Genomic DNA, 70,898 nt, shown 5'->3' on the forward strand with positions numbered 1-70,898 from the left:
CCTATAGATCCTGGGGGACAGAATAAGTGCAACCCACTGGAAAGCCCTTGAAACAGTTGGATGTCACCCTGTCTGAGAGGAGCTTAAAGCTGCCAGAATGGACTGATGGACTGGTTGGATCCGCCCCCTTAGGAAAATCCAGGCATGAGCTGTCACTGGACCTGAGTACAGTTCCTGTCCATCCTGCACTAGCAAGGCCATGGGGAACACTCAGAATGGGAGGCTTCCCCTGAAACCTGCTTAATATACAGCCTGTCCAAAGGTCCCAGCCCCTAGCCACCTGAACAGCCAGGACTGTTCCATTTCACTATCCTCTGCAGGCCTGCCCCAAGGCCCCTGCCAACAAATGTCACTTCACCCCTGCACCAACCTGCTTCCTCCAGGATTGGTATTTTCTGACTTCTGTGTCTTTCCTGGCTTCTATGATGCCACTGCTCCTGTTTCTCTTTCTCCTCTGTGACCAGTTCTTACAAGCCTCTCACACAGCTGTCTCCTCCTCTGCCCATCGTCTAGGTTTCCAAGTTCCTTGGGGCTTGGTCCTTCTCTCTTTGGCTACCCTACAGGTCTCAAACTTGTGGTCTAAAGGCCAAATCAAGGTCTGCACCCTCCAACAAGGGTCCCTACCTTTTCTTAACCTGCCACCCTACAAACAACACCTCAGACTAGTGGTGTTCCCAGACATGTTTCTGCATGCCCCTCTTTGGGGAGAAACTCCACGATTATGGAGCCATCCTAAATGCAAGCTACTAGGTTCAGAATTCTTTGATCTAGCTTCAGCCTATCCCTGCCACACCTCTTACCAGGTCCCCTGGCTTGGTTGAAGGGCTTTCTTTAAGGCATCCCATCACAAGCATGTTTTTCTCTGCCCCTTTGCCACCTGGCAAACGACTCCGCCTCCTTTCATAGACTGATGAAGAAGCTATAGCCGCCCCAACCCAGATGGTACTGAGTCTGCTCACTACTGCTAGGGACAAAAGCTGCCTGACAGGTGTCTCTGATACCTGGTGGCTGAGAAACAGTGAGTACTCACTATTAGATGGGGAGAGGGACCCTGTAACCATTTCTCCTGAGGAGCTGAGTACCTGAGAATGGCAGAATGAGGCTCTTCCTTGGGCTTATGTGTTGCAATAGGAAAGCAACAGAACCCCAGTTGCTGGGGTTGCCGGGGGGAGCGTGGTTTGTGAATGTCAGGCTCTGACCCATCTGCCCAGGGACAAGATTTGTACAGGCTTTTTAAGGTGGTCTTGTGGATGCTGTGATACACAGTTCAGCCGCACCCCCCCCCCCCCCCCCCACTTTATGAATGAAAGATTTATTTCACCAGCTGGTGGGAGAGCTGCCAGAAGGCAGCCCCAGCTGTAGCCCTATTTTGGCCTACTGCTAAAAAATAATTGCCATGTGTAAGGTCACACCTGCTTCTGCAGGGAGCCCACATCTACCAACTGATAAATATGAAGGTATAAAGGCTTGGCTCCCTCTCCTTCTTAGGAAAACTCTGAAGGATCATCACAGATGAGCTCTCCTGGTCTCAGCTGGAACCTCGACTGGAACTGCATGGTAGCTCCACTTCTCCTTTTGCCTATTCCTGTTTCAGTCCTCATTTTCACTGATGTTGACCCCAAGAGCTTTTCCTAATAAAGGTCCTGCATGCTCATACCTACTCAGTCTGTTTCCTATAGAACCGAATCTACGGCATCTGGCTTTAGGAGTGATAGAAAAAAAATGAGATGCTAAGATGTGATTTTGGAGCTGGATCACCCACTGTTGGCTGCCAATGAGGACTCCCTTCACAGGTGGCAGGTGAAGCAGATGGCTTTTGGCCCGTGGTAATAGTGCAATTGTTAAAACTTTTACCCATGTTGGAAGAGAATGCATTAGATGGTGCAGTGCCTCAGGTGTTTGAGAAATATGGGGGAATTAGCCACTTCAAGGACAATAGAATTGCTAAGGTTGACTAACTTTCAGTAAAAGATAATGAAGAGCTTAGAGTGATTAATTAGCAATGAAAACATAAGCGTGAAAGCCATAGGTCTCTTTGGTGCATCTGTAGAAAAGAAGAAAAAGCAGAGAATCAGACCCATACTTTTGTCAAAGTAGTTAAAATTCAAAGAAGGTTATATTCCCAACCAAGGCAGGTCTCCTACGCCAAAGGCAGAGCCCTGGTTGGGGAAGAATGAGATGCTGACACATGGGAGGAGGACCTCTGTTGCACCTGAATATCTTGAATCCTCAGATTTCACTAAACACTCTGTACCTGCAGAAGTGACCTACTCATCTCTATTAAGAGCTAAAATTTGCTTCTTACTTTAAAAAGAAAATGCAGAGACTTCTGTCCTACAAGACATGTTCTCTCATTCCTCTGGGATTTGCTCTCATGTTACCTCTTTGTGCTAGGCCAATAACTAGGGTTAAGTCAAAACCCAACCTAGCCAGACATGCTGAACTTGATAGTGTAGAAAAGGACTATACCTCAAAGGAAATTCTGTTCCTATCCAGAAAGTACTAGCGGGAGCTTGGAGAGTATGCACAGGACTGGATTCTGGACCAAGGGGGTGGAAGAGAAATTTGAACAAAAGAGTTTATGGATATGGGAACATTCTTCCAGGATAAAGTATTTAAAACTGTGGTAAGACCCCAAGAGATGGTGCAAATACATCGTTAGGATGGCTCCTAGAAGCGTGGAAAGAGGATGGCCCATATTAACTGAAGGTAGCCAGAATGACTGTGGCAGACTATGAAGGTTGTGGGTATGCAGGAATAAATATACTAAGCAAATTCAGAATACTTGCCTGAGGGCCAAGAAGATACCAAACAAAGAATATGTTGGAAAGAAGGGCACCAGTATCACCAAGAACTAAAATGGTGGCTAAAATAGGCCAGCACTGACAGGAAATGTCACAGAACTGGGCTCACTGATAGCAGTAGGGGTGATAGGACTCTGAAATAATAGAGGCCAAGTCATAGCACCTAAACCTCACAAGTCTGATGGGCTCAGTTGTCTGAGTGGCAAGATTAGAATGATGGTTAAGAGGGCCTGACTCCCTGGGAGTTATGGAGATGGTTAATAGAACATAGCATCTGGAAGATCACAATGGATGGCCAGCCAACAATGCTGAGGGTTATTCTGTGCAAGAGAAAGAAATCAGTCATGGATAATGAGTCCAGTCACCCCAATAAAAAGTCACCTGCTGAGTTTCCAGATCTGAACCAGTTTTCAGACTTAGAACCTACTGATTGAAGAAGAAGCCAGATCTCCCAGAAGGAAGAGTCCCACACCACCACAGCAAGTGTGCATGGTAACGATTTCCCCAGCCCTTTCCCAAGGAGACCTGTGGGCACTTAACTTGGACAACTACATACTAGGAAAGAGAATATCCAAACATGTGAAAGACTATTGAACCTGGGATTAGAATTGACATTGTTACCTAGGTATCTGAAATAGCATCAGAATCCTCTCGTTAGAATGAGGGGTACATGTGGGCCAGGTGAGAGATTCCTGGCCCGAGTTCTGCTAATAGCAGGCCCTCTGGGTCCACAGACCCACAGTGATATGATCAGATCAACACACTTGATAATTAGCACAGCCCCTACATTGGGTCCTTGGCCTGCATGGTAAGAGTAATCATAGTGAAGAAAGCCAAGTGGAAGCCTTCAAAACCTTCCCATTTCAGCCAAAATAGTAAATCAAGAACAATATCACATTCCAGGTTAATGGCAGAAATTATTGCCACCGTTAAAGACCAAAAAAGGAGTCCATCATATCTTCATTTAATTTACCAGGAAAATCCAGTTAAATCCTGAAAGATGACAGCAGGCTACTACCAATTCAATAGTAGCCCCATTTGCAGCCACTGTGCTTGCCAAATGTGTCTTCACTACAACAGATTAACGTTGCCTCAGGCACACAGTGTGTAGTTGCTGATTTGGTGAATCCATTCTTTTCCACCCCTGTTAGAAATTGTTTGCATTCACTTGGGACAAACAACAGTTCAAATTGCCAAGGCAAAGTTAACTCTCCTGCCCTCTGTCACAACATAGTTGCAAGAGATCTGAACCACCTAGGCATACTGCAAAACATCACACTGGTCTACTCTATTGATAATATGCCAATCAGACAAGATTGGTGGCCATGGCAAAACACATGCACTCCAGAAGATAAACCCTGTGAATATTCAGAGCCTGCCACATCAGTAAAGTTTTTAGGAATCCAGTAGTCTGGAGCATGCAGATAATTTCCACCAAAATGTAGGACAAATCACTATGTCTTATACTTCCCACCACAAAGAAGGAAGCAGAATGTTTGGCAGGCCTCTTAGGGTTATGGATGCAACCTATATGGATGCAACCTATTACACACTTGGGAATATTACTCTGAACCATGTATCTGGCAGTGACACAAAAGCCTGTCATCTTTGAGTGAGGCCCCAGGCAGGAAAGGGCTCTTTGGCTATAGTACATGTAGCCCTGCCATGTGGGCCGTATGAGTCATCAGATACTGTGGTTTTAAAGGTATCTGTACTGGAAAAATACACTGTCCCTAGGGTTCTGGAACAAGGCCATACCATCTGCACTGGAGAATTACATACCTTTTGAAAAACAGCTCTGCCATGTTTCTGAGCCTTGGTGGGACTGGAGGGCCTGACTCAGTGACCATGCAGCAAGAACCACCATGATGAATTGGTTTTTGTGAGACCTACTAAGTCATAAGGTCAGTGGGCTCAACAGCAATCCATAGTAAGATGGAAGTGGTACAACTGGAACCAATGAGCAGGATTGGAAGACACAAGTAAGCTGCAGGTACAACTGACCCAGAACCCTGTACCGTCCAACTCCAGGACCCCAAAACCTTCCCCCAGCTCACATCTATGGCTGCATGGGTGATCCTTTGTGTCCAGCTGATGGAGGATGTAAAAGCTCAAACTTGATTCCCAAATAAGTTCAGATATAATACTTGGCCTCAAGGAGATCAAGAGGCCACCCCACTGCTAGTTGACTACATTAGCCTTCTTAAACCCTAGAAAGGCCAATGATTCATTTTGACAAGAAAAAATGCACAATTTAAGTATGGGGTTGCCTTTCCTGGCTGCAGGGCCACAGCCAACATCACTATCCACGGGCCTTCAGAGTTTTTTATTTCCCTGGTATGGGATCTCACATAACATATCAGGCTGAGGGATATACTTTATGCCAAAGAAAGTGGAAGCACAGGTCCATGACCATAGGATCTGCTAGTCATATCACATATTGCACCACTCAGGTGTTTTGTTAGTTTGGTAGAATGTTGGGCAACAGCCTGTTGATGGCATAGTTGAAGCACCAGCTTGGAGGTGCTACTTTACAGGATAGTGAGCTGTCCTTCAGGATGCAGTTCTCACTATAAATCAAAGACTTTATATGGAGCTGTGTTCCAGTAGGTATAATACAAGAGTTTGAGAACCAAGAGATAAAAGCAGGAGTAGTCCCCTTTACAATCTTCCCAGTGACCCAGTTGGAAAATATATGCCTCTCATCCCTGCAAATCTGGGCTCTGTGAGTTTGGAGATCTTGGTTCTCCAGGAGGGCACATTTCCAGCAAGAGTCCCATTAGACTATCAGCTAAGGATGCTGCCAGGGCACTTCAGCCTTCTTGTGTCTAGGGACAAGCAGGAAAAAAGAGGAGGTGCCATCTTGGCAGGGGTACCTGAGCCTGATCATCAGGAGCTAAGACTACACGGTGGAAGCAGGGATGCATACATGTAGCACCCCGGTGATCCAGTTGGATACCTCTTTATTACTCCCTTTCCCAATGTTTACAGTAAATGGAGAAGTGCAACAATCCCAGCCTGAGATGGAATCAGATCCCTTAGAGATGAGGGATTGGTTCATGCTACCAGGTAAGCCACCAGGATGAGCAAATGTGCTAACTGAGGGTGAGGGGGAATCTGGAGTGGATAGTAAAGGAGGAGATGATGATTGTCATTTGTGGCCCTGAGATAACTGCAACAGCAGGGACTGTAGTTCATTGTGAACCTTCCTCTTCCAAGTCTCCTCCCAGGAGTAGAAGCCTACTGGAACCATTGGTATGCTAGAGCTGGCTACTTGCTCGTGAGATCCGATTGCTAAAGTTGTTGCCAGTCTGTTTTTAAACTGTTGGTAGCTTGATGATGGTGGGAGTATTTATACCATGACAGGTTTTTTTTTCTTTTCTTTTTTTTTTTTTGAGAACCAGTTATTGATAGCACAGCACTAGAATCCTGGAGGAGCTGCTCCCAGAACCAGTGGGAAGTGTTTGTATGAAGAAGTGGATCCGAAAAGCTCAAAGGGTGGACTGCGGTGGACGCTGTGATATGCTGCCCTGAACACCCTTCAGGAGTCAAGGTCTGATTTCTCCTGCTGAAGAAAATTTCCATGCCTAAGGTCATGCTTCCTTCCAGGGGCAGCTTATATCCAATTACTGATCAAAATGAAGGCATAAAGGCTTGACCTCCTTGCCCCAACATAGGAAGAGTCTGAAGGGACATCCCAGCTCTAGAAGTCTCCTTAGGATCAGCTGAGACTTTTGTTGTGACTGTATTTTGTCCAATTTCTCCCTCTGTTCATACCTGCTTCCTTCCTTTCCCTTCCATGAGCAGTCCTGCAAGCCAGTTTCTGTCTCAGAGTCTGCTTCCCAGGCAACCCAGCCTCAGGCAGGCAGACTGGTCATGCTTTCAGCACAAAGGTCCCCTGAAAGTAGAAAAACTTCAGCTCATCCCAGGGGAGTTCTTGGACCCTACAGACTCAGAGCAGAGTGTGTTCAAGTCAGCCTCAGTCTCCGCAGCTGTGAAGGGGACTAACTACCCCATCCTCACTCGGCCTGGAATCACTCCCCTGGGTCAAAACCTTTTAGGCCCTCAGGCCTCTGGGGCCTGGAGATCATGAGGGGTGGTAAGAAAAGAAGGCGGCCAGGTAGAGCTCAGCATCCTCTGATAGTCATGGAAATGCCAGACTGTAGCCTCTGCTGGGCACTGCCCCCTGTGCCCACAGAGTCTGGACTCACAGTGGTTCCTAAAAAGAACTTTTCCATGACAAGCACAGCCACTATGCTATGAGTAGGTGGCCCCAGGACAGAGATCTCTGCCCCACGGGCCGGGAAGGGGAGGAAAAATACAGGAGAATGGGTTGATTCTTGAGTCTGACTCCAGGGGCAGTGAGGGCCACAGCCTGCTGCCTTCCTGGGCCTTGTGGGGTTGAGGGCATTGTAGTCCTGGAGAGGTGGGTCCCAAGAGTCCCACAGAGCCTCTGATCACAGTGCCAAGAGGAGGAACCTCCAAGAGAATTGGGATCTACAGTCAGGGGCTGAGCTCAGAGACAGAACGGCCACATTTTAACCCGACCATAGCTTGCAGCTGTGTCTCTGTCTGTCCCTGCCAGGGGCTTTTACCAAGTCCGCCATCTCATCTATGTCCGTCAGGCTTTCACTGCCAGCATTCCCACTTGTCCCTCCATCTGTCCTTTCTAGGCCCTCGCTGAGTCTAGCTGTCTGTCAGTGTCTGTCTGTTTACTCATCACTGCCAGGAGCCTGAGCTGTGCCTATCTGTTTGTCTGCCCCTGTCATGGTCCTGCTGTGTCTGTCTATCTGTCTGCTTGTGACACCTTGTCCTTCAGCCTGACAGAGTCTAAGGTCAGATGCTTCTTCCTAACAGGGGGGTTCATCGTAACTTGGGACCCAGGCCCATGACCATTTTTGTTTGGTCTCAGAGCCCAAGGCTGCATATCTCTGTCCCTCAGCCCCATAGGCACAAGAACCTTTGGTGTGACCCTGGCCCAGGGTATGGCTCAAGGCTCTGGCAGCTTCCTCTTATTTCCACCTGGGTTCCAACACTGGTTGCTGCGCATGCCCAGGGCTGGATTGGTGAGAGGAGGCATTAGGGTCTCTCTGATTCACAGCACTGCCCCTAGTCCTGAGAAGAGAGAGAGCTTCTATTTCAGTTGAGGACTGAGAGGCACCCACAGAAACTGCCCCAGAGAGGTCCCAGTGGGAGAAGGGACTTGTGGGCTGTAGAGTTCACTCAGGGACAGCTTCCTGGAGTGTGAGGGGATAAGGGAGACTATGAGTTATCCTGTTATTGTGTTGTTTCTGACTGTGGCTCCAGCCCAGTTGCTGCTTCCCTGGCCTCCCTTCCCCACCCTTCCCCAGCACATGACCTCACCCTTATCCAGTCTGGTGGAGGAAGAGGCCTGGGTAGGAGCCAGGGCCTCCACCAGGAGAGCTTGGGGCTGCCCCAGGCCTAGCTGGAGGAAGTGTGACACATTCCCAGAGAGCTGGGCTTCCCTCCCTCCTGCAGCTTCTTTTGAGATGGTTCCCGAATCCGTTAAGTGGGAAAAAGAGCTGGCAGCTGTGCCGGTGTTGGGCTCCCAGTTCCCCTGGCTCCTGGATGGCCCCAAGGGCCTCTTGTTGGTTCCCTCACAGATGTTATTTTTGATAAGAATAATGCAGACAATAGCCCTGGCTGTGTACTGAGTACCTGCTTATAGCCTGTGGCTGATCATGGCCCAAGAGCATTTTCTAAACTTTGGAAAACTGGATGTTGCCTTTCCATCCAGACTTCTGTAGAACCTGTGTGCATTTCTTTTATTCAAAGGTGAAAAGAGGCTCACTTCCATCAGACTCTGGAGCATAGTCACTGCTGGTACTTGATGCCATGAGGGGCCCTCCTCAGAGCTGGGGGATAAAGCAGTAGTTCAGAGCAGAGACCCTCACAGTCCCTTGAGGAACAGATGACAGTCCACCCCTGTGGCCTAAGAGGTGGGCAGGCAATCCTCAGGGTAGGTGTTGAGGAAGAGGGGGCCCCAATGCAGGACCTCTCCACCTCCCACTGGACATTGGTCTTACCCCATTGTGGGGACAGATGTCAACCATTTGGCTGGGGTGCATTCCAGGCAGGGGTAGCAGATGACAGTGGCAGTACTGTGGCTGTTTCGTGTAACTGGGGTCCAGGGCTGATATGAAGGAGATGGATGGTGAGTAATGAGGCTGGAGGTGTCTGCAGGGGCTAACGGGGCGAGGGCAGTAAAGGAGGGTCTTAGGTCAGACCAAAGGGCTTGGAGTTCATGCTGAGCTGGCAGGTAACCCTTATGACACACAACCAGACTAACCCCTAGAGTGTAAGCTCCTCAAGGGTTGGGTTCCTTTCAGAGCCTGGCACAGTTCCTGATACTTTGTAGGTGCTCAGTACATATTTATGTAATGAATTAATGGGTGGCTGGTGTGGGGAGAGAAGCAGGAAGGGTCTGTCTAGAGACAAGGCCTGTGGGTATTTGGGGTGATTGTCTGCATTAGTGAGGTGGACTGGGTCAGGGCAAAGCCATAAAGACAGAGAGAAGTGGGGTGGTTGGAAAGGGGCTGGGAAGATGAATGCACCAGGACATGGCAGGGGACTGACTTAGGGACCGAGACCTCAAGAGGAACCCAGGACAGTATCCAGGTCTCCACTTGGTTTCTCCACATAGGATAGCAGCACATTACAGTTTCCTTGGAGCCTCCCAGAGGCTCTGAGACCTTGTAGATAAGGGCTGCACTCCACAGTGTGCTGGCAAGACACCATCCACATCCACGTCAAACTGGGCCCTTTGTGAGCTACCTCTCCCAAAAAGGAGATGCAGGAGTAAACAACGTAGAGAAGAATTTCCAGTAATGTTGAGAGCATTTGGGAAGCAGGCTCAGATCATGTGAAAGAAGAGGAAAGTTCCAGAGTCTGGTGGATAAGCAGTGTCTACAAAAGGCAGGAAAACCAACAGCAACGTTGTTTACGAAAGACTTTTTTTTTTTTTTTTTTTTTTTCTGAGATGGAGTCTCACTCTGTCACCAAGGCTGGAGCGCAGTGGCGCTTTCTTGGCTCACTGCAAGCTCCGCCTCCCGGGTTCAAGCGATTCTCCTGCCTCAACCTCTAAAGCAGCTGGGGACTACAAGCATGTGCCACCATGCCCAGCTAATTTTTTGTATTTTTAGTAGAGACAGGGTTTCACTGTGTTAGCCAGGATGGTCTCCATCTCCTGACCTTGTGATCCGCCTGCCTCTGCCTCCCAAAGTGCTGGGATTACTGGCGTGAGCCACCGGGCCTGACCAATGAAAGACTTTCCTTGGGAAAACATTAAATATTTGGCAGTACCTACTAAAGCTAAAATACGTATATCCTATGACCTAGCAATTCCATGTCATTCCCAGCATTTCCAGAAGAAAGGTAGACATATGCTTACCAAAACATGAGTGCAGGAATATTCAGTGAAGCTTTATTAATATTAGCCCCAAAGCGGAAACAGCCCAAATGTCTGTCAGCAGTAGAATAGGAAATTTTTTTTTTAATTAAAAAAAATTTTTTTAGCTACAGGTTCTCACTTGTTTGCTCAGGCTAGAGTGCATAATCATAGCTCACCTTAGCCTTGAACTCCTGGGCTCAAGCTGTCCTCCTGCCTCAGCCTTCCAAGTAGCCAGGACTACAGGCCTGCGCCACCATGCCCAGTTAATTGTTTTATTTATTTTGTGGAGATGAGGTCTTGCTGTGTTGACCAAGCTGGTCTCAAACTCCTGGCCTCAGGTAGTCCTCCTGCCTCAGCCTCCCAAAGTACTGGGATTACAGGCATGAGCCACTGCACCTGGCCAGAATAGGGAAATAAATTGTAGGATATTTTTATAATGGAATATTATACAGCAGTGAAAAGTAACGTTACAATGATAATGAAAAGTAACATTACAAAGCAACAACTAGAGAATTACACAGACACAGTGTTGAATGAAAGAAGTCAAACATAAAAGGATATAGTACATGCTTCTGTTTAAATAAAGTTCAAGAATGGGCAAAACTAATTTATGGTGGCAGAGGTTGGAATAGTGGCTATACTTGGAGGGAGGATACTGATTAGGAGCAGGGAAGCATAAGGAAGGCTTTGGTGGTGGTGAAAAATGGTCTATGTGTTTCCCTGGGTGCTGGTTATTTATATAGGTATAAATATAAAAACTTGCTGATGATATACTTAAGATTTGTGCATGATATACTTAATAATTTATACAGTAATACAATAAAAATGAAAATAACTTTTTAAAAGGTTTTTCTCCACCTACACAAGAACTGCAGGCTTTTGAAGGAAGTGCTGAACTTCACCTTGGGTGAGTGTCCAGATGATATGTTAAGGGAAGGGCCTGGAAAGTTTGTGCTGATCTTCCCTTGAGGTTGACCAAAAAAAAGGGAGAAAGATTTTAATTAATCATCTCTCAGGTTGAAAGAACAGGTCTGGGCCAGAGATAACATCAGCAGCACCAACATGAAACTGTTTCACTGCTCTTTTCTTAAACCACAGTGAAAATAACTTTTGAAGCTGCATTTTTCCTGGCAGTCATGGTGCAGGGTCCCCTCACAGAAGGGAAATTGGTCAACTGTTTCCAAGAGTGAGGCCTGTGTCCAGCAGCCCTTTAGAGGACCCAGAGAGGGGATTTCTGTGGGGCCAGCCTCAGCGACTCTGTCTAGCTCACCTCCTGTGTGGTCCTGAGGAAGTCCTTGCCCTCTCTGGGCCTTGAGGCTGGGGAGCTTCCAGCACAGACAGTAGGTGAGATGGCTGCTCATCACCCCCAGCTCCCATCTTGGGGGCTGCCCCTGTTTTGACTTGCTCTGCAGACTGCATGTCATGAGTGTCTGGCCTCCCCACCCCTCTGAGGAACAGGGCACCCATCAGGGTATTCTCAGCAGTAACAGGTTTTCCCAGCTCTGCATCTGCCTGGGCTTAATGGTGTCAGGGCGAACTGGTCTTGGGCTGGGGTCTTTCCATTTCTGCCTCACCCCTACTTCACAGATAAGAAAACTGAGGATAGAGAGGGACCCACGCACCACATTTCTTGTGAAGCCCATGTAACAAAGTGGGAGAATCCACGGCAGGAGCCGCTGAGTCCAGGGACACCAGCCATGTACCTTCAGCACAAACCAGCAGCTGGCTTAGAAGCCTGGGACAGCACAGTGTGGTGCCTGCAGCCCCTGCCCTCCACTTCAGTCATGCAGACCCGGCTTACCAGACACATACGTATGCAGGCAGCCAGGAACCAGTAGTAAAGGCTCCAGAACATAGCGCATCTGATTACCAGGGCCAGTTCTGTCCATTTTCTGTCCATTTGGGGCTGACGTGGTGCAGGCCAAATGGGTAGCCCCCTGTATGGGACTCCATGCACAGGGCATTAACATGTGAGGTTAACTGAGGATGTCTGGACAGCACTTGCACCCTCTCAGGCCATGCTGTGAGCTGTTCTGCCTGTCCAGGAGGAGCAGACAGGCCTCTTCTGCTGTCCGTGCTGAAAGAGGCACCTTGACTCTTGCCTGGGCAGGAATGTTCTGGGCCTTTGAGGAAAGCTGCCTCATTGTAAGCTAATCAAGATGGTCAGTATCTTGGCTGAACAACCAACTTGTGGAATCAGTTGATGTAATGCAGGACACCACAGAGAATCTCATTTAGCCAGGGACACTGAGGATAGAAATTTTCTATAAGCACGAGGACCACGTGATGGCCACTGACCTGGGCACTGAGCCCCTCTCTTCAGATCAAGCCATGGGGAAAATCTCATCTGCCATCCCATCTCCCAAGTCATAATCCCAATTCCCTTCCAGTCCTTAGCCCACATGGGGTTATCCTGGCAGCTGTGCCATACCGGACCTTTCAGTGATGCCTTTCCACATTGCCCTGCTAGTTTCATGCCCATCAGTTCATCTCACAAACTGACAGATTGGCCATTTCCGTGGATGAAGCTTCCCTCCTTATGTGTGGTCTCTCTGGGTGTGAATGTCAAGTCAAAGGGTATGGCCATACTATGACTGTGACAGAGACTGCTGTGGGGCTGCCGGTTCTTAAGGCCCAGCATATGAGAGAGGGCTGTCCTGCTGCCTTAGTGTATTTCTTAGATTTCTGGTTCCAACCTCAATACTACTGGTTTCTGTAGTGGGAGAGAGTACACAGGACCCGGAAGGTGGTAGAGAGTGGAGGTGGTCCCTTGGGAGGCCCCTGTGAAAAGAGGGGATATCCCATTGTCTTGAGAGATCTCCATGTGTGAATGAATCTTCTCAGGCCACCAAGCCCTGCTCTTCCTCCCAGTCTAGAGCATTTCCTCAGGGCCCGGCCTGCTATAGTTGTCTCCTATGGAAGAATATCGTTTGGACCTATTTGTTGGCCTCCTTGGGAAAGGGGGTACCCAGGGCCAGTCCCAGCCAATTGGGAGTCAAGACCATGCTTCTTGGGCCCAAGTATCTAGCACAGGGCTCCAGGGATTCAGCGGGCCAGCATCTTGAGATCCTAAAGCAGCAATGCCAGCAGGCTTCTGGGGAGCCATGGGTTCAGGCCTGCCTGGGTCTCGGGTGTAGTACCCACATGGCCCTCCCACCTGGTTCCAGCCCCCAGCAGGCTCCCCAGCCCCACTGTCCAGATATGAGTCTACCTGACGGTAGAACAAGGGCACATGGAAAACCCAGGTGGCCGTCACTGCAGAGTCTCTTCACGGGTAGCTCTTTGGTGACTTTGATCAAGAGTTAAGGCTGTCAGGGGAATGAGGGCAGTCACTTGGTTTAGTACAGCCACCTTCCCACTGGTGCGCCCTCCAACTTCCCTGTTTACCAGAAAAGGTACCAGAAGCTCCCTGTCAATCCTTCTGACCTCAGTTTCCCCAGAGTTGAGCCAGATGCCCTGAGGTCCCTTCGCTGGATAAAAACCGTGGACCTGAGTTCTGATCTGGCCTCTGGGGCTGGAGTTCACCCCACCTTTGCAGACTCTGTGGCTGAGAGACTGAAGTACCTGTCCCAGGTCACACAAGAAGCTAGTGGCAGGCTAGTGTCACATGTACCATGCTGTACTGAACATGGCACTGAGGTGACAGGGACATACATCCACACTGCCCACCCCCACTGTCAGGTACCTCAGGCTTTGTCAGGAGCTCAAGGTCAGAAGACTTCATGCCGTCTAAGAGGAGTCTGTGACAGGGAAGTGGGGGGTCTCCCGCCAGTGTGTCCCAGCAGCGCCATCCAGCTATGCACCTCACACACTCCAGAGCCTTGGGACCCCTGAGTACCCAGGTGGTGCACCCAAGGGACAAGAGCTCACAGTCTCTGGTGACTGGATCATGGGCTTTCTCTGGACTGAAACCATCCTTGGCCCCTGGCCCTGCACTAGCTCCTGACACCTGATCCTGAGTCACAGGGCTGCCCTCCATATTCTAGACGATCTGGCAACTTTGCTCAGGCATAGTTGCTGCCCTCCAGACTGATGTGTTCCCTCAAGGTGGAGATGAGCAGCGGGGATCTCGGGATCCTAGGGCAAGGGATGGGGCGGCAGGTATGTGGCGGCCCTGCGTGGCTGCAAGCGCTGTCCGAAGCTTTACAGCTGGGCAGGTGTGTCAATGGGCAGATGTGGCAGACTCCCTGCAGGTCTGGCCTGGGCTAAGTTGTGGTTGCAACTTAACAATTCTGTTCCATAACAAATGGGTCTTTATCGGTCCTGGTTGGGTGCAGAAGCTCACAGTTTGAGAGTTTTGGATCGTAGGAAGCTATGTGGACTGTGGAGTAATCCCAGGTGCCTCCAATAAATTCCTCAAATGATTAGAATTCAAGTTAGAGCTAAGGGTAGGGGGTCAGAGCTTTGTAACCCAGTCTGGCAGCACTTTAGGACTCAAGCAACTGGCATTTCGCCCCAGGCAGGGCCCAGTGCTCTGTGGATGTGAGGTGGTACTAGTCAGAGAGGGGCCGTCATGCCATGGAGACACAGGAGAGTGCTGGCCAGGGCTTTGCAGGCTAAGAAAGAGGTTTTACTTTGAGGTCAGATGACTGTGTTGGTCCAGAGGAAGCCAGGGATTTGGAGATGTCCCTGGCCTCTGTGGGCCACCTCCTCCGCAGGTCCCACACTGTGCCCAGTGCTCTATGAGGCTCCCAGGGCCTGAAAGGCCCTGTTCCCCTGAGCCATTTACCAGGGCTGACATTTCTGTGGCACCGCACTGGGCCTTGAGAGGGTGGCAGGGCTGGATTGGATTTCGAGCTCCCCAGGAGCTATGATACAGAACAGAGGAGGGAGGGCCTTGATCTTCAAGTCCTGGCACTTGGATCTCTAGTGGGCATGTGCTGACTGAGGCTGGGGAGGCGGGCCTGGGAAAGGACCTGAAATCTTGAATTCTGATGGACACAAGGAGAAGGGGGGCATAGCAAGCTGATAGAGCCCCCACTGTGTGCCCACTGGCACTGGAGATGCAGTGGGGGTTCAGATGAGGTGGGGTCCCATTTGCCCCATCCACGGCCAGATGCTTCTCCTGAGAGACCCGTGGAACTCCAGGTACGGAGCCCAGAAATGGAGCCATCACCCCCACCCTTTGCAGTCTAACAGGACTCTGTCCCTGCGAGGCTGGACTCCATCATGACTGTCACTCACCAGCATTTCCACACCCTGGGCTTTAATGAAGCAGCAGGTGTCAGTTACAGAAATGTGTCCCCAGGCACCACCACCCCCAATACCTACCCACATCCTTGTCTGCCAGCCCAGGGCCAGCAAACTCACACCCCAAGCCAGCAGTAAGTTGTTCCTAATGCTTTTCCAATCAATTTCCTGCAGGGCTAACCCCGGGAGAGGGCAGGAGCCCAGAGGCTGCCTTTGATCCTCTTACACAATTTCCATCCTTCTGTGGATATGAGAACACTCTCTAAGGCTTCCTTAAACTTGGAGAAATGACTTTACTCAATAGTACCATTCTTGGGTGAGTCTCTTGGCTAAATGAGAAATACACATTTAAGTAATCTTCTTAGTAGGAAAAACAATGAATAAATAAAAGCAAACTCTTGTCCTTCCAGCCATCCTCTAGGAGGTAACTCTGGCAGGCCCTCCCCAACTGTTTGAGGGGGGGCACAGGCGCTGTGTGGTGATAGAAGGGCCCACAGTCTGAGGACTATCCATAGCGTTGGAGAGGGAGCCCGCAGGATAGGCAGGTCCCATGGCTGTCCGAACAGGGACATAAGGACAAGCAGGCTGGGAGGAGTACCCCGGACTGTCCGAGCAGTGGGAAAAGAGGGAGGGGCAGCTCAGTCACTTCTCCAGGCATGCCCCCGCAAACTGCTGCTCATCCCCCCATCATGGGTTCTCAGTGGGGCTCATCATCCAAAAGAGGCCCTAGGGACAGGGCAAACTGGAGCAAGCTTGCACTGGCTCTCAGTTCAAGTCCATGACCTCATCCTGAGTCCATGACCGGCCCTGCTCTGACCTGTCTCAGACCTGTCCCACGCTGATTCCTGTGCATGGGGGCTTGGCAGACAGCACAGACAGAAACCTTGAGAATCTCTGAATCGCCACTTCCTCACACCCAGCCCTCCACTCCCCCGCCTCCACCCTGTGTCAGTGAGTGGACTTCTGTTAGATTGGAGACAATGCCAGAGAAGAGCCACCTGTGGCCTAAGAGTAGCCCCAGAGACCTTGCGTGTGCAGGCTGGGGGTATAAAAACCCTTCGCCTCACTGGGCCTCTGGTGCAGGGAAATGATGTGTCAGGTTCCCCTAAGAGCAAACGGCAACTTACTTTCAGCTTTGGACAGATTTTGGTGAGTTCTTCCATGCCCATGTAAACCTTCATTATGTGATGGTCCTGTCGGTCATATTTGTTAATGAGCTCCTTCAGGGTGAAGGTAAAGTTCTTTGTAAACTCCCCATAGCAGAGCTCCTGAAACAGGGTTGGTGCTCTGGGATGATGGTGGTGCACAGCAGGGCACCAGCTGACCCAGCCTTATCCATCCCTGGTTAACCTGGCTGGAAGGAGCCCTGGACCCAAGCTCAGGCCCTACCCTGATTCTCCCACAAGGAGACCTGTGGGCCTTGCAGGCTGAGCAGTGGAGGCAATGGGCATCTGGTCTCTCCCTGGGCTCAGGGCTGCACTTGTTTGGGAGGCTCGCCTGCTGGCTAAGCTGGAAGTTCCCTCCCCACACTCTGAACTTTCTCACTCCACCGTTGTTATCTCTTCCCTGGGCACTGACTGCTAGGATCTCTCTCTCCCTGTTCAAATGTGGTGTGAAAGGTCGCGGGGTAGCTGTTTCTTACCTCACTGGTTTTCTGGGGCCTATTGAAGGAACCCTGGAAGCCAGATAAATTGGTCAGGAGCACAAAGGGCCACTAAGAGCAAAATAACATTGGATGGAGACCCAGACTTACCTTGTATGTGTTATTGTCAGCCAAGAGTTCTTTCTGAATCTCAGCACAGATTACTGTGTGATCTTTGTGGGGAGACATTGTGGCTACTTTCACTGGGGAAGAATGGCTTTCTGACTCCCAGAGCACATGAGCCAGGAGCACGTACAGGTACATGGTATTACTTGAAGGTGACTCCAAGCTGGTCTGAGCCCTGAGCTTGGCAGCATTTCTGTGGAGAGAGGTACCTATATATGTGAGTCTAAGGAAATGTGAAACCTCTTATCAGTCGTCATTGGCTTATGCGGAAAACAGAGAGGACCTTATTGCTGGGCAAGATGTAATTTTCATGCATTTTCAACAACCACAGCACACTTCATGCATTCTTGCCTGTGCTGATACTCAGGCTTCGTCCTGAGTGTTCACCCTGACTTCTTATTTGTAATCACACCTGAAGTCACAGTCTTTCTGCATGAGCATGGAGTGGGTCTCTGGCCAGGCCTGGCACCATCTGCAGGTGCTGACTGAAGCAGAGAGAGCAAGTGGGTTGGTGGGCGCATGACTGAGGACAGTGCCAGGCAGAGGCTAAACCTGCCATAGGCCAGCTTCCCCAGGCCCACCTGTCAAGGAGAAGGTGGCCCTGCTGCCCACCTAATACTCGGGGCACATCCTCTTCCTCATAGTCCTGGAGGGAGATGAGAGAACAGGTTCAGGAACAAGGCCTTCAGCCCAGCTATCAAAGCAAGGAGAAGGAGGAGGCCTGCTTTGTTTTTAGCCTGCAAGGCCATGAGTTTTAGGGGAAAGTGCCTGATTAGATTCAAAATTTCGTATAATAATAAAAACCAATTCAGAAAAATGCTGCACTACAGCCATATACCAACAAATTATGACCTTACATTCTGACTCTCAGAGATTAAGATCACCCATTTTGGGGCAAGTTTGGTAAATATGTTGCATTCTGACACCTGTGGTTTGGTTTCTTTTCCCCTGAACAGTTAGTCTATTTGCTATTTACTTTCGGAGTGGTTGAATCCCAGAGTATGAGGGGCAGCGCGTGGGGCACAGGGGCCAAGGCCTCTACAGGGCGGGTATTTTACCTGATCCCAGGGTGGGCCTGTTCAGCCAGTGACCAGCCAACCCCCAGGCCTCCCCAGGAAGGGTGATGCTCTTCTCTGGACAAGATTTCCCTGGACTGGGACTTCTAGGTGAACTTGAGAGCCATTCTCTGGGGTGGGAGCCCTGAAGCATCCAGGGAAGCCCGTCCAGGTGCGCAGAATTCCGCACCTATGCCCAGCTCTCACCTCCCCTCTGCTCTGACAGTGTTGGCCCTTGGATAGTGCCAAACCCCTGGCAGGCCCCCAACCCCTCCCCACCCCGCTGTTTCCTCCCTTCCCTGCCTCGGGAAGGCAGGCACCACCGGCATTTGCTCATGGTTGAAAACAAACTAGAACACTGGACACATAGAAGCAGATTTTTACTAATAATTGTTATGGTAAAACATTTTGAATAAATATGGAGTATGAACTTAAATAAATAAATAAATAAATATTTTAAAAATATAAATATATAAATATTACTGATTTCTGTCAGTATAAAATATTCCCATTCCTCTGCCATGCCTGTATCAGGGTCAGTGTGGCCCAGGGCAGGTCTGGGCCACTCCCACCATGGCTGTGCCCATCCCTTGGTCCCTCCAAGATGACCATCCTGAGTTTCTAGCTCTTGTTTCTTGAGAGAGCAGCTCCCCGGCTTGGCCAGCCTCATCCAGCCGACCTTACTCCTGGACTGGCTCCCAGCAGTCAAAGGGGATGACAAGCAGAAAGTCCTTCAGGTTTTCTTTGAAACTTTGGAAGGTGATAATCTGGGTTGCACAGGAAGTTTCCTTTAAAAAAAGAAAAATTAAAAACACTTGAGTCCAGGCAAGTGGGTAATGTGGGGGAAGCACCAGTGTGTTTCTGTACTGCCTCTTAGAACTCAGAGACCAGGAGGCCCACTCCAGGACCCACCCACTGACCTGGATCAGGTGACACTGCTGCCACCCATGTGTTCCCCAAGGAGTGCATAGCTCTGCCGGTGACAGCCAGAGCCAAGGGTCTGACTTAAGTGCCAGCCTGAGGTTGGCCTTCTGGGCAGTCAAACGCCTGCCTCTTTTGGTCCCAGACCAGGGCAGAGCAGGGCAGCTGGGCTGAGGTCGTCTCCGGGCACCCAGAGGGAGTGGAGTCAAGGCCACAGACTTTGCTCCCTTCCCGCAGGAAGGAGTGCCTGAGGTCCTTGTCCATTCCAAGTAGCCTCCCTTCCTTGATCCTCTGCAATTCAGGCACCCCATCTGGGGCCAGAGGAAAGTCCTGTCAGGAGGTGGCACTTGGGCCTGGGCACTTCCTCTGGCCCTTGGGCAGGCCCCAAGTTTCCTTGGGTTTGCCTCACCTCTGACCTCATTAACCATAGTGACAATAATGACCAGGACAGGAGCAGCTTCTGCTGGGAGCACTGTGGGCTTCAGTGCTCCGTGGCTCTGACTCCTTGGGATGAAATGGGCTGTCTGCCTCCTCTTTGGAGGGCTAATCATTACATAACTGTTGGCACAGAAACCCCTTGGGGTCCTGAACAGCCACAGCCACAGATCTCTCCCCATGTCGACCCCACCCCCTAGATTAAGACACTCCTGCTGGAGGCCCTGCCGTAGGCACTCACCGGGGTTGGAGGGCAGTGCTGCTTGTAGTGGCTGGCCATCATGGTCAAGGGGCCCTCGAGCTTGGTGAGGCTGCCCCGCAGGCCCTGCTTGTACAGCTCCAGCCGGGTCTGTAGGCAGCTCGGCTCCTGTGGAAAATGTTGTTCCTCGGTGAGCAGTGGCCAAGTGCCTGCAGTGGTACAGGAACTCTCCACCACTCCTTTCTGCTGCTGTCCCCAGCCCCCAGGAGTAGGGCATGGGAGGGGCACAGGCTGGGTTCAGTCATACACCCTGCTCTGTCCATGGCAGGCACGAGCCTGCCCTTCTTACTGCCCAGCCCAGGCCACCCTCAGTGGCACCTGGAGAGGATCCCAGCCTTAGGGAAGGAGGTGATTCTCACCCCATCATTCAGGGAGAGGGGGGCGGGGCCTCACCTGGACCTGCTGGGTGGGCAAAGGTTGTCCCTGAAACCCCTCTGTGTCCCTCTGTAGTCAGCACTGTCTCAACAGGACTTGGTCTCAGGGCACAGTGAGCGCCCCAAACCTGTAGCTCCTGTCTCATGAAGTGACCCCCGCTTTACCACTTGTCCCCTGGTGACTCCTGGCCCTTGAATGCTAGGTCTGCCCATGACCACTCAGCTGATAAAGAAGCTCATGTGACTGCCACAGGGGCACGGCCAGCAGCCTCTTGAGCACCCAGTTGCTGCCCCGTCCCCCTGCAGCCAGCTGATTAGAGAGAAAGTGGACAACCCTGTGAGGTGCCATCTAAAATGGAGTCCCCACCTCCACCCCGGGGCAGGGGCTTCTGGAAAGCTATGTCAGAGAGAAGCATCTTACCTGGAGGTCAAACATTTCTGAGACAACTTCTACGGTTTTATTCTGTAGAAAAGGAAAATGTCATGTTATCAAGCTGACAGGCATAGCCAGTCCGGGGCCAGCGGGGTGGCCTAGGCACGGGCCCACACTCTCTCTCTCACTTACCGTCTCAGCAGCAGTGTCTCTACTCAGGTTCAGGAGACGCCGGGCCTCCTGGATGGCATTCACACGCTCCCAGGGCTGCGTGCCGGGGCTGGGCGAGCGGGCGGGTGCAGAGATGCTGCAGGCCACAGTGCCCAAGAGCAGTAGGCCCTGCAGCCACATCCTCCAGAGAACTTTAGCCTTTCTCTCTGTGTACTGGGCTCACTGGCAAAAGAGCTCTTAAATACACAGAGGAAATGATTAATGGTGACCACAAAACGCCAGGGAGGCGGGGGAACTACCTGAACTGTGGAATCTCCTGGCCCTTATCAGCCACACATGGGAACGGTGAGCCTTTTCCCTAGGTGGTCAGGCTCGGGGGTTTTCATTCATGAACCTTTCCAAGAACCGACAGCCCATCCGCCCGCCTCCCCGAGGGCTCTCCAGCCCTCCCTCTCCAGCAGTCTGAATGGGCCTGAGGCTGCCCCTCCCTCTGAGGGGCACAGTTTGGACTTCCTGGCCTGGAATGGCTGGGGTGGGGCGTGGGAGACACTTAGATAGGGCTCCCCATCCTGTCTGTAATCCCAGGGGCCTTTGGGCAGGCCATGCCTGCCCTGGTGCCTCATTCTGACTCCAGCCTTCCTCTTCTCTGGCCACTGTGAGAGACTTGAGTGTGAGGGGAGCTCTCACAGACCTGCCCCACTGACGGTTCACCTGGGCTCCCACCCAGGACCTGGAGCAGCTGGCAACCTCAGTCCAGTAAGGGGGGACCCCTGCCCCTGTGAGCAGATGGAATGACCACTATGTGCACATCCAGCAGCGAGACTGCAGCTGCTCTCAGCAAGCTTCAGAGGGGGTGGGGCTGGGCCAAGTCAGGACCCAGAGTCTGACCCTTGGCTTTGGAGCCACCTTGCTGAGTGACTCCTCTCTCTGGTTGTGTGAACCTTGACTCCCTCTGCAGAGCAGGTTTGCCCCTCTGAAGTGGGTGCTACACTCCTACATGTAGCCCTAGGAGGCACCAGGAGCTTCAGGCTGGCTTCAGGGCTGTGGCTGCACCCATCTCAGGTACAGGGACAATGGCTTCCCCAGCAAGGCCCTCCAGGCTTAATTTCCTACATAGCCCCAGTACCCCCCAACTCCAGAGGCCTTTCTGTGGAAGTAGGAACTGCTTCTGGAAAGCTAAAGGCTCTTGAGGGGCTGACAAGTGTTTGATTTTCACAATGGAGTTCAGAGAAGACAGCACGAGTTTGTGTTTGCACAAGGTATCTGGCTCAAGCCGCCCCATGGCTGGGTTTCATAGCTAAAGGGGTGTGGGCCCACACGTGCCCATTTCTAGGTGTATGTGTGCTGCTGTGATTGGTTGCATCTGTACATATAGGTGCATGGTGGAGGGGAGGATGTTTTCCATGCAAGTGCATCTATGTGAGTCCTCTTACCTGCTTTATGAAAGGCTCCAGGCCTCTGAAAGTGACCCTGATACTGGAGAAGCTCCCCACCCCAGGTACAGTGCCTCTGGGCCCTAGAGGCTGATTCAGCCTAAACCAATGGGGTTGGACACAAGCGAGAACATTCTGCTGGACTCAGGTTGGCGAGCCTTCAGAGAGCAGGTGGAATTCATAGCTTTAGCACTGTGGTCTGAGTCTGCAGCCCTGGCAAGTTTCCCTGTATCGTGGGAGTTTTTCTGACCTTGCATAAAGAAGCCAAATCTTAGTCCTCCAGACGTCACTGTGAGGCCAGGTCCATCCATCTGAGCCTGCGTGGAACACTCCTAGGTGGCCAGGCTGGGTTGGGAACGTGAAATGTCCAGGCCCTGGCCCTTCCTCCACCTTTTTTGCAAGACCTTGACTCAGCTCTTTCCAGGGAGCTCTCGGGAGGGAAATGAGGACATGGATACTACACGTAGGTATCACATGTGTTGGATAGCACCCTGGAGGCTGGAGGGCAGGGAAGGAAGCCATAGACAGTGGTTCAGCTGATGGCCAGGGAGGTAGAGAGCCTGTATGACCCATCTGGGAGAGAAGGTCACTGTCCTCCTAGAAATGAGTTGTCATAGCTCAGACAGTCAGTCAACAAGTCTTTCCAATCCACACCAGGCCCTGTTCTGGGGAGAAGGTGAACGAGACCCTCCCACTGGCCCTCACATTTGGCCTTTGAGGCTCTTGGTCTGGTAGGAAACAGACTGCAATGGACCCTCCCACGGTGTGACCTTGACTCGGCAGGGCAAGTCCAGAGCTGAGGGATCGCAGAGAGCCACCTTCTCTAGCCTGGGGATCCAAGGGGACCAGAGAACTTCCCCAGAGATCCTGCCTGCAAGCCCAGGTTGGAAGGAGATGGGCAGGAGAGGACAGGGGAGAATGTTCTGGGCACAGGGAGCCCTAGGGTTTTAGGAATGGGTATAAGGAACAGGAGGCAGACTCCAGAGAGATTGAGGAGGTAGAATCTCAAAAGGACTTGGTGCTATAGTGAAGTCACTCAGTCATTCATTATTTTTTGAGCACCTACTAGGTTCCCAGCAGGGAAAAGGGATATAAGGATGACAAAAGGTCAAGGTCCTGCCTCCAATAACTTTTTAACCCCATCCATGGAGGAGCAAGATTAGTCTACTCTTCCCCTCCCCACCAAAGTGTGCTTTGAATGTGAGTAAGAGGAGTTAGAATCACTGTCCACGTGGCTAAGATAAGGACCCAGGACAAAAGACAGGTCTTCAGAGTATGAGGCCCACAGGAAGTTTTGGAGTTTCAGAGGCTGCATGTACAGGAGACAGATCTGGCAGCGGTACACGTTCGTGTGGTGGCTGAGGCCACGGAAGTTATTCAGGAAGAAGAGCTGAGGGCCAGCAAAGCTGTGTTTAAGGGCTAGGACATAACAGATGGGCAGGTAACAGGCCAGTGGCCAAGGACCTAGGAGGGAAGGAAAGGAGGAAAGCAAGAGTCATAATGAGAAATCCATTTCGGCAGCGGTGGCCTGCAGGTGCCCAAGTCAGCACATACAGGGCAGAAATCCATGGGTTTGGTGATGAGGTTTGTGGGCAGCCACACATCTTTCTCATGGAAAGATGACATCAGGCCTGAGGCCATGACACAGGCAGGCATTCCTAGATTGCACCGTATTTTAAACAGTGTGAATAGATAGCATCCAGCCAGCCATGCTGACTCAGGGGCTCCGATGGGGCTGTGGCAGGGCAGAGGCGGGGACCACGATGGGTGGTATGACCCTTCTGGGGCCCCCCTTCCTACAGGGACAGGAGAAAACCCTCTGGAAGGAGTTTCCTGTGCGTGTCCACCCGACAGGCTCTGTAGGAAACAGGGGCTTGAGTCACCCCAGGATCCTTATCATGAGAGACGATATCACAAGGGGAAGGAAGTGGGCCTCAAAATCCCTTCGGTCCCATGGCACCCCCGCACAGACTTCAGGGCTGATCTGATCCTTCTTTGACCTGTCCACCCCTTGGTGAGGGTCCTTATTATCTCTGGGGGCCTGAGATCTGGGAGACCAGTGGTTGGCCCAGTCCACACAACCAGTGACCACAGAGTCAGAATTTGAACCCGTATCCATTCCTGCTATCCTAACGTTTTCCATTGTCTTGGGGTCAGGAAGCTGGGAAATGCTGGTCACCTGATTGGACCAGCAGGGAGTGGATCCAGCATGGTTGTCCCCTCAAGGCAGCTGTAAAGAGAGATGCCTGCCAGGTGTGAGCAGGTAGGCTGGAGTGGTCTGTGACTGTCCCAGGGAAGTCTGGGCTGAAGGCAGAGTTTCCCCAGCAGATCCTGACATCCAGGCATCTCTATGCCCTAGGCTTGCTCTCTTATCCTTACCCAGCCACCATCGACACCTGAAGCATAGGAAAGTCCCTCCTCCCTGAGCCTCAACCTCTGCATCTGTACAATGGGTTAGTGGCCACTGCCTCACAGAGGAAACTGTTGCCTGCCCCAGGAAACTTTGTGGGAGATCCTCCCAGGGAAGAGGCAGTGCTTCAATTTTTCCTCTCCCCAGTGCTAGGAGAGATTTCTGAAGCCCAAACTGGTCAGAGGAGCAAGGCTTGCTGGAGTTTCTAGGGACAGCTGCCCCTTGCCCAGCCCTAGCCCCAGAGGGCACCTTTCTGGACACACACGGTGAGGTAGGGAGTCCAGCCTCCACCCGAGTCAGGGCTCCCGGCTCCTGCATCACCGACAGGAGATCCTGGTACTGCATGGCACCGTGAGTGGTTTGCCCTTCCCTTGTCACTCCAGGCCACACCAGACACATGAAGCAACATCTCTGGCTTCTGCGGTTTCAGCCCCAGTGTGTCCCCACCTGCATCGCCTCTGTCTCGGTCCACAAATGTACACCTCAAAAAGGGAAGCTGCCCTGGCCAAGCTCCAGTTCCAGTTTGGTCTCGGTATTCCCAGGTTCCTGGCACTGGGAAGTCTTGACTGGCCTGGGAGGATCTGAAGGTGGTTAACCCTCAACCATGTGTGGTCTCTGCATCTATTCAGCCAAGCTTCCAGGAGGGTCTGCTGTGGAGTATGCACCTCACAGGCCCCTTGCACTCTAAGAGAGCTCACTTCTGGTGGTCCCATGGGGTGGGGGACAGGGAGCACAGGGTCCACACTCATAGTCAGAGATGTGGAGGCCATTTGCTGTGATGGCAGAGACACAAGGCCACAGAGAGGTTTGAGAGGTCAGCCCATGCTGCCCTGGAATGGCAAGTTTGAGAGGCCAGGGGACCTCCAGGAAGACTCAGTCAGTTGTGGCCATGTGGGTCCAGAAGTCAGGGTATTTGGAAGTCACTGGTAAAGAGGAGGCTCCTGACACCAGAGGGGCCATTGAGAGTGAGCCAGGCAGGAAGCAGTGGCAGGATGTCAACTTTTAAGGATGGCCAAGGACAATGAGACCTCCTTGTTTGCCTCTTTGTTCTTGGGGCTTCCTCGTTTTCCCTCAGGATCTGGCAACTCCACCATGCACATCACTCAGGCAGAGGAGTCCTTGTGGACAAAAACACCCCGTGGGTGCGCCAGGCCTGCCCACCACAGCGCCCTCCCCGACTTGTCTACTGCTTGCCCAGTGTACTCCCTCTAGGGCCGGAAATGCATCCCCTGCCTCTGAGTCTGCTCTGAGCCTCATCTCCAGCTGGGAGGGTCATCAGGCACCCAGAGGGGCCACTGCCTGTGTCTGCCCTCTTGGGAAGAGCCATCGGGAGGTGCATTAAAAATCAAAAGTAGGAGAAATCATGAGACCAGAAGCCTTTATAATTTCTGAAGTCCTGCGGGCATCCGTTCCTGCCCTCTGTGCCTGCGGGCATCCGTTCCTGCCCTCTGTGTCTGCATCGACAGTCTGGGTCAAGATGCCGGGTGGAAGTCTCAGGCCCTTGCCCAGCTCGCGCACCTGCATCCCCCTGGAACTGATGGCTCAGAACTGAGGTGGCAGATATGGGATTTCTGCTCTCAGCAGGACGAGTGGTTCTGGAATGAGCCTCCTCCGAGACTTTTCTGGATCCCCCACGTGTCCCTCAGACTTTTCCTGAGGCCCTGTTTGGACGGGCACAGCTCGCTGCATGACCTTGGACTGTGGCCTGCCCCTTCTGAGCCCCAGCTGGCTCTCCCCACAGGGCATGCAGCGCTACTTTTGCAGGCTGTTGGGAGATGCACTGGATATCTGCACGGGAAGGTGTTTCTGTTTTGGTTTTCTGTTTTGGCTTGCTAGGTGCCTCCGACTAACCTCAGTCTCCCTGTCCATCAAAGAGAGGGGAGTGGTTACCAGGGTCCGGACCAGCCTCCCGGCCTTGTCATGCCCTGGAGGTGAGTGTAAATTTAGGCTTCCCTCATGGGACCTGGGCCTACGTAGATCAGAGACCCACTGCGTGGGGGAGTCCTCCCTGATTCAAGGCTCTCTGAATGGTAGCGGCGGCTGCCCAGTGTTTTTATTCCTCATGCTCAGGAGGGCCTTGGCCTGGCCCACGGGATCAGGACACAGAGCAGATGCGCAGCCGGTGCTCATGAAGGCAGGCAGGGAAGGAGACCCCTGCTGTGCTGCTCGGCCTTCGCTCCAGCGCCCGCTGCCCTCTGTTGCCTCCCTGCAGCTGTCCTCCCTCCCTGACACCCTGACTTGGCCCCTCTTGGGGCACACACACCACCCCCACAGCCTGCTGTCCTTGCTGCCTACCGGTCTCCAGCACAGTCCACTTTCCCTCCAGGAAAGGGCTGAGTCTCCAAGTGCAGGCCCCAGGCAAGTCTCTGCTGAAGCAGGTCCCGGGAGCAGCCTGGGTCAAGGGCTTATGAGTCTGAGGAGGAGGCAAGGAGGCCTCACACCAGAAGGATTCCATGGACCCCGCAGGACAGGGAGGGCTCATGGAGGGGAAAGGGAAGGGGTCACATCATGAACCATGGCTGGAGGCAGTTAAGCTTGGGGTCTTTGGGGGGCCTGAGTGGGAGCTGGAAGAGGCCTTGACAATCAGCCATGGCAGGGGACAGCTGGGAGCCAGGGTCTCTCTCAGAAGTCCCTTAAGGCATGGGGACAGAGACAGAGAGGAGCACAGAGGACCACCTCCCTGGATCTAAGCCCCCAGTGTGTGTGTTGGTTGTGGGGAGGGGGTGCCGGGTAGGAAGACAGGACAGATGGGCGTGTAGAGGCATTTACTGGGCAGCATGAGAGTGGTCAGGTGAGAAGTGTGGAGCTGAGGCGCTGATGCTGCGCTGCTCACTGTGGGGCTGGAACCAGGAGGTTGTAGGGCAGAAGTTACCATGGGAGGCTTGGATCCAGTCAAGGGGAGACCCCAGGCACGACCAGGGTCAGACTTAAAGAATTCCTGGGCCTCAGTGGGCACTGGTGAACCACTATTGCTTAAGGATTCAGAGGCTTTGGATTCAAATAATCTTCATTTTTCTGCCTCAGTCTCTGTCTGTGTAATGGGGCTAATCACAGCCTGAGTGCCTGGGTCATTGTGAGGATTCTTCGAGTCCCTTCTCAGTCCAGGAGGGCAGCAGCAACTTTGCTGATCCACCTCATTGAGCCTGACCTGAGGCTTCCAAGGGGGACAGTTGGGCCCCTAGCCCCCGCCCCTGATCCACACCACCTCTGCCTCCTCTCTCTCTCTTCCACCATGGGTCCCACATCTTCCTGGGCGCAGTGATCCCCCTCTGCTGGGCTAGCTCCTGTTTCCTCCAGCACCACTCTCCCTCTGCCCTGGCTCCTTCCTGTTGGTGTTAAACACACAGTGTCTGTCATGACTCCATCCTGTCCTTCTGCCTCCCTCCACCCACCCCTCCTCAGGCCATGGTCGTCCAGTCTTGCGGTCTCCACAGTGGCCAGGCTGGGCTGGGCTGGGCTGGCCTGGGATCAGGGAGGGAGGAATGGGGAGAAGAGACTAGCTAAGACTCAGAGGTGCCTGGGGCCCAGACTGGCTGGGCTCCAGGGGCAAAAGCAGTGACCCAGGCCACAGCCTTCACCTTGGACACCTGGCACCCAGCTACACTCTGGCCTCTCCACTGCTTAGACTCTCCTGTGCCTCCAGTTACCTTGTCTTCTTGACCTCCATGCCCTGCTCCCCCAGGGCATCTGCCTCCTTCCCTCCCTGTGCCTTTCCCACCCTTCTCTGCTGGATGAACTTCTCAGGCTCCTTCTGCGTCACCTGTGGGCAGTGCCTCCGAGGAGGTCCACGCCCGTCCGTCGGTCCTGTGCTGTCTGTAATGATCCCGACCGCACTGTGCGGGGCCAGCTGCACATGGCTGGGAGGCCCAAAAGGCCTGGCTCAGTGCCTCACCTATGCCCGCCCCAGCCTGGAGGATCTATGGAGGGTCCTCAGAGCAATTGCTCCACTGATTCAAATGAGGGCTTGAGGCCAGGGCAGAAGGAACAGAGCCCCTTCCTGGAGTGGGAGGATTCGTGTCAGGGGGTGAGGCTGGTTGTGCCTTCTGAGTTATGCCCTCCTTAGGCACTTGCCTTTCTGTCAGTTTTCCCTTTGTTCTATTTCTCTGCATTTCCAAGTTTTTCAGTAAAGAGTATATATGCTTTCCCATCTTCCCCTCCAGTGAAAAACAATAGTGGGTTTTTTTGAGACTGAGTCTCGCTCCAACAATAGTACTTTTCAGTGAAAAATAAAATTCCTGGCTGAGAGCTGTAATCCACCTTCCCCCTGGGGAGACACCTGGGATGTGGGAAGGCAGAAACTTGGGGCTTCCCTGGCGGTTCTGGGATTTATAATGGGATGATGCTGCCCCCTGGTGCCATCTGGACACATAGACCTGGCTCAAAGGACAGGCCCCACATCCTAATACCATCACAGTGGGGATTCCATTTTAACATATGAATTTGGAGGGAACATAAACCTTTTGTCTAAAGCATGTAGAAATTTCCCCAACCTGTCCAGGAACTGACTGCCACTTGGTTCTGGCCCCAATCTGGCTTTAAGCTGCAGTCTATACTATCCCAGAAGGGCAGTGAGGAGCCCTCAGTACATTTGAAAAGGCCCGCCTGCTGCCCTCTCCAACATGTCACTTCTACCTGCCACCCTCCGGCCAGCCACAGGTCCTGCCGACTGGCCTCTTGCACCAGGTCCGTGTCTGGTCCAACCACTAACCCTGCCTCTTGCCTGCATCAGTCACTAACACAGGACCAGCAGAGGAGATGGCTGCTGACCCACTCTCCAGGGTGTGAGGAGGAGGTGACAAGCAGCGACTTATCTGGGAACGTGAGACTGGGGCACAAATGCTGCCTCAGCCCAGGATGAAAACAGGACCAGCTATCACGTGCGAGAGGGAGGGAAAGTGAGGGCTGGGGAGCTGGGTGTACAGGAGACTTGGCGTACAGGAGACTTGGCAAACCCAGTCCAGAGTCAGGCCTCTCACCGTACCCTCTAAGGCCTGGCTCCTCCAGGACCCTGGTGTGCCCTGAGACCAGTGGCACACACCTCCCCCTACTGGTCAATTCAGAAACTGCAGCAGCATCCTCTGTAGGAAGTCCCAGCACTCCTGTTGGCTGGAGCATTGATGAGGGTGGTAGCCATGGGGGAAACAAAAGCAACTGGTGTTGTCCTAAGGATATGGACAAGGTCCAGAAGACCCCGAGGACTGGGGGATTCAGTATCGATCCACATGGTCAGATCTGCATTTTCTAAAACTCCATCTGACTCCCCAGTAGGGCACAGATTTTCAGCGTGTGGGTTCCAGGGCTGGCCAGGAGGCCTGCAGGGGGGCTGCGAAATCATCAGGCAGGAGAGGTTGGGAGCTTAGGCAGGGGTGGGGACTCCAGGCTTGGAGGGTCTTAAAGGAGTGGAATCAAGGGTTGGGTGGCCTGTGTCAGCAGAACCTGCTGCATTGTGGGGATCAGGGGATGTTGATCCTTGAACTTGGCCCTGGGAGGAGCAGGGGCGGCGGCTGCAGTTTCTGGAAGGACCACTAGGGGGAGACTTGCCACAGGATTAGTGTGCTCCAGAGCCCCGGGGACCTGAATTCAAGCCCCAGCTGGGCCACTATCAGCTGTGTGACCTTAGGCAGTTGCTCAGCCTCGCTGAACTTCAGTTTCCCATGAAACAGAGAAAACACACTCTTGGTTGGTGTGAGGAATAAGTTAGGTAGCACAGGTAAAGTGCTGAGAATGGCTCCTGGTACCTGGTAGCAGTTCTGTGGATATTCAAGATTGCTAGGGTTATCATCACCTTTCTGAAAATGGGGGTTGCAGGAGGGCAGTGTGAGAACAAGCTCACACAGACAGCATCCACGTGGCAGGATCAAGCCACCCAGGATTCGTGGCACACCAGTCTCCTCTAAAATGGTCACTAAGTCCCGAATCAAACTGAAACACTGGTAACAAAGCAGTTGTTCAGAGTCTGATTTATTCTCACACGTCCCTAGGAACCAGTTTAAAACTTGAGGTACAAATGAACATGCTTCCCACCCTACTCTGAGTTTTTTGCAGAAGCAGCAGGACATGGCTCCTCTGCTAAAATAAATACACTTCACACTCCAGAAAGCAATAAATAAATAAATAAATAAATACGTAAATAAATAGTCTCAATGGGATAACAATGAGAACGCAACCGCATAAGGCCAAATGGGAGCTGCACGTTTCAGAAATTAGATAATTAGCAATTCATCTGATGCCGCAGGAAAAGGTGAAACGCTTCTGGTCCTGGACTGTGTGAGAGATGACCCAGAGGTTTCAGAAGTTCTGCTGTTTTCAATGTCCCAAAGCTCTGTGGTGAGAAGACCCAGAGAACGAGCTGGACGTTGGACTCGAGAGATCTCGAGGCTCAGAGTCGTCTATTGAGCCTGCTCATTCTCAAGGGTTTTCAGGTAGAACTTCAGTTTCCTCCGGAAGTCATTCCGGTCACCGTTCGTGATACGGATTGGATGTCGCTATAAAGAAACCAAGAAGGTGGCATTAGGTGAGTCCAGGCTATAACGGTGATGACCAACTGAGGAGCAAGCCATGACAGGGGCATCTTGGGGGACAGCTTACCGTGGGTGCGGCCGTGGCCATGGGCAGGCATGGCGGGAGATTCTGTGGAAAGAGATCAAAGCAGATGGTCAGAAATTCCCTTGGAAAGGGAGTGGGCCCTGCTGTCATCCTCCCCAGAGGCAGGGCAGGGCCAACACAGGGATCCCAAACCCTCAACAGCTTTACATACCTTAAGAATGCTCTCGATTGCTGATGCATTCTGTAAACTCTTGACAGCCTTACTGAATGCCTCCAGGTTTGACCTTCGAAGATTTTTTTCCTAACGGGGCAGAGAATACACTTACGGGGGGAAAGGTTACGGAGTATCCCTCCCACAAGCAGCTGGAAGTCACCCCCACGGTTTCCCAAGCCCACTCTCGGGTTCCCTCCTAGTCCCATTCTTGCCTCAGGTGGGTCCCTGCCCAAGGGCACAGGCCTAGAAGTGAGTGGCAGGCAGGACCTGGTTTCCTCAAGCCCCCAGTCTCTGGCTCCATGTGAGCTGCCTAAAGAGCCTAGGTGGGCCGGGTGCGGTGACTGAAGCCTGTAATCCCAGCATTTTGGGAGGCTGAGGCAGAGAGAGAACCTGAGGTCGAGTTCAAGACCAGCCTGACCAATATGGTGAAACCCTGTCTCTACTAAAAATACAAAAATGGGAGTGGTGGTGCATGCCTGTTATCCCAGCTACTCGGGAGGCTGAGGCAGGAGAATGGCTTGAACTTGGGAGGCAGAGGTAGCAGTGAGCTGAGATCTGAGATCGTGCCACTGCACTCCAGCCCGGGCAACAGAGTGAGACTCTGTCTCAAAAAAAAAAAAAAAAAAAAAAAAAAAAAAAAAAAAAAAAAGGTGGGGAGGGGGGACCTAGGTGGATCTTTCTGCACTTGGGGGAGAAAATATCTCCAAAAAGAAACTCTACAAAAGGCAGGGGGTATTCCAAGGAAAGTGTTTATAGCTCAGAGGCTGATAATAGCGTTCATGCCCTGACTGAATTAAAGTCTCCTAGAAATCAAGAAGAAAATCACAGAGACCCCAGCATGGAAGTGGGTGCAGCATGTGAGCAGTGAGTGCCCCAAATACAGACGGCCCAGGAACTCAGCAAAGGCTTCCACTTCTTGTTTGACCCAAGAAATGTCATGCAAATGTGAGACAGAACCATTGCAACCAACTGGAACCATGAAAAATAACTGTAAATGATAATGCCACAACCAATGAGGGTGGAAAACACAAACTCAATTTTTAAAGGGAAAAAGAAGCTGGCACATCTGTGGGGGAAATTTCCGTCTGTCAGTCCAGAGTCTGTCCTACCAAAAACTGACCTTAAGGCCCTTAGTATTCCTCACCTAGAACTGCCTTTTCATTTTCTAATTTAAAAGTCATTTTCATTCTTATAGCCATGGCTGTGGCCACGTATTGAACCCTTAAGTGCCAGATGCGGGGCCAGAACATTATGCACATTGTGTCATTTGATTTGTTACTCTCATAACAATCCCACTGAGACAGGCGCTATTAACCCTATTTTACAGATGAAGAAAGCAAGGCTAGGTAAGATGGAATGACATGGCTGAAGTCACCCAGGCAGGAAGTGGATTGGGATCCAGGGGCTGAGCTCTTACCACCAGAATGGCTTGGTCTTCCCCACTGAGGTTGTTGAAGTCCTGTGGGGTGAAGGGAGAGAGAGGCCCATTAGGCCTGTTGGCCTGAGGCAGCCACCACCCCTCCCTGCTGCAGGCCAGTCTTATCCCAGCTACTCACCGACGAAGGCAAAGGTGGCTGTTTTAAGTGTGTTATGATTTCATCGATCATGTTAGAGCAGTTAGCCCAGCTTGTCTTCAAGGACGTTGTCTGGGTCATGGGAGCTTGGAGTCCGGGGCTGACCAGGAGATGGAGCAGGAGCAGGATGGGCAGGCGGCTCATGTTTGGATCGGCGGCAGGCACTCCGTCTTGTTCTGGTCCTTCGTGGGGCTCTGAAGAGTCGGCAACAGCCTCCCGCCTTATATGTGCAGCAGCACAGTGCCCACAACCCCGGGCAAGGCGGGGGGCGGGTGGTGTGGTGCAGGCGTCGGAAGGATCTTTATCTGACATAGAACCTCCATAGAAAACCACAGACGTAATTATTCATCCGTGACTTTCTAGTACTCAAGATCAGTGAAACAAGAAAAAAGATTACTTAAAGGGTATCCCCTCATCTTGTCAAGGAGGATGAGAGATGGGAAGCATGGCAGCAGGTGAGAGGACCCCTGTGGCAGGAAGGGGAAGCCTGACTCAGTTCACTCAGGCCTTCTGCCCAGCGGGATCTCATCTGCCATCACCTCTAGGTGGCCCTCTGCTACCCGGCCTGCTTGGTCCTGGTGGGTGGCCAGGAGGCCACTGGAACAGATGAGTTTGTCTGGTAGCCGGTCACACTGCTCAACATCCATGTGCAGCCTCAGGCTCTGAGAAGCATATCTCTTGGTGCCCCCTCCCAATGCGGAATTACTGGTGTTCCAATCCCCAGTGGTTTGTCCCATGGGCTTCGGGCAGCTTCTTCTTGACACTTTGTTTCTGGTGGGTGACCAAGGGCACTCAGGCACCAGGTGGCCATTCTCTTACTTGTCTGCTAGCAGTGGCATGGCTGTTCCCTGCGTTGTGGGACTCAGCCCTGCAGGAGGCCTGGCTGCAGCCCCTGGCAGTACCTCTGGTATCACCGAGAGCTGAGCTTAGGTAACTGAGGACAGGAGCTCTTGAGGACACTGTCACTGGGAGCTGGCCTGGGAGGTTTAGGAGGTAGAATTGGCATGGTCTAAGGGCGAGGTCAAGGGAGGAGAGGAGAAAGGAGAGCAGCTCCCTGGTTTCAGGCTGGGCCTCAGGCTGCTGGGGCAGCGATTGGCAGGAGACAGTTGTATTGAGAGGTCTTGATCCCTGTCTGTGCTGAGCATGGATTTGCCAGGTGCAGGCCCAGTAGGCAAGGTTTGCAGAGAGGCGATGCGAGTGGGCACAGACCATGGGGAAATCCACAATGGGCCTGAAAAGCTGGAGCCAGATAGAAAGCAGGAAACCAAGGAAGGCGGGGGTGGTGATCCCAGAGGGCAGTCCCTGAGGGAAGAGGAGTCCCCCTGATACGGGCCTGTGTTGAGGCCTGCCTGACTCACCCCATGGGGTAGGGACTTTTGGTAAAGGGATGAGTGTGATGGGGGCGTGTGGAAGAATTCTTCAAGATGATTGGCCCCAGGTGGGAGGGAGAGGAGAGCAGGATGGAAAGGCCAGGGTCTGGGTCGTGGTGCGGTGTGATGTGATCAGTGTGGGGAGATGGAGGATAGGAGGTTATGCTGAGGCAGGGGAACTTGGGTGCTTTGGGCTTCTGAGCATAAGCAGATCAGGTGAAGACAAGAACCAGGATGTGGCTGTGGGGAGGCAGGTGAAGAGGCTGTGACTCAAGGCCATGCTGTGAGGATAATTTCTGTAGCTGATATGTGCTCCTGGCTCAGCTCCAGGCTGGGCCGTGGACCAGGAGGAGCCCTAGGTTCTGGACCCAGAGTGGAGTCTCACAGGCACAACTCAACACAACACAGAGGAGCCTTAGGACCAGCTAGGCACAATTCATTCAACAGATGTCTACAAAGCACTTGCTGTGTGTCGGCACTGTGAATAAAACAGACATGGTAACCTCCACCAGCAGCTCAGTCTTGTGGGGAGACAGATTTCAAGTCTTGATACCCTTCCTGTGGTCCCAGACCTGCAGGTCAGCACTGCCTGGGAGCTTGTTAGCAGTGCCAACCCTCAGGCCCCAGCCCATACTTTCTGAATCAAAAATTACATTTTGACAAGATCCTTGATGATTCAGTGACATTTGAGGGGCTCTGATCTAACTACCTCATCAACCTTAGCTCCGGTAGAGTCCCCTATTGCGCCAGGGACCCAGAGTTTGTTCCTTGCATACTCAAGTATTCAGTAACACCAAGGTACCATATAAACGTTTTGGGGACTTGTGCACAAATAATGTGATTCCTTATAGAGAAAAGCTGTGTTTTTTTTTTTAATATAAGTGGGCTTTTCTGGGGAATTTTAAAGCTTAATGAATTTAAAGCTGTGGAGACAAAACATTCCTGTATTTTTTTTGTTTCTTTAAAAGGCAAGACTTTGTGTTGTAACCACACATGCACACAAAATCCTGAGTAGTAGTATTATAAATCTTATCATTTGTAGTGTTTGTCTCTTGTTTTAAAAATGATTATATACCAGCCTCAGCAACTTGGCAAAACCTCATCTCTACAAAAAGTACAAAAAGTTAGCCAGGTGTTGTGGTGCACACCTGTGGTCCCAGCTACTTGGGAGGCTGATGTGGGAGGACTACCTGAGCCTGGGAGGTTGAGGTTGCAGTGAGCTGTGATTGCGCCACTGCACTCCAGCCTGGGCGTCGGAGTGAGACCATCTCTCCAAAAAAATTATATATATTTTATATTATATATAATATTATATATAATTATATATTTATATATAATATATATTTAATATTAATATATAATGTATTATATAATATATATTATATATATTAAATATAATAATATAAAATATATTTATTATTATATAATATATATTTATTATTATATATTATATAATAAAATATATAATTATATATTGTATTTTAATATATTATATATAATTATATATTTTAATGTATATAATTTTGTATATAATTATATATTTTAATATATATATATTTATTTTTTATTATACTTTAAGTTCTAGGGTACATGTGCACAACGTGCAGATTTGTTATATACGTATACAGGTGCCATGTTGGTGTGCTGCACCCATTAACTCGTCATTTACATTAGGTATATCTCCTAATGCTATCCCTCCCCCCTACCCCCTCCCCACAATAGGACCCAGTGTGTGTTGTTGCCCTTCCTGTGTCCAAGTGATCTCATTTTTCAGTTCCCACCTATGAGTGAGAACATGTGGTATTTGGTTTTCTGTTCTTGCGATCGTTTGCTGAGAATGATGGTTTCCAGCTGCATCCATGTCCCTACAAAGGACATGAACTCTTCCTTTTTTATGGCTACATAGTATATTATGTATAATTATATATTTTAATGTATATAATTATATATGTTTTAATATATATTTTTATATTAAATTATATATTTTAATATATATTTTATGTATATATAATTATATATTTTAATATATATTTTTATATACATAATATAGACACACCCACACAGTTTATTAAAGGCAAAAGAGGTTGAGGCTTCCTGCTAGGAGCATTGGAGGACTTGCGGGGTTTTCGACCAGGGGAGGCGTGGTGAAGCTCAGGTGCACCTGCTGTGGGGGCATGGATGAGAAGAGTCAAGGCAGCAGGGTGGCCAGTGAGGGGATATTGGAGTCCTCTGGAAGAGAGGTGCTAGGAAGCTGGACTAGGTAGGTTCTGACAGGGTGGAGGGGACTGGGTGAAAGGAAGCGCCCTCACAGCTGACTTCTATTGAGTGGCACTTGTGAAGTGTGGGAAACTAAGTTCTTTTTGTGGCTGAACTCATTTACTCCTCATGATGAACTGTGAGGCAGGTACTGTTATTAGCCCCATTTTCTAGAAGAGGAAACTGAGTCTCAGAGAAGCTGAGCTGATGCAGCTAGGAAGTGACATCACTGGGACTGAGGTAAGCAGAACAGTCCCAACCCAGAGGCTGAACACCCCCTGGGCAGCATCGGACCATGACGGCCTTCAGGGGTGATGCTGCCTGGCAGGAGGGGACAGCAGGGTGAGGATGAGGTGTAACCACTCCTGACGGGGAGATCCCTGAGACCTCTGGCGGAGTGGTTTCAGTGTGTGGTGGGCCAAAGCCGCTGGCAGTGGGCTGAGGAGCGAGTGACGGTGAGACGGAGGGTAGAAGACTCTTTGAAGTTTTATTCTGAAGGAAAGAGGGGGATGGGGCAGCCAGAGGAGTCACGGTCAGAGTGCACCTTCCACATGAAAGTTTGAGCTCCTTCCTCTCTGATGGAGGTGAGCCGGGAGTGGGCGAGATGGCTGGCCAGCCAGCACAGGCAGTGCCCCACCATCAGCTGTCCCGGGCTCCTCGCAGAGAGCTCGGGGAAAGGCTGCCTGGGTGGCCCAGCCTATCTGGTGGGGAAGGTGCAGTGGGGTGGGTCAGGTTGGTCCACAGGTTTGTGGTGGGAGGGGACAATGGCTTCTGTGTTCTCTGTGAAATAGAGGTAAAGTCAGCCCCTGAGGTGGAGCTAGAGGCAATGAGAGTGGTGAGGTTTGGTGGCTTGAGCTGTGACTACCTGGAGGTGACCCTGAGGGGCTGGCACGCTGGGGTGAAAGGGTGAAGAGGTTGGGAGGACCCAGGGCCTTGGTAGGCAAGAATATGGAATGGAAGGCCCCAGAAGCAGGGTGTGGGGTCATAGGAGGAGGCTGGGATGGGCAGGGAGGCCAGCCAGGCAAAGCAAAGGAGGCAGGAGGGTGTGCCCCCCAGAGAGGCCCAGTGACTGCAGCCCAACACCTGCTGCTGTTCGATGAACCAGGGAGGAACGGAGGGACATGTTCCTAAATTCAGAACATGTTCAGAACATGTTCTGAAGTTCCCCATTCAGAAGGGGCTGCCAAGGATATCTGGGTAGCTGGCCACCACAGCGCTTCCGTGAGCCCCTGGTGGACCAAGGCATAGCCTGAGTCATCCTGGGGGTCTCCTTCGAGGTTTTCCTTGACTCTGTAGGAGCTTCATGCAAAATCATAGGCACCACCTCCCTCCTCCAGAGGCCACAGTCCTGCCAGCCCCTGGGGAGAGACCCGGCCCCTGTAAGATGGTGATTCCATCCCAGGCCTTTGCGTCAACCCAGCCCAGCTTAGGGGAACCCTCCTTTGTGGGCTGGGCTGATTGCTATCAAGAAGGGAAATGAGCACACGTGTCCACCCCTGGGGCAGGTATGAGGGAGGCTGTGCCAGGGCCCGGACAGGAGAGCCAGCCCAAGACTGCCGCCCGGGGTCTGCTAAAGCCCTGGAGGTTTCAGGAGGGGTCTCTGGACCCCTGTCTAATGGATCTCTGTGGGCCTGACCCCATCCCTACGGAGTGGGCCACAGTGTTGGAAGTCCTGGCCCTCAGGGTCCAGTCCAATCAGAGGTACATGCCTCCTTCTTCCCATTACTCACCCCCACAGGCCTAGTGGAATTTTCTGGGGTACCCACCACAGGCAAGAACCCACACCTCAGTCACTGTGACGAGCTCCTCGGCTGCCCTCTCCATGGCATCACGTGTGTCAGATTTAGTCTGCCCATGACCTCACTTGTGCTTCCGCTGGTGGCCCTGATGACATCGCCTGGTTTTGTCACCACAGAAGGCAGCTCATGGTTCTTGGCCACCCAAGCGGTGCCATCAGATGTCCCCTGCTTACCTGAGCAGAGAGCTCAGGAAAAAGCCACCGAGGGGGCCCAGCTGGAGAGCCCAGGACTCCTGTCCCAACCTTGGCTATGCACTCTGTCCCCAAGACCTACACAGCCTCTACCTGTGCACCCTTGCCTTTCTATCCCCTGCTGCAGGGACATGGCCTCCTTAGGGCCCAGTTGGTGCAGAGCAGACCCCCCCATCCCAGGCCCAGTCTAATAGAGAAGAAAGATGGAGAATCCCCATTTAGAATGATATGCCTGTGGAAGGTGGAAGCCCAGAAATGAGGCAGCCTCACCCAGCCTGCACTATCAGAGAAGACAGGAGGAAAGGACAGCTATGACCTAAAGGATGATCTGGAGCCCGTCATGCCATGGAAGAAGTGCTCCCTAGAGAGCGCTGGGTTTGGGGCTGCAGGTGCTCCATCTGTTGGCCTCAATCCAGGGCTCCAATATCTGGGTACCTGGGGGGCCATATCGTTCCTATTGTTATTAATAAGTTATGGGTTTTCAGTGCCTGTCACTCTCTTGTTACCCACCTGGAGTACAAAGCTTTGGAACATGCATTCCTATTGCATTTATCATATCTATTGCAGACAAAACCAAGAGCCCCCCATTCTCAAAGAAGCTGCTCCCAAACTGTGGGGTGACAATGTTGGGGCATAAATGCTAAGAACCTGGCAGTCCAGGCCCTCAGGAAATGCTCCCCTAAGTAGGGGAGACTTCACATGGAGTGTTAGTTGTATGGATGATGTTGCCAGGCGGAGTCTTGTCTGCCTCCCAGGGAGAGAGGGGAAGGGCCAGCCTGGGTGGTCAGCTGCAGGTCAGAGCTGTCCAGGGAAGGGCAGGACCGGATGCTAGCTAGGCAGGGACACAGACAGGCCAAGGTGAGCTCAGAGCCAGGCTGCCTCTCAGCCATGCCCACTCTGTCTTATCTTCCTTGGTGAGGTGAGGAGAAACCTTTTACAAACATTTTTTCCAGCTTTACTGATCTTTTCTTTACAGAAAATGATGAATAAGTTGATGTGTTTGTCGTGGAGGTTCCATATCAGAAAAGAGTATCAATCCATCTGGGGCTTCTCCCCATGCCCTACCATCCCCCCAACCCCCACACCCCCTGAATCTCCTGCACCCCCCTCCCCCGTGCTGGGCCTTTACAGAGGATGTGGGCCAGGCCACTTCAGATCCACACAGGTTAGGGAGGACCATGGTACCTCCGAGCAGCACGGATATGTGGAGACCATTTTGCCTCCACCTCTTCCTCATCCTCCTTCCCCCCAGCCTCCAAAAACCCCTACCCACAATGGCCAGTAGAATCCAGACTAAAGACAACTTCTTGAACATCATCCTTGAAATCTAGTGGCACCTGAGCACACCCTCTGTGAGTATCTGGTGCCAGATGGGCTCAGGGTAGGAACAGCTCCGCTCAGCCCCAGACCAAGCACTCGTGGGTTCTTGCTCTTCCCCTGCAGAAAGGTGAGATCCAGGAGCAATGGATCCTGAGGTGAGCACACAGCCCCGAAGTCCCACTGCCCTCCCTACCAGTCATCACTGCCGTTGTATTGCTGGTCACTGCTCTGGGCTTGGGCACATTCGGGTGAGGCGCACCTGCAGGGTCACACCTGAGTCAACCTTTATCTGGCATCTTCACTGCAGATGCGTCCACCAGCCTATTCTTTGCCTCATGGAGGATGTGTGTGGTAGATGTTCTTCACCAAGCGTGGGAGTTGTAATATTCACATTGGCACAGCTGGCTTCCTTTTTGTGTCCTGGAAGCTGGTTCAGGAAGTGCCCCAATACCCCAGGCCCTTGCCCAGTGCACCTGGAGCCAGGAGGGGTGATGGTCCCTGCCCTGCCAGCCTGTGTCAGACTGTACTGTGACCCCCTTGGCTGCTGTGCCTTGAAAGCAGCTGGGTTCCTTCTGGGGCCTGAACAGGATAGAGCTGGGGGAGGCAATGGAGTAACTAGTGAAGGCCACCCCAGAAAGGAGGCAGGGGAATGGCAAACAAGGCCTCGAGGACAACCTTCCTGGCCATACCACATACACTTGGCCCCTGTAGAACATCACCTTTCTGAAGCCTAACCTGGCTGCCTTACTGAACACCTCAAAGCTCTTTAAACCTCATCTCCTTTATCCATGTGGAACAATCCAAAGATGATTGAGGTGTGCGGGGCTGGGGAGCGTCCCTCTGTCTCTGGAGTCTCTGTGTTCCCAGAACCCGTTCCGGGTCAGAGTGCCTGCCCTTGTCCTGCCCTTTCCCAAATAGGGGCAGCATTTCCACTCCACCTCCACCCCCCAGGTTTTTACCCTCTCCACTGCCAGCAGCCCCTCCAGGGCTGGGCCACAGTCACAGCCCAGGACCTTCTCAGTCTTCTCAAAGGGCCCTTCTGGTCTTTGCGGCTTCCAGAGGCTGACTGGCCTCTTTTGTCTCTGACCCACAGGAATTCCTGCAAACCTTGCCCATCTCCACACCCACACCCCAGGGAAGCTGCCACCTGGGCTGGGGTGCTCATTGCCCCAGGCTGAGCAAGGTACCTGCCACGACCCTTCCACCTTCTCCACACCTGACCCAATGTTCTGGTTTCTTCAAGGGAAAAACAGCAGCTGCACATCAAAGAAAGCGATTTTAATGACTTGTTGAATAGCTTCCCAAGAACCCTGGGTGATGTTGGGCTCTTGCTACCGACCAAATCTCTCATGCCTTTGTTCAGGCTCTTGAACTCCCAGGCCTGAGAGCTGGGCTCAGGTCCTGGGTCACCGATATTCCTTCTTGATATCCCAGGAATACTCCACTCCTTGTCACAGACGTCAGCGGTTGAAAGTTTAGCTCTGGAATGAGCCTCTCAGTTTTCTTCTCAGGGGTACTGACAATCATGTGTATTTATGTTGCAGATTACTTAACTGTTACTCACTTTGTTGTGAAATTATCTTATTTTAATAAGGGAGCTCTCTTAGGAGCCTCTGAGCAGAGCTCAGAGCGGGTATAAGAGCATCTATGTTTCTCTCTAGATTTCAGAAAGTTCCTTCTCCTCTGGGAAAGTGAGCACTTTGTAGAGAGTCCCTTTATCAGCAGTGCTGCATTTCTAGAAGGCTTCTCCATTTGACTTGGTTCTGGGTTGCAATTTCCACACTCCACAGTTAATTTCTTTCATGCCACAGCTTGGATTCCTCTCAGGACTCTGTCTTTGGGGGTTTTCCTGGTATTTCCCTAGCTTATGCCCTGAGTAGCTCTGGCCCACCCAGACCCTGTTCATTCTCCCTGGCTCAGTCACCCCCATCACTCCCGCTCCACCTACTCGCCCCCTCCTCACTGCCCACACGAGCCTCTGAAGGCCTCTCTGTGCCATCTGCTTCTCATTGCTCCCATGGACTCCTCTATTCTGGTCCAGGCCTGGCCGCCTTTGTTCTCACCACAGCTCTCGGGCCCAGGTTCTGCCACTGCATGTCTCGAGGATGTCAGAGCAGCCTTTCTGGACACCTCCCTGCTCATGTCACCTCTGCCGTTGGCCTTTCACTGATTTATGGTTGGTTCCCTGGGACCAGGACCCAGGAGACGAACAAGCAAGTTTTCTTCCTGTGGAAATCCCCCTGAGGATTCCTAGGGCTCCTTCTAGTCCAGGGAACAATGGGTCTTTTTTATTTTGGGATCCCTGCCTTGCCCAAACTCTCTCACCTCTATTTAAGACTTTGATTCTCTCTCTACCCTCCTGCCTTCCTCCACTTCCTGGGAACTATCCCCGGGGGTCTACTGGATAAGAAACATGTGACCCATACCACATGAGATGACACATGCCCTCGCTTTCTTTTTTCTTTTCTTTTTTTTCTTTTTTTGAGATAGAGTCTCGCTCTGTCGCCTTTTTTTGTGAGACGGAGTCTCACTCTTGTTGCCCAGGCTGGAGTCCAGTTGCACAATCTCGGCTCACTGCAACCTCCACCTCCCGGGTTCAAGTGATTCTTGTGCCTCAGCCTCCCGAGTAGCTGGGACTACAGGTGCATGACACCACACCCAGCTAATTTTTGTATTTTTAGTACAGATGGGGTTTCACCATGTTAGCCAGGCTGGTCTCAAACTCCTGACCTCAAGTGATCCACCCGCCTCCACCTCCCAAAGCGCTGGGATTACAGGCATGAGCCACTGCACGCTGTCCCAGTTTCTATACTCTAAAACCCTCCTGTCAGTCTCCATCTAAAGCACACCAATGACAGACACCAGGCAACTGTGGTGTTGCCTCCTTCCTAGTTAACTGTCCACTAGAGCCATCTGCCTGTTCTAAACTGCCCCCTCAGTGCTGGGTGACAGTTTAACAGGATGCTAGGTAAGATTTTACCAACTGCCCTGGAAAAGACAAGCGGCACCCAACCATGTGCCTCTGAGCCAGGAAGAAACTGTTCAGACGGAGGACCCTAGAGCTTTCTACCCTCCCACCATGTGGAGGAGAAAGGACATAGGGTTTCCCATCACCTAAGTGGACACATAAAAGTTAGAGGGCTTAAACCTCTGATTAAGAGGGTTGCCTTCCAGACAAGGGGACCCATCAGGCAGAGGTTGCAGGACAACCACAGGGAACAGAGCAGGGGGGCTCAGAAGAGGCCACACCACGAGTTCTCCCTTGATGAGGAACTGTGAGGGAGGGAGGTTTCTGCTTGTTCTTATGGAAAATCCTGTAGGATGCATACACATGCCCCATGGGGACCCACCTGCCAGACAGCCTCACAGTCAGACACGGCCAGCCCGAAAAGCAGCAACAGATCAGAGGATGATGATAGTGTCTGTCATGTAAGAGACAGGTCTCTTTCCACCCTGTTCTTCCCTGCCCCAGTACACCACGGAGGAAAAGGTCCTGAAGAGGGAGGAGAGAAGAGAAAGGCCAGACCATGCCCTCCCCCGCACCCCCATTTCAGCTCTCTGTGGCCAGTGCTGGCCAGAAGAGACAGGCATCACATTGGAAAAAAGATTGAGGCTCTAAGCTGTGCTGGACCTTTTTTTTCTTTTTTTTTTTTTTTTTTTATTATTATTTTTTTAATGCTGCAAGTGACTCCAGAATTGGGAATCTGCCCTAGAAGTTGACCAGGGTCAAGAGTGAGTGGCAGGAAGGGACACAGTTGTGGCCGGTGATTGGAAAAAACAAAGTGTTCTGTGTGTGCCCCCCAGGTTCCAGGCGTGCCACAGCCACGTGCAGGTGTAGAACACCTAAACCAGCTGCCCACGGCCCTGCCACAGCTCCCCCATGCCCTTCACTCAAAGCCAGATATTCCTATGCACCTGCCTCCCCATTCGGATGCCTGACTAACCTTTCCCCAAGAAGACCTGTCAGGTGTGGATAACCTTCCATTCCTGCTAAAGTGGAAGTCCCCTGAGGCTGAGAGGAGAGTTTGGACAAATATTCACCACTTGGACTCACATACATCTTCCTCCAGGGCACCTCTCTGGGGAGCTAAAACCCTTCAGCCCCTGGACCATCACTCTCTTTTCCCAGAGAAAGCCCTCCTCCCAGCCCTGCTCTTTCATCAGGACTCAGCTCCAGAAGATGCCAGAGGTCTTCACCTTTGCAGAGCCTAGATCCACTTTCTCAAATCCCCAGGTAGGGCCCCCTATCTCAGCCTGGAGACCTGGCTCAGGCATTGTGGGTGCAGGGGTGATGTCCACCCCTTACTGCTTGGTTTCCAGTCCATACAGTGGGCAGCTCCGAGTTCCAGCAGCAGGGGAAGTGTGACAAGCAGGCCGGAGCATAAGTGCCAAGAGCCCTGAGTAGTGGTCAGAGAAAGAGGAAGCCACAGGGCCCCAGATCACGGGAGTGCTGTGTGGTCCCAGCAGGCTGGGGCTCGTGTTGTATGTAATTGGGCATTAAGGGGCGAGTGACCCAGAAGTCTGGAGAACAGTGTTCCATGACGCAGGCCTGGACCACAGAGGACGAGTCTCACTGCGCCTCTTCATGTGAGCTCCGCATTCTACAGACTTTGCACCTTCTGATGGTGTCCACTTCCGGGATAAAGGAGCAGGCCCATGAGAATACCTCGGTGCCCTTATAAACCCTACTCCTGATGCAGGGAGTGGGGGCTGCAGGGCTCTGTGTTTCACATGAGCTCCAGGACAAGCTCTCTTGCCCCTTACTCAGAGCTCTCCGGAGTGCTCTTCCCAGATACTCATGCACACTGAGTTTTCCAAAAGGGCTTTGAGCTTTAGCGGTAAGAGGGTCATAAGCCAGACCTCAACATGGGCTGAGCGCAAGAGTGCATCAGCCAGGAGGAAAAGTGACTTTCTGTAATTTGCACACTTGGCAAATTCTCACCCGTGCAAAGGCACCTCATGTATGCTAGCGGGGATCGGCTTTGCTTGGCTTGTTGCTGCTGCCATCCTTTAATTTACATAGCTTCTGCGGTGAACAGGTCTAACGCACACCCACCCCCGAAGGCCGAGGGAGCTGAGAAGCTGAAGTAATGAGAGGCTGAAGTAAAAGTCTGACAAGTCCAGTTTCTCCGAAAGAAGCATTTAATAGGGACTTAGAAACGGAAGTGATGTCTCTGGCAACCTAGACGGTGGATTCCCCACACTTGTCCTCCAGAAACTACTCTTAATATGACAAAGTTTTAGGGCAAATGCATGTGCAACTGTTCATCTCTTAGACACTCTTGCGAAACTCCTAACCTCTGGGGAAGTTAGATAAGCATCTTTACAAGGGTTTATCTACACTACGTGTATTATTTCTTGACCTTGCTGCTGAACACCTTGGTATGCAGGAGTCAAATGTCAGTCACGATGGTTTTTGCTTCAAAATGGCGTCACTCTTGCCATGCAACAGGCTATTTTCCTACACGTGGCTATAATTATGGCGATTACAAACTCCCTGCTCACTTTGTATATTTCCCCAGCAGGCACCCAGAGGCAAGTAGGGCAGAGACATCTTTGTTGAAGGCCCTGTGAAGACCAAGAGCACAAGCAATTTGCCCTGGCCTGAGGGGGTTCCCAGTACAAAGGACTTTTAGCTTTAAAAAACCAGGATGGGTCCAGGCAAACCTCACTGTAGTAAGGATCTCTATGCTGTACCTGATTGGTGAGTCTCCCGTCTGTACATAGAACCCGACATTTGGCTTCATTTACAGGAGTTTAGTTTGAAACATTTGCTTTACTATTGAGCACTAACGTTTTCCAAACATTTTCTTGCATACTGGGTCTCGCAGGTTTGCGATGGACTTTTTCATCTCTGAAAACTTTCAGATTTAACTACTGAGTCACATTCTTGTCACTCCACTGAACACATACAGTATTCCATGAGACTGGGATGAGGTTTTGGCTACTGTTGAAAAGCCCATGGCCTGGAATGACCACACTTCATTTCTGCAGAGATGCCTGTGCCAACAGGGCCATGAGGTCACTGACAGCAGGTAAGAGATGGATTTGGAGTTCCTGGATCTCTCTCTAGTCTTGGTAATTGTAACTGTACTGGCCTCTCCAATGGTGGTTTTCTTAACTGCAATTGCCTTAGTTTTTCACTTTGAAACATCTAGCCTGTATTCACACACCAATGTTCATAGTGGCTGTCTTATCCCATTAGGACAGCTATAATAAAACACCATACTGAGTGGCTATTCAAGAACAGAAATTTATTTCTCATAGTTCTGGAGGCTGGGAGTTTCAAGATCAAGGAATCAGAAGATTTGGTGTCTGGTGAGGGCCCACTTTCTGGTTCATAGACAACCATCTTCTTGCTATAACCTCACATTGAAGAAGGGGCAATGGAGTTTTCGGAGGTGTCTGTTATAAAGGCCTAGGGTTATTCATGAGGGCTCTGCTCTCATGACCTGATTATCTCCTAAAGGCCTCACCTACAAATACCATCACATTAGGGCTTAGGTTTCATCATAAGAATATTGAGGCACAAATATTCAGGCTGTAGCTGCAGCGTTATTCACAATAGCTGAAAGGTAGAAACAACCCAAATGTCCATCAGTAGATAAATGGATAAACAAAATGTGGTGTGTATATAAGTGTAATATTAACCTTAAAACGAAAGGAAATTCTGACATGTGACAGTATGGATGAACTTTGAAGACATTGTGCTAAATGAAATAAGTCAACACAAAATGACAAATATTATATGCTTCTATTTATTTATTTATTTGAGAAAGAGTCCTCGCTCTGTTGCCCAGGCTAGAGCGCTGTGGCACGATCTTGGCTCACTGCAACTTCCACCTTTCAGGTTCAAGCAATTCTCATGCCTCGGCCTCCTCCTGAGTAGATGGGACTAGAGGTGTGAGCCACCATGCCTGGCTAATTTTTGTATTTTTAGTAGAGACAGCGTTTTAGCATGTTGGCCAGGCTGGTCTCGAACTCTTGACCTCAAGTGATCTGCCTGCCTCCACCTCCCAAAGTGCTGGGATTACAGGTGTGAGCCACCACGCTCAGCTTGCTTCCACTTATATGAAATACCTAAAGTATTTAAATTCACAGAACTAGAAAGTAGAGTAGTTGTTACCAGGGGCTGGGGGCTGGGGGATGAAGAGTTAATATTTACTTATTTATTTATTTATTTATTTATTTTTTATTTTTTTATCAAGAGTTAATATTTAATGGGTACAGAGTTTCAGTCTGGGAAGATGAAACCATTCTGGAGGTGGATGGTGGTGATGGTTGTACAACAATGTGAATGTACTTCATGCCACTGAATTGTACACTTAAAAATGGTTATGTTATGTATATTTTATCACATGGAAAAAGTCTAGTCTGGATGTTTTCTCGATAGACCCTGAGACTCTTTCCAAGGTTTCCCACCACCCAAACCTCTCAGCACAGAGACAGCACCCAGCCAATCCCAGCGTCCTCCCCACCCTGACCTCTAGTCCTCCTTTAGCCTGGGGGCCCTTGCCCCCTTGAGATCTGATGAAGGACTCTTCATGTTGAGACTCCAGTTCATGGTCCCTACTCTGGATGGCCCTCTCAGCCTCCCTACTACCCAGAAGGCAACACCTGTCTTCCTGCGGGTCCCCTCTGACCTTCAATCCTCCCTTTTTGTTTATAAAGGTATGCATAGCAGCCCTGGAGGTTTCCACGGAGAGGCCATGTCAATATCCTCTCTAGCACTAGGAGGCCTGGGCAGGGATTGGAGCACATCCTGGGAAAGTAGACACTAGGCAGTCACCATGTTAAGATGGCTCTAGAGGCTGGAAAACTGTAGTTCACAGCAGGATGTGGCACAGCCTCAGACTCCCATTGAAATTCATACTCTATACATTTGACATTTGGGAATGTCGGTGAAGTAGATTTGCATTTTCCATGGAGCACCCTCAGGGTGGGAGGAAGAAAGGCCCAGTAGAAAAAGCAAGGGTTCTTGCCATCTTGCCAACCTCTCTTCATTCTAAAAGTTTTTCAAACTCTCTTTGATTTTCCCAACAGAAATTTGAATTCTTTCTCTTATTGTGATTTAAATTTTCCTTGACCTGATTATGAGTGAGGTTGAGAATCTTTTATTGATTATTTGGATTTCCTCTATTATAAAGTGCCTGTTCAAGCTTTGTCTGGCTTTCTGTGGGATTGTTTGCATTATTATATTTTTTATAGAGACAGGGTCTTATTGTCGCCCAGGCTAGAGTGCAGTTGGTGTGATCATAGCTCACTACAGCTTCAAACTACTAGCTTCAAGTGATCCCTGCTCCTTGGCCTCCCAAAGAGCTGGGACTACAGGTGTGCACCATCATGTCCTGGCTAATTTTCTTATTTATAGATTTTTTTTTTTAACATTCTGGATACTAATGCTCTGTGGATTATATATGTTGCAAATATCTTCTCCCACTGCTTTGTATCTTTACATTCCATGGTATCTTTTGAGGAACCAAACGTTCTAAATTTTAGTGTAGTCAAATATTTTCATTATAGGAACTGGAGTGTGGCCAAGATGGCCAACTAGAAACAGCTAGGGTGCATGGCTCTCACAGAGAGGAATGAAAGAGGCAGGTAAATATAGCACCTTCAACAGAAACATCCAGGTACTTTCATTGGGAGTAATCAAGGAAACAACTTGACACACAGAGGATGGAGAAAAGCAAGGCAAAATGACAGCCCACCCAGGAGCAACACGGAGCCAAGGGAACCTCTTCTAGGCAAGGAAATGGTGAGTGAATGTACCACCCCAGGAAACCACACTTCTTCCACGGATCTTTGCCACCCTTGGGTCAGGAGATCCCCTCGTGAATCCACTCCACCAGGGCCTTCAGTGTGACACACAGAGCAGCCACTCAGGCATGTGTGGAGACTCAGGAGCTTTACATACTTGGGCTCCAGGCTTCCTGGCAAAAGTAACTGCAACTCCAGCAAAGTGGGAGGTTAGACCCCCATACACACCCGTAGGAAGGAGGTTGAATCCAGGGGGCCAAGAAGTGACAGTCTGCAGACCTCCCTTCTAGGGTGCCTCACAGGATAAGACCCACTCTCTTGGAATTTCAGCCAGCCACTGGCAACAGTGTTGCACCTACCTGGAATGGAGTTCCTATGGGGAAGGGAGGGCTTCCCTCTTTACTGTTCGGGCGACTCAACCATTCCGGCCTTTGGGCTGTGGGGAGTTGAAACCAACTGGGGGCAGAAGGGAGTCCCCAGCACAGCGTCATTGCTCTACCAAAATTTGGCCAGGCTGCTTCTTTAAGCAGGTCGCTGATCTATTCCTCCTCACTGGGCAGAACCTCCCACCTGGGGCCTCCAGCCCACCCCCACTAGTGTTCTCTGGTCAACAGAGATTTGAATTCTCCCTGGTGCAAGTTCCCCAGTGGAAGGGCAGGCCACCATCTTTGCTATTTGGGCAACTCAGCCCAACTCAGGGCAACAAAGCCTCCAACTCAGGCTTTGGAGAGCCCAAACTGACCGGGGCAGGAGTAGCACCCCAGCACAGCACAGCTGCTCTATGAAAGCATGGTCAGACTGCTTTTCTAAGCAAGTCCCAATCCCATTCCTCCTCAGTGGACAGAACCTCCCAACCGGGCCTGCAACCACCTCCACCAATGTTCTCCTACTGACAGAGATTTGAATTCTCCCTGGGACAGAGTTAGGGGGACAGGCTGCCATCTTTCCTGTTTGGGTGATTTAGCCATTCTAGCCCGCAGACTTTGGGGAGTCCAAACTGACCGGGGGCAGAAAGGATAACCCAGCACAGCACAGCTACTGTACCAAAATGTGGCCAGACTTCTTTAAGCGGGTCCCAAATCCATTCCTCCTCACTGGGCGGGACCTCCCAACCAGGACCTCCAGCCACCACCACCAATGTTCTCTGGCTAACAGAGATTTGAAAACTTCCTGGGACAGAGCCCCCAGAGGGAAGGGCAGGTTGCCATCTTTGCTGTTTGGGTGACTTAGCCATTCCAGCTTCCAGGCTTTGGAGAGCTGAAGCCCATGGAGGGTGGAAGTGGTACCCCAACACAGCACACCTACTCTATGAAAGCGTGGCCAGATTCTTCTTTAAGTGGATCTTCGATCCCGATCCTCCTGGGTGAGACCTCCCAACTGGGGTCTCCAGCCACCTCCTACAGATGCATTTGGGCCAGCAATAGGTCCATACCTCCCAAGGAGGAGCTCTCAGAGGAAGGGGCAGGCTGCCATCTTTACTGTTTTGCAGGCTTCACTGGTGATACCTCCAGGTACTGGAAAATCTGACGTGACTAGGGACTGGAGTGGACTCCCAGCAAACTGCAGCAAAGTGGCCAGTCTGTTAAAAAAAAATCCAAAAGTCAGCAGTCTCAGAGACTGAAGATAGATAAACCCACAAAGATGACAAATAATCTGAACAATAATACTGAAAACCCAAAAAGCCAGAGTGCCCTCTTTCCTCCAAATGACTGCATCACCTCTTCAGTGAGGGTTTGGAACCAGGCTGAAGCTGAGATGGCTGAAATGACAGAGTAGAATTCAGAATATGGATAGGAATGAACTTCGGTAAGTGTTGGGGTCCGTGTGTTTCCTAAACAAAGGAATGAACACACAAGACAACACAAGACAAGACAAACATGGCGGCCGCCTCGAGCAGCACGCTCTGCTTTATTTTATACATGCTTGTGGAATTTTATCACGTCACAAGAAATGAGTTGTTTTTATGTCACAAGTTGTTTTTATGTCATGAGTTATTTTTCTGACCTTTCCCTAACTTTCCAATTTCTTAAGATGCTTAAACATTAACCAGTTCCCAGAGTCTGCTGTTTACAGCCAACTCCTTTGTTCTTCCTGTTTGCAGAGAAGAAACGTCATGCTTTGTTTGCAAGAGCATAACTATCAGGAACATCTCATTTGTGAGCACGTGGTCCTCTACAGTAAGTTACAGGAGTATGTTGTAACCCCATGCAAGGAAGCTAAAAATCATGATAAACCATTGCTGGAGCTGACAGACAAAGTAACCACTATAGAGAAGAATGTAACTAATCTGATAGAGCTGAAAAACACACAACAAGAATTTCATAATGCAATCAGAAGTGTTTATAGCAGAGTAGACCAAGCAGAGGAAAGAATCTCAGAACTTGAAGACTTCTGTTCTGACATAAGGCAGACAAGAATAGAGAAGGAAGAATGAAAAGGAATGAACACAACCTTTGAGAAATATGGGATTATGTAAAGAGACTGAATCTATGACTGACTGGTGTACCTGAAAGAGATAAGGAGACTGGAACCAATCTGCAAAACATATTTCAGGATATCATCCATGAGAACTTCCCCAGCATAGCTAGACAGGCCAACAATCAAATTCAGGAAATGCAAAGAACCCCAATAAGATATTCCACTAGAAGATCATCCCCCAGACATGTAACCGTCAGATTCTTCAAGATTGAAATGAAAGAAAAAATGTTAAGGGCAGCTAGAGAGAAAGGCCAGGTTACCCACAAAGGGAAGCCCATCAGACTAATAGCAGAACTCTCAGCACAAACCCTACAAGTCAGAAGAGACTAGGGAGCAATATTCAACATTCTTAATGAAAAGAATTTCCAACCCAGAATTTCATATCCGGCTAAATTAAGCTTCATAAGTGAAGGAGAAATAAGATCCTTTTCAGACAAGCGAGGGAAGTCATTACTGTCAGACCTGCTTTACAAGAGCTCCTAAAGGAAGCACTAAATATAGAAGGTAAAGACCATTGCCAGGCACTACAAAAACACACTGAAGTACACAGATCAGTGGCACTATAAAGCAACCACATAAACAAGTCTGCAAAATAACCAGCTAATATCATGATGACAGGATCAAATCCACACATATTAATACAACCTTAAATGTAAATGGGCTAATTTCCCCAATTAAAAGACACAGAGTGGCAAGCTGTATAAAGAACCAAGACTCATTGGTATACTGTCTTCAAGAGACCCATCTCACATGCAGTGACACACAAAGGCTCAAAATGAAGGGATGGAGGAAAATCTACCAAGCGAATGGAAAACAGAAAAAAGCAGGGGTTGCAATCCTGGTTTCTGACAAAACAGACTTTAAACTGACAAAGATCAAAGAGGACAAAGAAAGGCATTACATAATGGTAAAGGGTTTGATTCCACAGGAAAATATAACTAGCCTAAGAATATATATGCACCCAATACAAGAGCACTCAGATTCATAAAGCAAGTTCTTAGAGATCTTCAAAGACATATAGACTCCCACATAATAATAGTGGGAGACTTTTAACACCCACTGACAATATTGGACAGATCATCCAAGACAGAAAATTAACAATGATATTTAGGACCTGAACTTGGGACTGAATCAAGTGGACCTCATAGATATCTACACAACTTTCCACCCCAAAACAGTAGAACATGCATTCTTCTCATTATCACATGGCACTTACTCTAAAATCAATAACATAATCAGAAGTAAAACACTCCTCAGCGAATGCAAAAGAACTGAAATCATAACAAACAGACTCTCAGACCACAGCACGATCAAATTAGAAGCCAAGACTAAGAAATTCACTCAAAACCATACAATTACATGGAAATTGAATAACCTGCTCTGACTTTTGGATAAGTAATGAAATTAAGGCAGAAATCAAGAAGCTCTTTGAAACAAAGACACATATCAGAATCTCTGGGACACAGCTAAAGTGCTGTTAAGAGGAAAAAGTGTCCTCATCAAAAAGTTAGAAGGATCTCAAGTTAATAACCTAACATCACAATTAAAAGAGTTAGAGAACCAAGAGCAAACAAATCTGAAAGCTAGCAGAAGACAAGAAATAACCAAAATCAGAGCTGAGCTGAAGCAGATAGAGACATAAAAAAAAAAAATTCAAAAGATCAACAAACCCAGGAGCTGGCTTTTGGAAAAAATTAATAAAATAGATAAACTGCTAGATAGACTAATAAGGAAGAAAATGGAGAAGATTCAAATAAACACAATCAGAAATGATAAAGAGGATATCACCACTGACTCCACAGAAATATAGACAACTATCAGAGAATATGATGAACACCTCTATGCACATAAGCTAGAAAATCTAGAAGAAATGGATAAATTCCTGGACACATGCACCCTCCCAAGACTGAACAAGGAAGAAATTGAATCTCTGAAGAGATCAATACAAGTTCTGAAATTGAGGCAGTAATAAATAGCCTATCAACCAAAAAAAGCCCAGGACCAGATAGATTCACAGCTAAATTCTACCAGATGTACAAAGAAGATATGGTACTGTTCCTACTGAAACTATTCCAAAAAAATCAAAATGGAGACTCCCCACTAACTCATTCTATGAGACCAGTATCATCCTGATACCAAAACCTGGCAGAGACACAACAAAAAAAGAAAACTTTAGGCCAGTATCCTTGATGAACATCAATACAAAAATCTTCAACAAAATACTGGTAAACAGAATCCAACAGCTAGGCAGAGACACAACAAAAAAAAGAGAATTTTAGACCAATATCCCTGATGAACATCTATGCAAAAATCCTCAATAAAATACTGGCAAACCGAATCCAGCAGCACATCAAAAAGCTAGTCCACCATGATCAAATAGGCTTTATCCCTGGGATGCAAATTTGGTTCAGCATACACAAATCAATAAATGTGATGCATCACATAAACAGAACTAAAGATAAAAACCACATGATTGTCTCAATAGACGCAGAAAACGCTTTCTATAAAATTCAACATTTATTCATGTTAAAAACTTTCAATAAACTAGGTATTGAAGGAACATACCTCAAAATAATAAGAGCCATCTATGACAGACCCACAGCCAACATCATACTGAATGGGCAAAAGCTGGAAGCATTCCCCTTGAAAACTGGCACAAGACAAGGATGCCCTCTCTCACCACTCCTATTCAACATAGTATTGGAAGTTCTGGCCAAGACAATCAGGCAATAGAAAGAAATAAAGTGCATCCAAATAGGAGAAAAGGAAGTCAAACTATTGCTGTTTGGAGGTGACATGATCCTATACCTAGAAAATCCCATCATCTCAGCCCCAAAGCTTCTTAAGCTGATAAGCAACTTCAGCAAAGTCTCAAGATACAAAATCAATGTGCAAAAATCACTAGCGTTTTTATTCACCAACAACGTTCAAGCCAAGAGCCAAGTTATGAACGAACTCCCATTCACAATTCCCATGAAAAGAATAAACTACCTAGGAACACAGCTAACTAGGGAGGTGAAAAGATCTTGGCAAGAACTACAAACCACTGCTGAAAGAAATCAGACATGACACAAACAAATAAAAAACAAATTCCATACTCATGAATAGGAAGAATCAATTTTATTAAAATGGTCATACTGCCTAAATCAATCTATAGATTCAGTGCTATTCCCATTAAACTACTGTTGACTTTCTTTACAGAACTAGAAAAAAATATTTTAAAATTTATATGGAACAAAAAAAGAGCTTGAATAACCAAAGGCAATTCTAAGCAAAAAGAACAAAGCTGGAGGTATCACACTACCTGACTCCAAACTATACTGCAAGGCTATGGTAACCAAAATAGTGTGGCACTGGTACAAGAACAGACACATAGACCAACGGAACAGAATCAAGAACCCAGAAATAAGACCACACACCTACAACCATCTGATCTTTGACAAAGTCAATAAAAACAAACAATGGGGAAAGGATTCCCTATTCAATATATGGTGATGGGATAAGTGGCTAGCCACATGCAGAAGACTGAAACTGGACCCCTTTCTTACACCATATACAAAAATTAACTCAAGATGGATTAAAGACTTAAATGTAAAACCCCAAACTATAAAAACCCTGGGAGACAACGTAGGCCATACCATTCAGGACATAGGCATAGGCAAAGATTTCATGATGAAGATGCCAAAAGCAATTGCAACAGAAGCAAAAATGGACAAATGGGATCTAATTAAACTTAAGAGCTTCTGCACAGCAAAAGAAACTATCAACAGAGTAAACAGACAGCCTACAGAATGGGAGAAAATTTTTGCCAACAAAGGTCTCATATCCAGCATTTATAAGGAACTTAACAAATTTACGAGAAAAAACAACCCCATAAAAAATGGGCAAAGGGCATGAACTTTTCAAAAGAAGGCATACATGCAGCCAATAATCAAAAAAAAAAAAAAAAAAAAAAAAAAAAAAAAAAAGAAGGCATACATGCAGCTCAACATCACTGATCATTAGAGAAATGCAAATCAAATCAAAACCACAATGAGATACCATCTAACAACAGTCAGAATGACTACTATTAGAAAGTCAAAAAATCACAGATGCTGGTGATGTTGTGGAGAAAAAGGAATGCTTATACATTGTTGGTGGGAGTGTAAATTAGTTCAACCATTGTGGAAGACAGTGTGGTGATTGCTCAAAGACCTAAAAACAGAAATACCATTCGACCCAGCAATCCCATTACTGGATATATACCCAAAGGAATATAAATCATATTATAAAGACGCATGCATGCGTATGTTCATTGCAGCATTTTTCACAATAGCAAAGACACAGAATCAACCTAAATGTCCATCAGTGAGAGACTGGATAAAGAATATGTGGTACATACACACCATTGAATACTATGCAGCCATAAAAAAGAACAAGATCATGTCTTTTGCAGGGACGTGGCTGGAGATGGAGGCCATTATCCTTAGCAAGCTAACACCAACAGAAAATCAAATGCCACATGTTCTTATTTAGAAGTGGGAGCTAAGTGATGAGAACACCTGGACACAACAAGGGGAATAACACACATTTCAGCCTTTTGGAGAGTGGAGAGTAAGAGGAGGGAGAGGATCAGCAAAAAGCACTAATGGATACTAGGCTTAGTACCTGGGTGATGACATAATCTGTACAACAAACCCCCATGTCACAAGTTTACCCATGTAACAAACCTGCACTTGTATCCCATAACTTAAAATAAAAGTTAAAAAAATAGGTACTGCTTTTTGTTTTGTTTAGGAATTCCTTCTCTACCTTGAGATGATGATATTTTCTTGTATAGGATCTTAAAAACTTTATAGTCTTTTCTTTCACATCTATGTCTTTAATTGACCTGGAATTGCATGAGGCAGGGCTCTGGTTTAGCTGTTTCCATATTAATACTCATTTGTTCCAGCACATTTTTTGCAAAGACTTATTTTCCTGCTGATTTGCATTGCTGCCTCTTACATTTCAAGGGTTCATAGATACGTGGGTGTGGGTCTTCCTCTGGGTTCTCTATTCTGTTCCATTGCTCTATTTGTCTCTCCTTAAACTAATATCACAGTGTCTTAAATATTCTAACTTTATAATACATATTGGTATCTACAAGAGCAAGTTCTCCCACCTTGTTATTTTTCTTTAGGAATGTCTTGGCTATTCTTTATCCATATTCATTTTAAGCTGGCCTGTCAACTTCTCCCAGCACACCCCAAAATGTTGGGACTTTGAGATTGCATTGATTCTATAAATCAGTTTCAGTAGAATGACATTTTTACAATATTGAGACTTCTAGTTCATAAACACAGTATATTCACTTTGTGTGTGTGTGTGTCTCCCAATAAAGTTTAAATTTTTTTTTTTTTTTTGAGGTGGAGTCTCGCTCTGTCGCCCAGGCTGGAGTGCAGTGGCCAGATCTCAGCTCACTGCAAGCTCTGCCTCCCGGGTTCACGCCGTTCTCCTGCCTCAGCCTCCCGAGTAGCTAGGGACTACAGGCACCTGCCACCTCGCCCGGCTAGTTTTTTGGGTTTTTTTTTAGTAGAGATGGGGTTTCACCGTGTTAACCAGGATGGTCTTGATCTCCTGACCTCGTGATCCGCCCGTCTCAGCCTCCCAAAGTGCTGGGATTACAGGCTTGAACCACTGCGCCCGGCCTAAAATTTTCTTAATAGAGAACTTCTTTTGTTATGTTTATTCATGGGAACTTGGTATTTTGGCATTACATTAAAAACTGCAATTTCTTTTAAAATACCATGTTAATAAATGTCTTTTTCTGGTATAAAGAAATGCAATTGATTTTTACAGATTGATTTTGTATCCAGCAAACTTGCTAAACTCTCTTATCGATACTAAAACCGTATCTGTAGATCCTTTTGAATTTTCTACGTATACAAATACATCACCTATGAGTAGTGACAGATTTTCTTCTATTTTTCTTAGTTTTCTATCTTTTATTTATTTTTCTTTCCTTACTACACAGACTGGGATATCTTCTAAAATGCTGAATAGAAGTAATAACATCAGGCATCCTTGTTATAGATCTCAAAGGGAAAGATTTCATCATTTTACCATTAAGCATAATGTTTCCTCTAAGTGTATTGCAGATATTCTTTATCAGACTAAGGAAATTCCCTTCTATTCCTAGGTTTGCTAAGAGCTTTTATCATGATGCATGTTGATTTTATCAACTGTTTTTTCCATATATATTGAGATGATCATATGTGTTTTATTCTTCAATCTTTTAATGTGGTGAATCCCATTAAGTTATTTTCTAATGTTAAAATAATTCATATTCCAGGTAGACCCAACATGGTTATCGTATGTTATTACCATTTTTTTTGTATTACTAGTTATGTGTTCTAACTTTGAAGGATTTTTATATCTATGTTTATGAGTGAGATTTAGGGGACTACGTGGCCCGATTTACCTGGAGCAACTCCAGTTTACACTAGTTTTTCTGCATCATTATTGATAGCACTTACACTCTTAAAGTGCCTGGGTTTGGACAATAAAGTATATGGTCACTCTAGTAAGAATGGCCTGTGATATTATCTTCTCCTGTTATCTTTGTCCAGTTTTGGTACCACAGCAATGTTTTCTCATTCTATATTTCCCAGAACAGTTTGTATAAGATTGGAACAGTCATTTTCCTTGAATGTTTGGTAGAATTCACCATTAAAGCCATTTGGGGGTCAAAGTTTCCTTACCGAATCTATTATTTTATAGGTTATAGAGTTATTACTGTTTTCTATTTTTTAGTCAACTTTGAGGTTATAATTTTATAGTAATTTGTCAAGTTTTTCTAAATTATGTTAGCATAGGGTTTTTCAAAATATGTGCTCATCTTTTTAATGTCTGCAACATTAAAGGTTCTGATATTGGTTATTAGTTCTCTCTACTTTATTATTTCATTAGAGGTTTGTTGATTGTTTTAATCTTTTCAAAAGCTTTGAGCTTTGTCGATCCTCTCTATTAAATGGTGATTTTCTATTTCATTACTCTTTACTATTTATTACTTCCTTTCATACTCTTTTTTTTTTGAGATGGAGTCTCAGTCTGCCACCCAGGCTGGAGTGCATTGGTGTGATCTCAGTTCACTTCACTTCGCCTCCTAGGTTCAAGCTATTCTTCTGCCTCAGCCTCCCAAGTAGCTGGACTACAGACGTGTGCCACCACACCCACCTAATTTTTGTACTTTTAGTGGAAATGGGGTTTCACCATGTTGGCCAGGCTGGTATCAAAACTCCTGACCTCAAGTGATCCGCCAGCCTCAGCCTCCCAAAGTGCTGGGATTACAGGCATGAGCCACTGTACCCAGCCTTCTTTCATATATTTTATTTGGGTTTATTTTGCGGTTTTTTGCCATATTTCTTGACATGGATCCTTAATTTTTTACTTTTCATGCTGTACTTTTTTTTCTAATGTATGTACTAAATCAAACATTTTTTCTGTAAAGGGTCAGATAGTAAATATATTTGTCTCGGCAGGTCTCTGTCTGAACTACTCAATTCTGCCATTGTAGGGCAAAAACAGCAATAGGCAGTAAATAAACAAACAGAAGTAACTTTGTCTCAATAAAAGTTTATAAAATCGGGTTGTGGGCTGGATTTTGCCAATTTTGTTCTAAACTTTGCTCTGTGTATTGCTTTAGCAACATCCCACAGACTTTGATGTTATACTTTTTTATTAGTTTAAATGTTTTATAATTTCAATTTTGAGTTATTCTTTGCACAAGGGTTATTTTTGAAATGTTTCTTAATGCCTAAGTATTTAGGCATTTCTAGTTTTCTTTCTTTTTTTTTTTTTCATTTGTCTGTTTTGCAACTGATTTCTATTTAATTACATTATGGTCAGAGAATATGCTCTAGCTCAGTGCTATTTAAAAGAAATATAATGCAAGCCTCACATGTAATTTAAAATTTTCTGGTAGCTATATTGGGAAAGTAAAAAGAAGCAGGTGGAAATTAATTGTAATATATTTTATTTGACACAATATATTATATCCAAATACTATATCATTTCAGCATGCAATGAATATGAAAAATTACTGATATTTTACATTTCTTTTTTGACAATGTCTTCAAATACAGTGTTGATACATCTTAATTAGGGCTAGCCTTATTTCAAGTGTTCAGCATGTGCCTAGTGGCTACTGTATTGGACAGTGCAGCTACAGATGATGTCATGGTTTGAAATTTATTAAGACTTACTTTATTGTCTAGTATAATGTCAATTTTTATAAATGCCCCATGTATAATTGAGAAGAGTCTGTATTCTTCAGTTATTGGATACAGCATTTTATCTATGTTTATTTGGTCAGGTTTTCTCACTGTTTTTAAAGTTTGGTGTCCTTACTAGATTTTTGATATGTTTATTCTGTCAGTCACAGAGCAGCATGTAAAAATCTTCCACTGTGATTGTAAATGTGCCTAATTATCCTTGTAGTTCTGTCAATTTTCCTTTATATATTTTGAGATTATACATACAAATCTTAAATTATTGTATCTTCTTGAATTGAACAATTCCTTGTCATTGAGTTTTTTTGCTTCTAGAAAAGCTGTTTGCCTTAAAGTCTATTTTGTCTTATATTTCTATGGCTCCACCTACTTTCTTTTGGAAAGGGCTTGCATGGTATATCTATCTTCCTCTAGTTCAACTTTTCTCATGTTTCAAGTGTGTCTCTTGTAAGCAACATATAATTGAGTTTTGCTTTTTAAGCCAACTGTTATCTTTTACCCAAAATGTTTGTTTTTCAATCTAATGTAATTATTGTTATATTTTGTAAAAATATATCATCTTATACAGTGATTTCCATTTGTCTTTCCTGCTCTTTTTCTTTTCTTTTTTTTTTGTTTTGTTCTTTTGGATTAGTTTCTTTATTAAATCTTTTTTACCCCTCTTCTAGTTTGGAAGTTATACACTGCATTTCAATTCTTTTAGTGATTACCCTAGAAATTATAACATTCTTAACTTATCAAGGTCTAAAGTTAATTATTATTTTCCTCTTGAGAAATAAAGAGTTTAGAACATTTTAATTTCATTTTCCGATTTCCCAACTTATATGTTTTCATTTTTGTATATTTTCTTCTATATTTTAACTCCACAAGAGATTATTTCTGTTTTATGCAGTTTGTATTTGTTTAGTTCTATCCCCGCTCCGTGATTATACTTTCTGTGTTCTTCTTTCATCTCAAACATTCTATGTGGAATTACTTTCCTAATGCCTTGAGCGTATCTTTTAGAATTTCCTTTAGTAAGAACTAGATGTTTACAAAATCTCTCAGTTTTTATTTCTTGAATATAAAATTCTAGGCAGGCAGTTATTTCCTTTGGCATATTCGATAAATGATTCCCCCTGCCTCCTGGTTTTATTATTGCTATTGAAAAGTCAACTGTCAATCTAATTCCTCCTCCTTTCAAGTCAATATATTCCTTTTCTGGCTTCTTTTTAAGATTGCCTATTTGTCGTTTATGATCTACAGTATCCCTATAATGTGTCTTGGTGTAGATTTATTTTTATTTATTCTTTTTGGGTTTCAATAAGTTTCTTAAGTGTGACAATTGATACCTTTACATCAGTTTTGGAAAAATAAAATCTGTTTTGTCTCTAAATATTTCCTCTGTTTCATTCTTTCTGCTCCATCTGGAATTAAACATAGGTTAGTTCTTTTTATTTGATCCCTCATATATCCTAATCTCCATTTTTTCCTTCCTTCCTTTCTCCCTCCCTCCTTCCCTCCCTCCCTCTTCCTTCCTTCCTTCCTTCCATCCTTCCTTCCTTCCTTCCTTCCTTCCTTCCTTCCTTCCTTCCTTCCTTCCTTCCTTCCTTTCTTTCTTTCTTTCTTTCTTTCTTTCTTTCTTTCTTTCTTTCTTTCTTTCTTTCTTTCTTTCTTTCTTATTTCTTTCTTTTTCTTTCTCTCTCTCTCTTTCCCTTCCTTCCTTCCTTCCTTCCTTCCTTCCTTCCTTCCTTCCTTCCTTCCTTCCTGTCCGTCTTTTTCTGTCTTTCTTTCTTCTCTCTGGGCTATAATCTGGATAATGCCCTCTTGCCTGTTTTTCAGTTTACTAAGTCTCTCTTCAGCTGAATCTAGTATGCTATAAACCTTGTCATTGAGTTTTTTAAGTGTTGTGTTTTTTAAATGCTACAAGTTCTACTTTATTTTTTTAATTCAAAACTGCTAGATTACTTTTTATAGTTTCTTATTTCCTTCAGATATTTTCAAGCTTCTCTTCTGTTTCTCTGAATCTTAACAAACAGTTATTTTATAATCTATGACTGATAATTCAAATATCTAAAGTCTTTGTGGTTCTGTTTCTTCTGGTGCTCATTCACAGTGCTTTGTTTTCTCATATGCCTGTTTTTTACTGTGCATGTTTCAAAGTCCTTGAAAAATTATTCATGGTGATAGTTGAGGTCTAAGATGAAGATGACTGCATTAGCTTCTGCCAGATTTATTTCTCTTTCATTCTTATTCTGAAAGTGTAGGCCTCTAGGGCCACAGACTAGTGAGGAAAGTGTGCCCTATTAGACTCCCTACCTCAGGCAGGCTTGCGCTTTGACTTCTGACTCCTCACTCTGTAAGACCATCAGAACTGAAGTCAAGATTTGCAGGGCTGGTAAATACTCTTAGAGCAGAAGTGGCTTCAGTGTTCTATACACCTCTTTTGAATTTTGTTTCCCCTTTTTTCTCCCCTTCAGTTTTTACTCCACCCCTAGTTTATACTCTGGTACTTCTTGACTATCTTATCAAGTCATTCATGCCTTTTTTCAATTCAAATAAGCTAGGCCAGTATATTACTATAAATGAAACCGTTTAGTTTATTTTTGTGACTAAATGCATTCTCCATTGCAAGCTTCTGTGATACTTGATAAATTCATCTGGGTCTTTTCCCATTTCCTGGGTTGTATTTACATTCTGGGTATTTTGGAGGCATCAGAGAAGAGAGAGGCATGGACAACAACAAACCATGTAATCATGAATCAGTGAGGGCCTTCAGATGTTGGTTTTCATATGTCATTGCAAAATCTTCCCTCATTCCTCACCCAGGCTTCTTCCATCTGACCCTCTCTCAGGTCACAGACACCCCTCCATGGGGGGAAGAGGTTGGATGGCTCTGTTGCCCCTAGCCATCCTGTTGCTCCTGGGCCAAGCTGGAGGTTCACAATGATCTCCGTGAGGCTTTCTGGCCCAGCAGCCTAGATTGGCCACTGTGTGGTCTCACCTCCCTCTATCTCCATCTGAGAAGAGGGTACCCTTCCACAATGAGATCCTTTAAATCCTTCTGGCCAAGAAGCGGGAGGGACAGGACTTTTCCTAGAGATATTCACTTTCCCTCTGGCCTTACCCCAAATACTCCCTCCTACCAGTCTAGGGAAACTTTTTCTAGTTGGGCTAGAGGCCTAGTTCTAAATCATTTTGCATTCATTCCCTGTGTCCCAAATCCCTTAAGAGTTTGGGCTTTTGAAACTCAAAAGGTTTTCTTTTTTTTCTGTTTCTGACCCCCTCCTGGGAAGTCTCAGATATATCACATTCCACCTATGGGAATTGGGGAAGCCTTGTGGATAACAATTTACCAGGAAAACACAACTGGATAATATCCTCTAACATTTTCCTTTAATATAATTGTCATCATACCATTTTTCCTTGACTTCTTGGGAACTAAGGAAAGTTATAAGGAGCAGGGCCCAGGGACCACAAGCAACAAGGAGGGGGATAGGAATTTGGGTAGAAATCCTGTTCTCTCCTACTCTCATATTTCCTTTTTCACTCCTCCAGTGTGGGCTGTGAGCCCACTACCCAAGGAGGCTGCTTTGAAAGGAGCACTGCTTAAGGTCCTTGCTATAGCTGAAGCACATGAGGGTTCCATTTTAGTGAGTATCTACTCCAGGGATTTCACTAAATGGTTTCAGAATCCTTAACCTGTTGCAGCAGCAGCCATATTGCTGCTCATCAACCTCCTAGGACCAGATTTTTCTGGTTATCCTCCTGACAGCTTGTTCTAGACTTTATAACTTATTCCTCTGCCTCTGTCTGACTCCAAAACAGTCTTGGAACTCTACCACTTAGACCAGGACAGCTGGCATTCCACAGCTCTATGACACCTCTCGGCCAATGACTCCCCTGGGTTGCTCCCTAAAGACCTCCAGTTTACCACATTCTAAGCTGGATCATCTTTCCCTAGTTGAGCCTCCTCTTCCCAAAGCATTTCTCACCCAGTGACTACCACCACCATCCACCCAGAAACTCAAGCCACACGGTCATCCTCACCTCCCCTGTGCCTCACCCTCACATCGCCTGCTCACCTCACCTCTACCTCCAAGCACTCTCACAATCCTGTTGGGAAGACTCTTCCTGACCCTGTCCCCTGCCCCAAACCTCATGGCTTCTTACTCATTGTCTACTATAGGCTTCTCACTAGAATCCTGCACTCCAGTCCTGCTCTGTCGATCTCTCTCCCACCCAGAGCCAGATGTGATCTTCTTAAATTTAACTCCAGTCATCTCATTCCCCTGCTTCTCAAAATTCTTCAGTTTCTCTATGGTCTTGTGTCCAAGGTAATGGCCCCTTGTTCCTCCAGCCTTATCTTCCATCACTCCTGTGCCCCTGAACCCTGGGTTCACCCAGCCTGAACGACTCATGCTGCTTTCTCTCCCTCCCAGGCCTTTACACAAGTTTTTCTTTCACTCTGGAATGCTGGCTTCCTCCTCTCTTGCCCCCATACCACCTCTTTCTCTTCAAACCTTAGCTCAGACACTGCTTCCTCCAGGAAACCTCCATGACTGGGTCAGATAACTGCTCTGGGCTCCGATAGCACCTGTGCTTACCAGGTGGATTATAGACTTTATCCTTCTCATTTAATTGTCATTTGCTCATCTTTCTCATGACACTGTGAGTACTGTGCCTTATTTCCTCTTATAATCTCAGCATCTAGTCAATGCCTAGACAGTAGTCCCATCATAAATCCCAGTTGACTGAAAGTGATTGAATATCTTCTTTTCTTCCTTCCTCCTTCTTTCTCTTCTTCCCTCCCTCTCTCCCTTTTTTCCTTCCTTTCCTTTCCTTTTCCTTTTTCCTTTTCTTTTCCTTTTCCCTTTTCCTTTCCTTTGCCTGTTTTTCCATTAAGGCCTCAAGTGTTTTCCTTAGAAGAGCTTTTCATATATTAAGGTGAGAAATTTTTTTATCATATTTGTGGAAAATATTTTCTCTAGCCTGATACTTAATTGTTAATATAATTCATGATGATTTTCACACATAAAAGTTTTAAATTTATATGAGCACATCTACTGGCCTTTTGGCCTTTTTCTGGTTTCTTTTGGGAGGATATTGAGTAAGATGGAATATGAGGGAAACCTCTGGGGTACTGAAAATGTTCTAGATCATGATTGAGTGTTGCTTACACAACTATATATGCATATGCAAAAATTCACTGAGTTGTACACATATGTATATATATTATTATATATAAGACATACCTCGGCCAGGAGCAGTGGCTAACACCTGTAATCCCAGCCCTTTGGGAGGCCGAAGTGGGTGACTTGTTTGAGCCTAGGAGTTCAAGACTAGCCTGGGCAACATAGTGAAACCCTGTCTTTACAAAAAAATACAAAAAATTAGCCAGGTGTTGTGGTGTGTGCCTGTAGTCCCAGGTACTCAGGAAACTGAGCCAGGAGAATCACTTGAACCCAGGAGGCAGAGGTTGCAATGAGTGGAGATCATGCCTCTGTACGCCAGCCTAGGTGACAGAGTGAGACTCCATCTCAGGAAAAAAAAAGTAAAGTTCATTCTTTTATATTGCTGAGTAGTATTTCATTGTATGGCTATACCTCAATTTGTTTATCCATTTATCTGCTGGTGGAAATTTGGGATGTTTCCAATTTAGGGCTGCTACACCTAAAGCTGCAGTCATTCATGTACAGGCATTCATTATATGGACATGTACTTGGATATCTCCTGGATAAGTTCTTTCATTGATTTTTATTTAGAAAGTCCTCTACCATTCAATGAGAGGATAAGTATTTAAACTTTTCTTCTAGTTGTTGGGCTTTTTCTTTTTTTACATTTAGCTTTTATTCCAGCTGGAATTAATTTTGTTGTGATTAAGCATGAGGCAGGGATCTCAACTAGCTTTTGTTTTGTTTTGTTTTTCCCAAAAAGCCATTTTCCCCATCACTATTGGTGAAGAATTGATCCCTTCCCCCACTGATTTGTAATCTGTAACTCGCCCCTCTTCAAATGTAATTATAGCAATTGGAACAATTACAGGAATTGCTCTGACACACACATATCCATGCCCTTCTACCATCTGTCAATTATTTCTGAGTGTCCCCAGAGCAGTATCCATGGTCATACACAACTCATACTGATGCCCACACATGCTCAGATGTTAGAATTATTCACTCCCAGGTACAAGTGACCACTGATCATTGGCAGGAGGTTTTAGCAGAGTTTGTCCCATTCATGTAGTGATGCAGGTGTTGGCAGAGTGGGCAGCCTGGAGTGAGCCACAGTGAACAGGGCAAAGCAGCTGGCCAACCGTTTAGCCAGAACTTCTTCCCGCTGTACTCTGCTGAATGAGGCTGGAAAGAAAGCTTGGTTGTAGATGGTAGGATCCTTGAATGGCAGGCCAAGGGCTTTAGTTTACAGATGCCTGCTCTGCCCACAATCCTGCACTGAGTGCTGAGTACACAGAGGTGACTTATCTTTAGGCCCTACCCTTGAAGCTTACCAACAAGTAAAGAGACAACTATGGTTCATTCGTTCCACTATTTATTGACCACCTACTAGTTGCCAGACACTGTTCTAAGCGCTTAGGATATATAAGAAAACAGCCAAAGATCCCTGTCCTTATAAAGTTCAGCAAGGAGAAAGAGAGACAATACTAACACTACATGTGATTTAAGTAAAAAAAAAAAAAAAAAAAAAATGTATGGGATGTTAGAAGCTGATAAATGCTTTGGAAAAAGTAGGACAGAATAGGGGAACCAAGGATACTTGGAAGAAGAGGAAGGAGGGATAGCGATGTTAAATAAAGTAGTCAAGGCAGCACTTGGGGAGACCATTTGCAGCCTCATTGGGAATTACACTGTTGACCAGGCATGGCAGTTCATGCCTGTAGTCCCAGCACTTTGGGAGGCCAAGGCGGGCGGATCACTTTGAGCTGAGGAGTTCAAGATCATCCTGGGCAACATGGTGAAACCCCGTCTCTACAAAAAATACAAAAATTAGCTGGGTGTATTGGTGCATGCCTGTGGTCCTAGCTACTCAGGAGGCTGAGGCTGGAGAATTGCTTGGACCCAAGAGGGGGATGTTGCAGTGAGCCAAGATTGCACCACTGCACTCCAGCCTGGGCAACAGAGGGAGACCCTATCTCAAAAAAAAAAAAAAAAAAGAGAGAGAGAGAGAACTAAATTGTTCAGGGCCTTTGAGAGCATAGAGGGGTGCCCTCCATGATAGCAGGGAGTTTATGGAGGGCTTCCAGGAGGTGTGTCCCATGAGTGAAGACAGTGGGGAAAGGTATTCAGGCAGAAGAAGCAGCATGAAAAGTGAAAGAGAGAGTGGCTCCACAGAGAGCCACAGGCCGATCATGGCTTCAGGAGTGCAGGGCTGTGCGCATGAGGCATGGCGAGCCTGGGGCGTGGAGAGCTTGGGTGAAGATCACAGCCCAGGGATTTTGGTCCACAGATGGTTGCCAGTACCTACAGCTGTACCCTTGGCCAGGGGTTCAGTGGGGTTCCCCAGAGCCTGAGGGGTGCTCATTAAACCTGTGCTGAGTGCAGGTCTACCCAGAGCTATCCTGTCCATCCAGGGCCAGGGCTGACCTTCCCCAAGACATCCAACTGGCTGTCACTGAGTGTGCCCCCTGAATCACAAAGTGCCCACCTTGGGAAGGGCTGGGGTGTGGGTGTGGGAGCGTGGGCTGACATCACATCCCTGCCCCTGTCTCTGAAGTCGTCTGACTGACTCTCAGCCAAGACCAGCCTTGTGGGGCAGTCACTGAGACTGTGGCTGTGGCTTCTGATCTGAGATGAAGGCAGGAAACTGTGGCCAAGGCCCCAGTGACAACATATGCTCATCAAATGGGAGAAAGGAAGCGTGTGCCAGGAAATGTGTACAGCAGCCCCACCGCCCCCAGCCCGGACCTGAGTGGCCTTGGTCCAGCAGAGTCCCAGGTCTGACCTGAGGACTGCCATGGCCCACTTTGTCCCAGATGGCATTACCTGCCCCATAGTGGTCAGGGTGGTCACTATGGCATCAGGAACTCCAGACCCCAGCAGATGTGGAATGTATGACCAAAGGCCTCAGGATGACTTGAGATCTCCCCACACACACCCCGCCCCAGGGCCTCTCTGACTTGGGACTTCCCGTGACTGCAGCCACAGAGGCTTCTCAGGACCCTTTTCTCTGATGCTTTTTCCATAGAACATCTGGGAACTGGTGTGAACCGCCCTAATGAGCCACAGTCTCTGAAAGCCTCACAGATCTCCCCTGAGCCCTCTGCATTTGCGCCTACACCTCCATTATGCCCAGAGGCCTGGAGGAAAACTCTGGCTTCCAGTGCAGTGGGGCAGAAAATACCACACCAGCGAGGCCACAACCACCTTCTGCTTCTATGATGGCCATAAATGTTGCTGGAATTCACATTCTGTCCAAACGCAGTGCTAGGACCTAGGATATAGCAAGGAACAGGGCTGGGCCTGCCAACAAGGAGTTCCCAAGGGAAAGAGAGAGACAGACAATTAAAAAGTGAACACATGCACACATAAGGTGATGTCCCATAGTGTCCCTTCATCCAACAAGGTACTGTGACAGAGTTTGGGTGGGCACCATGAGATTGGGCCATAGGCCAGGCCTCCCTGAGGAGAGGACATCTGAACTCAGACCTGAATGGCATAGGAAGAACGTGGGTACAGTGGAGCAGGGACGGGGCCTGCAGTGGGAGTGACTGGGGAGTTTCCAAGGAAGAGGAGGCCAGCATGAGTGGGCGGGGGCCATGGAGAGGATGAGCCAGAAAGGTAGGCAGAGCCAGGAAGGTAGGCAGGGCTGGATCGTTCATGGCTTTTTGGGCCTGATAAGTACTCTGGATTATCTTCCAAGTTAAGAGAGTTTCAGGTAGGCTAGTGACATGATCTCACTTAGGTTTTTCAAAGATGAGCCTGGCTGCTGTGGCAGAGTGGGAAGCAGGGGACAAGAGTAGGAGTAGGGTGACCAGTGAGGCACCTGCCATGGCAGGACAGGGAGCTGGGGACAGCTGCAGAGCAGCCAGTCACCCACGGACTCTGCATGTATCGTTAAAACAGGGCTGGAAGGAGCTGCTGACAGGCGGGCGAGATGTGAGGTGTGAGAAGAAAGAGGCAAGGGTGAACTGGAGAATTGCAGTTGTACTGCATGGACTCCAGTGACCGAAACGCCCAGAGGTGGCACAGGTTCTGGTGTGGCTGGGTCAGCGCCTCTCCATCAGTTGGTCTGTCCTCAGTCTGACATCCCTCAATAAGGCAAAATGGCTGCACTGGTTCCAGTCCTGACATCCACCAGCAGAAGCTTCTACTGTCAAACCATTAAACAAAGGTCCTGAACTTTTGTCTAATTTGGATGACCAATCACGGTGGCAATGATGCAGGGTTCTACCAGTTGCTTTCACACTAGGAGTATCTGCCTACCAGAGCAGGGAGGGTGGGAAGGATGCCAGGAAAGCGCATCTGCACCAATGTCTAGAGGCCACTTGATATCCAGTGGGAGTTACCAAGAGGAAAGGTGGATGTAGGGGTCTGAAGGTCCGGAGAGATATCAGGGTGGGAAATAAGAATTTAGTTATCATTGGCGGGTAGACAGTACTTGCATCTGTGAGGCTGGGAGAGGGGACCGAGAAGCATGTGTAAATTGTGCTCTGAGGACTCAGCCCCATAGCATTCCAGCACTTAGAGGCAGGACAGCTCCTGAGGAGAAGCAGCAAAGGAGAGAACAAAGGAGCATCGGGAGGTGGCAGGAAAGCCTGGAGTGTGTGCTGTCATAGAAGCAAGTTTCCCTGCAGCTGACAGGAAGGCTATCTGGCAAAAAAGCAAGATGAAAACAAAGACGTGGACCCTGGATTTGGCAACATGGTGGTGTTAGTGACCTTGACAAGTCACACCTTGGAGGACAGGCCATGAGGTGGAGAAGTAGGAATAGTGAATGCAGACGGCTCCCTCAGGGAATTTTGCTGTGAATGGAAGAGAAAAGGTGCGGTATTTGGGGGTAAAAATGGATTCAAGTAAGAGTCCATCATGGCTGAAGCCAGTGCCCATGTGGTCCACAGCTGTGGTCCAAAAGGACATCCAGGCCACAGGACAGTCATTTTCTTCTCTGTTCTGGGTTGAACTTGGACTCAGAGTGGCCCTGGGCTAGGAGCCTCTGTGCCCTATCCTTCTGAACCCCTTGGAGTCTTTCTGTCAGAGCACACAGCCCACCCCGCTATAACTACCCATGCCTACCTCTTCTCAGCAGCCCAGGCTGATCCCAGGCTGGGGACAACGGAGTGGAGGATTAATCCCCATTCACAGAGGCATCAGCACAGATGGAAAATCCAGGGCACTGACAAAAGTGATTGATAGGGAGTTGGGGGCATGGGCATCACTGAGTTGGGACTGGACAGGAATAGAAATAAAGGATGAGGGAGAATAGAGGCCCAATGGCCAGCATGGCAGGGAGAGTGGCACGAGTGCTGGACCGTTCTGAGGCTGTGTTGTGTGGGATGTGTGTGGGTAAAAGTCATGGAAGGGGAGAGCCGGGACACAGAGGTGATGGACTGGAAGAAGAGAGCAGGAACGGGGTCCTAAAGTTCTGGGCCATTCTTGGAGGCTAGTGGTGCCTGGGCTGGGAGAAGCCCCATAAGCTGGTTCCAAGTCATCACACATATCATGATAAAGTTTGGAAGCATTCATCTCCTTCTGAGCTATGTCATTTCTTCACTCATGCTGCTGAACTCCAGCCCGTGGCCCATCCACACCTGGGAAAGAAGCCACATGATTAATTAGCTGCACAGATCAGGGCAAGATCTATCCATGAATGACTTAGGAGCCACATGAAACCCCAACGACTATCAGCACTCCATTTTCAGGAGGATCACCATAACCAGAGTTAGGAGAGGGAGCAGGGCTGGACTGGCAGTCAAATAAGGAGCCGGAGCACAGGGAGTAAGTAGATGATCTGTGACTGCTGCTGTCCTGCCCATCTGCTAAACCCACTTTAGTGTGGTCTGTGAGAAGAAACAGCCCCTACCGAGGACTTCCAGGAGCAGCATCCTGGGCCAGATCAGGACAGGAGGTGAAGGCAGGGTCTGTGAAGACTTCCAGGACATTCGAGATTTTCCTGCTCTGCAGTCCAGAGGACACAGGAAGGCTGTATGGGAGCAGAGGCTGGGATGGAGGTCGCTGATGGGGGATGGGGTGAGGGGCCAATGACCTGAGGAGTGGATATTACAGGGGTCAGACTATTGCCAGAGGATTACAGGATACCCCTAAGGATGAGCAGAGGTCAGAAAATGGACCTCACGCATCTCAGAAAAGGCTTAGACTGGGCTGGGTTGATTGTCATGGGTGTGGTGGGTCTACAACATCTCAGGATGTGGGAAAAACATCTTGGCCACCCATTACCTGGGTACTAGAAGGAACCAAAAGTGACACATTTGATGAATAAAAAGAAAACAAGTGGTCAAATAATTACTGACCAATTCTGAAGGTCAATTTCCAAAAAGTCAGCAGAGGCTCAGAAAAAAAAACTGAAAAGGCCAGGTTAGG

At 48.4% G+C, this 70,898-nt stretch overlaps 2 protein-coding genes across 2 annotated transcripts; both read right to left on the minus strand.

Annotated features, from left to right (window-relative positions):
* Positions 1–18,595: 18,595 nt before the first annotated feature.
* On the minus strand, positions 18,596–20,970 carry CSF2 (colony stimulating factor 2). Its single transcript, XM_010360011.2, has 4 exons — positions 20,783–20,970; positions 20,639–20,680; positions 19,826–19,951; positions 18,596–19,016 (listed from the first exon to the last, which is right to left on the minus strand). Exons 1-4 carry the CDS (start codon positions 20,939–20,941, stop codon positions 18,909–18,911), a joined length of 435 nt encoding a protein of 144 aa, XP_010358313.1. The 5' UTR covers positions 20,942–20,970; the 3' UTR covers positions 18,596–18,908.
* Positions 20,971–30,923: 9,953 nt separating this feature from the next.
* On the minus strand, positions 30,924–33,131 carry IL3 (interleukin 3). Its single transcript, XM_010360012.2, has 5 exons — positions 32,921–33,131; positions 32,782–32,823; positions 31,362–31,451; positions 31,193–31,234; positions 30,924–31,089 (listed from the first exon to the last, which is right to left on the minus strand). The coding sequence occupies exons 1-5, from the start codon at positions 33,080–33,082 to the stop codon at positions 30,994–30,996; spliced, it is 432 nt and encodes a 143-aa protein (XP_010358314.1). The 5' UTR covers positions 33,083–33,131; the 3' UTR covers positions 30,924–30,993.
* Between the last annotated feature and the right edge of the window lie 37,767 nt (positions 33,132–70,898).

The sequence above is a fragment of the Rhinopithecus roxellana genome, chromosome 3 (genome assembly GCF_007565055.1).
Source record: "Rhinopithecus roxellana isolate Shanxi Qingling chromosome 3, ASM756505v1, whole genome shotgun sequence".
Lineage (NCBI taxonomy): Eukaryota > Metazoa > Chordata > Mammalia > Primates > Cercopithecidae > Rhinopithecus > Rhinopithecus roxellana.

Excerpts from the sequence above, each read along its gene's own strand:
- CSF2 (XM_010360011.2), bottom strand. The coding sequence starts at position 20,941 with ATGTGGCTGCAGGGCCTACTGCTCTTGGGCACTGTGGCCTGCAGCATC. Across the intron at positions 20,681-20,782 it reads GAGACACTGCTGCTGAGACG|AATAAAACCGTAGAAGTTGT; the intron begins GTAAGTGAGAGA and ends CCTTTTCTACAG. Across the intron at positions 19,017-19,825 it reads AGCACTGCCCTCCAACCCCG|GAAACTTCCTGTGCAACCCA; the intron begins GTGAGTGCCTAC and ends CTTTTTTTAAAG.
- IL3 (XM_010360012.2), bottom strand. The coding sequence starts at position 33,082 with ATGAGCCGCCTGCCCATCCTGCTCCTGCTCCATCTCCTGGTCAGCCCC. Across the intron at positions 31,452-32,781 it reads AAGACCAAGCCATTCTGGTG|GAAAAAAATCTTCGAAGGTC; the intron begins GTAAGAGCTCAG and ends CTGCCCCGTTAG. Across the intron at positions 31,090-31,192 it reads TGGCCACGGCCGCACCCACG|CGACATCCAATCCGTATCAC; the intron begins GTAAGCTGTCCC and ends GTTTCTTTATAG.